Consider the following 72,089-nt stretch of genomic DNA (forward strand, 5'->3'; position numbering starts at 1 on the left):
CCCTGTACCCGAATAGAATGAACAATTCTTTAGTAGACTAATTCTTTATTCAATAAAATTAATTGTTATGACCTAAGACAACTTTCTCCTCCTCTATTACTATTTCCTATTTTATTATAGACAGCATGGTGGCTAGAGATCTGGCTTTGGAGACAGAAGACTTGAGTCCAGATCTTGAATTCTGACATATACTGGTGGGTACCGCCTTGGCAAATCACTTATCCTCTCAGTAAGTCTAAACTCTCTAAGGTTATATGTGGAAGAAAAAAGATCAACTTGCATTGGGAGAAAAAAATTTCTTCATCTAAAATTTCTAATAAATCACAGACCCAGTCCCTATCTCTATGCCTATTTGATGTAAGATAAGAACTTTTGATTTTACAGTGCCTCAGTTCTGCTTTTTGGACCCCTACTATAACAAAAATACTGCTGTTTAATAATCTTTAATAGTTTCAGCCAATAAAACTGGGAATGCAGAGTAAAGATTAAAGAAATTATATGCCTAGAATGAAGAACATTTTTTTTCTAAGATACTAGATTTAAAATAAATGAGCCCTAGGTAAAAATAACTCTGAAAAAATGTGTGGCTCAAAACATCAATTTATAACTGTTTCATAAAGTGCACCAAAGTAAATATTAATGACTTTTCAAATATCACAATCCTAGAATTTTATTATTACCATTAATAACAACTTAGTTATTATTTTTAATAATAATAATTAGTTGACATTTTTCCACTGAGGAATGCAAGATTTTTGGCTCCAATGCAACAACAAAAAAAGCAGCAGTGTCTTCCTAGGGAGAAAAAAAAATATGCAAAACTCAACTAAGAATACCTTAGCAGCATAATACAATACAATACACCTAAAATTCAATGCAAAATAGAGGCTCAATGAGCACTGAGCACAAATCCAATCCATGTGGGAAGAAGACTCACAACTTCTTCCCCCAAAGTGTGAGTTTCCCTGGAATCCTGGAGGTAACACCGGTCATTGCTTCACTATTACACATCCCTGGTAGCAAACAATACAACCAATAAATAATTTCTCTCAACTTGTATATATATATATATCCATGCATACCCATCCATGTACCCACTCCAATACACTCACATACACCTATGTATGAATGAATATATATATGTATATATATATATACATATATATGCATATGTGTATATGTATATATGTGTGTGTGTAAGATAAGGAAATCATATTTTAAAAAAATCTGTCAAAAGGTGGAAAAAAACTACCACCCATATGTAAACATGCAATTGTTTTTGTTTCACACTACTGTTCGGTGCTCTGCACACACATAAACAGCACTGGGGCGAATGCGCCGTTTTGTATGGCCCGGGAGCTGTGGCAAAAATTTGAAGGACTTGGGCATTAAGTCTAGGCAGGCATCATGAAATTTCTTGATTCTCCAGTAGTAAATCAGTGGGTTTAAAGCAGATTTGAGGTAGCAGAGCCAGAGTAACCAGGTGCTGATCTCAAAGAAGTTGTGCTTGTAATAGAAGTGGCTATTAAAGGTGGCCACGAGACTATAGGTAGTGAATGGGGCCCAGCAGATGATGAAGACAACAAAAAGAATCAAGATGGTGGTGAAGGCACGTGTCTTAAAGCTCATGTCGATGCTCATCTGGAAGGGTCTTTGCAGACTCATGAGACCCAGCTTGCTGGCTTGACTGAGGCATATGCCCTCAGGATAACTATGAATTCGTACTGCATTGTGCCGAACAGTATTGAGGATGCCCATAAAAGAATACAGCATCATCAGGAAAGGAATAAAGAAAGAAATGAGAACGATCAATATGACGTAGGCTTGGTACCCAGGGTCGGTGGTGTAGCCAAACACACACTGAGGAGCTCTGGAAGGCATCTGCAGCTCGGGGTTGCCCACGGCCAAAGGGAATGCCACACAAAAAGAAGTGGCCCAAGAAATAGCAATAAGCATCTTGGCGCGATATGGGTTCAGCTTATCCTGCCTCTGAACTATAATCAGGAATCTGTCGATGCTGATTATAAGAAGGATAGCAACTCCCTCAATAACAAAGAGCCAGAAGAACATAGCCGACACCCTGCAGAAGACTTTCCCAAAAATCCAGTGAGTTGTGAGAATAGTCACCAAAGCAAAGGGCATATTCAGCACTGCGAGCAACATGTCCGCAAATGCCAAGCTGGCAAGAAGGATGTTAATTGCAGAACGCATGGCAGCCTTCTGGTACACCATAAGGCAGACAACAAAGTTTCCAAGAAAAGAAACCAGCAAAATAAATATCATTATAGCAGAAAGAATGATCTGCAGAGGCAAGCTCAGGCTCTTAAAAGCTTCTGACGTTGAAGAGGCTGATGTACTATTCACTGTCAGAGAATTGATCTCAGTTGTGGTCATGGTATCAGAACCATGTCTCAGGGGTGAATCTATGCCACCAGGAAGGGCAGTCTGAGGTGTGGTAAAATTAATATAGGCATTTTCATAGATAACAAAAGTTGTGTTTGCTGTCCCTCGACGGGCAGCTGTCAGCATTGCTGAGAAGACCATGATTTGATTCAGAAGGTTGGAATGTTCAACCCAAGACACAGGGATGCTTGAAATATTTCATCACAAATCAGCAGGTTCCATTTAGTCGGGTTGGAAATACACACTTGGAAACAGAGGCATTCCATCTTCCACAGCAGTTTGTCTAACTGAAAATAAAACACAAAGGATCAGAATTAAATCTGAAATAAACAAAGACATTTTTTCTTTAAATTTCTAACCTATTTTTTTTTTTATTTTTGAGACTTTGACTTGCTTTTTCCAATGTGTTCATTACCTCAGCAATGAAGATTACCACTTTCCCCTCTCATCCATTTTATTCTTAACTATTAAAAAAACTATCAAAAAATTAGCTATCAAAAAGTATTAAAAATGTAGTCATTTCTTTAACTTTATTAACAATGACTTATTAACCTTATTTTTATATATAAATTATGATGGAAAAGTTCAAATCATTTTGACTATTTTAAAGAAATAGAAAAAGTTTTAAACAAACATAAATCTCATAATCCAATTTTGAATATTACTTTTTACTTTATAATATATCGTAGCACACCGTGATATAGCATCAGGCTTGGAGTCAGGAAGAAGTTCAAATCTAGCCTCAGATATTTATGAGTTGTGTGACCTGAACAAGATATGTAGCTTCTGTTTGCCTCAGTTTCCTTATCTGTGAAATGAGGATAATAAAAATCACCTTCCATAGTTGTTGGGAGGGTCAGATTTGGTAATAACTACAAAGAAATTAGGCCAGTGCCGGACATATAATAAGCATTATACAAATATTAGCTATTATTATGATATTATTATTTAATCCATAAATATTAAGATTCTTGATTTTACTATTTTGCTCTTTTGAGTGCCCTGTCTATCTGATAAATAATTTTCCATCCCTAATCATCTATCATTCTTAATTTATTCATACCTTATTTGTCTTGAGTCTTTTCTTTAGTAACTCATCTTAGCTGAAATCAAGAGTGAAATACTGTTTGGTTATCTAAGAGAAGTTTTAAAGAAGGGTATGGCAAGTTGATGGGAGGGTAAAACAAAACAAAACAAATATTTAACAACCAAACTTATGGCTGACTCTTTGATTAAGAAGTGACTTTATTCATTTTTTATTCCTATTTCCAGAAAGGCTTGTGATCAAATCCCTCCTCTGACATATGTTGGCCTAGCAATCCTGGACAAGTCACTTGACTTTCTCAGTTCTCCAAACAACTCTCTGAAACTTGATGAAGTTGCAAGGAAAGTACTGCATTGGTAGAAGGTTTTTCTTTCCATGAAGTTCATTAATCTCAATTAAATTTAGCCTTTTCTTCAAGTGTTTAAAAATATTATTCTGGGAAGGGGATCACAGGCTTCAAAAAGAATGTCAAAAGGGTCTATGTCACATCCATACATCCACATACATGAAAGTTAAACCCCTGCCCTATACCAAACCACAAGTTTAATACCTGTCATTGTCACTGTAAAATATAAAATTAACTTATAGCAAATGTTTCCTAGACTTCCCTAGACAGAATGACAAAATGCTAACATCATGCTGTCATAACTACTATCAATTACTGTCACAATCCAAATATCTGCACTACCAAAAAATGCAACATGAAACAGTACTCAGTTCTAAATATAACTGGCTAATATACTTTTTATTAAATTATGATACTTTTGCTCACAATGCCAGTGGGGCAAGACATCTCTCATCAGTCCATTTTTAAACATTTTCTTCCTACAATATATTATATCTGAATCCTACATCATATATATATATATATATACATATATATACACACACATATATATGTATGTATGTGTGTGTGTATGAATTCTATATTATATCTGAAGGCATAATCACAAAGCAAATAACTTCTATTATAACCTGCTCTTGAAAATTCAAAGATTGAAAAATAAAAGAAGAAAGAACTCAAATAAATTAGTTGTCTCAAGTGCCTTAGAATCACTTCAGAATCATAGACTCATCAAGATTTGGCAGTCAGTATACAAAATGTTAAAAAATATATTCTTACAAATGGAGAATCTCTCTTTTCTTCTGATTTTTGTAAGGAAACACAAAATTCATTTGAATTTCCCTGTTTTGTATAAATTAAATACAACAGAATGTCTTGTGATATCTTTTCAGTCTTCAATTTTTTTTTAAACCTAAAATGTAAGATGTTCATTTCCTCTGCTGCAAAACAAGGTAGAAATTAGAGGATCCCCAAGATCCTTTCTGGACTGGTTGTACAATCACTTATTAAATGTAAGATCCTGGGCCTCAATTATAGGTTTTGTAAATTAAAAGACAGGTAGGAAGCTAAATGGATAGAATACTAGATCTGCAATCAGGAAGACCTAATTCAGCCTCAAAACCTTACTAGCTATATGGGGCTAGGCAAGTCATTTAACATATTTGCCTCAGTTTACTCATCTGCAAAACTGGCAAAATAATAATACCTATTCCCCAGGATTGTTTTGAAGATAGAATGAGTTGTCTATATATGCTCTGCAAACATTATAAGCACTGTAGAAATGCCATTATTATTATTATTTCATTAGTTCTAACATTCTGGTTCTATGTGAAGGCTAATCTTGCATATCCTTAAGTAAAAATGTTGTAAAATCACTGTAAAGATAATAAAACTGCTCTGCTAACAAGTAATCTTCACAATTTAGAAATATGTATCCATAAATGTGCTTTTTCAGAATGCATCAGAGAATGTCATCATTATATTTTTGAGGGGTCCAGTTCAATGAATTCATTTACTCAAAATAGTCCTGGTATGAAGAACGTTATCACTAATCATTAATATATCACTATATCTAGTGATATAGAGAGGGCTTGAACTCAGTTCTTTCTGATTCTGTGGCTATCCTTTTATTTACTATTTCCTCTCAATATTAAGTGGTGTTTCCATAGGACTTTAGAGTTTTGTAAAACACTTAAGATATATGAACTCATTTGTGCCTTACAATAATGAGATATGTACTGTGGGCATTATTATAACCAAATAAGGATGCAGGCGCAGAGTAATGATTAATTAACTAGTCTTAGGTCACCCAATGAATAAATATCAGAAAAATTATTCGAAGGCAGGTCTTTCCAACTCCAGGTTGGGAAGTGTTTTAGTGCTTTATGTTCTCTGTTACACTGCCTGGCAAGCCTTAGTCATATCTCAATAAATACTTTATGACCTTTGTTCATTCAGAATTAATTTTCTCTGCATTTACCCCCTTTCATTCCAGATCAATTTTTCCCTTATAGAACATCAGTGTAAGGGTAACTGGAAGTCTTGGTAAGGACCAGCTCAATTTCTAACTCGAAGCTAATCTAACAATTATTTGCTAAGCACTTGTTATGAGCAAGGCACAGGACTAGACAGTAGGGATATATAGACAAAAGGGAAAATGATAGTCTCTACCTTCAAGGAACTTACTTACCTTCTGCTGTGAGTTACAATATGTAAACGGACAAAAAAAATGTAAGAAAATTTAAGAAGGGAGATATGACTAATAACTCAAATGGGCAGAAAAGGTTTCCCCATAAGAAGTGGAGCCTAGGAAAAAGGGAAAAGGAATGGATACCCATCAATTGGGAAATGGCTAAACAAATTCATGGTACATAAGGTAAAGGAATTTATTATTCTTTAAAAAATGATGAACAAGCTGATTATAGAAAGACCTGGAAAGATTTACATGAACTGATGCTGAGCAAAACAAGCAGAAAAAGGAATACATTGTACACAATAGCATCAAGAATGTGCCATGATCAACTGTGAAAGGCTTGGTTCTTCTCAGTGGTTCAGTGATCCAAAGCACTCCCAATAGATTTTGGACAGAAAATGGCATCTGCATCCAGAAAAAGAACTAAGGAGACTGAATGTAAATCAACACATGCCATGTTCACTTCTTTTTTCTGTTTTTTTTTTCTCCCATGGTTTTTCCCTTTTGCTCTGATTTTTCTCTCCTAATATGATTCATAAAGCAATGTGTATTAAAAATAAATAAACTTACCACAATAAAAAAAGAAAAAAAAGTCAATTTGGCTAAAATGTAGAATGAATGAAAAGGTATAAAATAAACTTTAAAAGTAGCATGGAATCAAAATATGAACGATTTTAAATGCCAAGCTGAAGTATATGTACCGAGGGTTTCTTGGCAAAGGAAATAACATGATCAGACTAGTTCATTAGGAAAATTATTCTGGCAGCTATGTGGAAGATGGTAAAGGGATAAAAGATGAAAAGAAGGAATCCAATAGGGGAAGGTTACAATAGGTTAGGCTAAAAGTATTCCATAAAGCCTTCTCCAACAACTCTAGCCCATCTTTTGTAAAAATGCAGGTCATGATATACCTTAAATTGAAACCATAATAAAATGTTTGTGCTGATGGCCTTGATTGCTTACTTCTTTCAATAACATTTTTTTTTTCATTAAAGGATAGTGGGGGGAATCATGGATATTCTTTTCTTTGTTCTTCTCTCCAATTCCTAGCTAAGAAGGACAAAGGAGAATCTCACATTACTGTCTTTCCTCCTTCTATTCTTAGAAAGCCCATCCTTGGTATATAATATGCTTATTGTCATACATACAACAGTTTTACTCAGGTGGGAAAATCAATAAGCAGCCTAGTGGCACCCTTCTGATCCAGCTCTTTTGTCTACTTTTACATATTTCTTTAGTGAAGTGAGATGTTAAAGAAAAAAAACATAGGTTATAAGAAAAAGGAAATCATAAATGGAGACATACAAGAGTATGAGCAAATGGGAGTAGGACATTTAAATATTATAAATGTACTAGGACTAATGGACATTTAAATGAAGAGACTAGGACTGATAAAAGGAAACAAAGATCAGGTTTCATGTGACCCCCTACTCTGGGACAGTTTGCATAGAACAGTGGAAAAAATAGTAGCTATCATTTGTATATCATAGAAAGATCTGCAAATCACTTTTTAGATGTAACATCATTTGACTGCTCTCTTTGGATATGAGTAATACAAATATTATTACTTCCATTTTGCAGATATACACAATGAAGCTCATATAAGTGAAATTTATATGCCCAAATTAAGCTATTTAATATGTATTATAACTTTAGGTCTTACACCTAAATTACTGTTAACTCTTAAGTCAGTGTTCCTTCAACTATGCCATGTGGTCTAAGCAGCAATCCTCCAGTCAGTCACTAAGATATCTTTTTTAAGGCACATGCCTAAACATGTTACTCCCCTGCTTGATAAGTTCCAATGGCTCCCAGTTACTTCTAAGATGAAATTCAAAGTTCTCTGCATGGTATTTAAAGTTTTATAACCTTTCCTCTTTCTAACTTCTCAGGTTTATTATATAATCCTCCCCTCTACACTCTACAATCCAGCAATGTGGTGCAGTAGAGATAGCTAGATCTGGGTCAAAAAAATCAAAGTTCAACTCTGACTTCATACATTTACTAGTTCTGTGACCCTTGGCAAGTGACTTAACCTCTGTCTTAGTTGCTTCCAATGTAAAATGGAGATAATAAGAGTACCTACCTCCCAGGATTATTGTAAGGCTCAAATGATATAATATTTATAAAATGCTTAGCTCAATCCCTGGCACATATTAAATGTTTAATAAATGATTTTTTCCTTCCCTTCCTCCAGCTATAGATATATCTACCTGCTGTTTCTCTAACAGGACAACTCCACGTCCTGTCTCTATACCTTGTACTGCATCTTTAATGTTCTGTTCTCTCACTTCTTCTTTTCATATCCTTAGCTTCCTTTAAGAATCAATTTAAATTTCACCTCCCATGGGGTTCTTTCCTTGTATTCCCACCTGCTCCTGACTTAATCTTTGAAATTATCTCCATTGGGGCAGCTAGATGATGCTGTGGATAAAGCCTTGGCCCTGAATTGGAGGACTTGAGTTCAAATTTGACTTCAGAGGCTTACTAGCTGTGTGATCCCAGGAAAATCACTTAACCCTAATTGCCTCAGGAAAAAAAAAAAGAAAAGAAAAGAAATGAAATTATCTGTCTCCCTCATATGCTTACATATTTATTTTTATTTAATTTTATCTTTTTTAAGTGACATCTCTTTTTAATAGTACATTAGGGAAAGAGGTATGTAGAATCCAAATCATTGCCTTTTTTTTTTTTGATAACAGATTGCTATGTCAATATTTAGCAAATATGTTTCATTTTGTATCTATGTGTTATCCTTTTTTCCATTCATAAATTCTCTGGGTATAAACAAGCTTAGTTGAGATTTGCTATTTGTTTTGTAAAATGATACTATAGTTTATAGTATTATTATGGAATTATATATTAAGGATACAGAGGAGACCATTGAGTTTAGCACAACTGCTATACCCACTATACAAAAAAAGAAAATGGGGCTCAGATGGCTTACTTACATTACCCAATTTGATAAATTTCTGAGAAAGGATTTAAAACTAGGGCTTCCTCACTTTAATCATTTTATCTACTATGATCTGATGCTTATTCATCCTTTTTTGTTTTTTTTTTTTAAATGAACTTGTATTCTGAACCAATATTGTCTTTGGCAAGAGGATTTTTAAAATTCTAGATTAAGCTATTTCTGGGCTTCTTTTACCACCTAATTGTGAAAAGAGTCTATCCTCAAGGTTAAATCATAAAATACTCTATTTACTGGTTAGGTCACTATTGGCAAAGAAATTATGGCTATTATAAAATTCACAAGCCAAAAAAGAAAGAAAAAGCATGTATGCACATTTAAAATAGTGTTCTATTTATAGTACTTATTCCTTTCTTAATATAATCCTAATTTCAATAGACATAATTGCCAAATGAAAAATGTGATTTTATCATAATTGTTTCGTTTGGCTGGTAATGTTCAAAAAGACAATAAAATCTTCCACAATCATAGTTAAAATTAGATTAAGCATGATTGCTATTAACTTGTACCCATGCTGTTTTCTTATTTCAAATTCAAAAAAAAATTCAAAGGAATATGTAAAATATAGATGTTGTACATAAAAGATCACTTTAATTTCAGAAAATATAAAGAACAGACCTTTAAGAGAAAGGAAATAGAAAACATGAAGACACATAAGAAGATGGAAGTTAGTGATGAGAATTCAACTCAACAAATATTTATTAAGCAACTATAATGACATACTGTTCTAGGCAATAAGGATACAAAGAAAAATCAAACAATATTTATCTTTAAGATTTTACATTCTACTGGAAATAAAAAGGGAGACATGTTCACAGATAATTATAAAACAAAAAAGTAATTGCGAGGGAAAAGGAAATATTAACAATTGTAATGCCGGAGAAACTGAGATAAGATAGAAATTAGAGAGTTTTAATATTTTATTTGAAAGGGAGAGATTGTGCTTGGGGCATGCTGCCCCCCGGACTGATGTCCAAAGCATCCAGCCCCCAATGTGTGCCTCCCATGAAGCTATGGGATAAACCAAGGCAGGTCCAGAGTCAGAACACTGAGAACAAGAAGGGACTATCAATCCAGTTCTGACAGGGTGGGAGGAGGCACTGCACATTCTAATTAACAGGGAAGGGCTGTGGTCATGATGTCTAAGATAGAAGGTCTTTCTCCTCATCTGGATCGTGATCATTAGGAGCAAGGAGTGGTGTTGCAGGACTGAGCAGAACAATTAGGAACTGAGGCCCAACAATTCAGGGAAAGGCAGGACAATTGAGGGAAACTGAGGCAGGACAATAAAAGGGAACTGTGGCACAACAACAATGGTGGTACACGAATCAAGAGTTCTAACAGGATCTGTAAATTCTTCAGTAATAGATAAGCAACCCAGTTTGCTTAAGAAATGAGTTGCTGAGCAGTATAAACACAAAGTTCAGTCAGAAGTAAGGAAAATTTATCCAATTAACTATTATTCACACATTTTCAGCGTTTTTTATCCTTAAGTCTTCAGACACTTTAAGTTGTAAATAAAATACCAGAGAGGAAATTGTTTTCTAAGCTATGACAGTACAGACAAAACAATGTTACCTTAGCCATCAAATTTCTACCAGGTATCCCAAGGACCCTAAAAATACTATGTATCTTGAAGCAGTATAACTCAAAGTATTATATATGAGATAAAATGAGATAGCCACCTCCAGCAACTCCTTGGCTATCTCATTTTATCTCATATGTAATGCTTTGAGTTATACTGAATATGTAAATGTAAATAGCGATGGAATTAAATCCTTTCTTCACGAATTAGAAAGAGATGACAGGAGGTGGGAGAATTGGGGGTGGTGCTGACAAAAGCTGGTAAGAAACACAAATGTAAGTTTAACTTGAGTGAGGTCAACAAGCATTTACTACATGTTCACAATGTGCCAGATAATATGCTAAGTGCTGGAAATCAAGGAATGCAGAAAAATTCGAGGAGATCCCATTTCTAATCCCATTCTAAGATGATGAGCAAACAACTATGTACAATGATACAGATAAAATATAAACACAGGAAAAATTAGAAATCACATTAGAGGAAAGTATTAAGTTTTAAGTATTAAGGAGATCTGGAAAAGTGTTTTTGTTTGTTTTTGCAGCTGGAATTTTAGCTGACATGAAGGAAGCCAGGGAAGCTTGGAGGTGGAAGAGAGGGCAGTTAATAATCCAGGAGTATGAGGCAGCTGGAGAAAATGCATGGGAACAACTTTTTTTTTTCAGTTTTATTTAAGCCCAAAGACTTACACGGTTCCATGTTCCCCTTTTGCTTCCCCCAAAAATAAAAAATAGGAAATGGCATCAAATCTTGGAAAACCTGGCAAGAGAGTTCTGTGATCCCTGCCAGCTATTTTTTCTATTTTAAAAAGAAAAGACAAAACAAGAAAGGCCTCTGTTTGCAATATAGGGTATCCATTAGATATTTCTTTCAAGTTAATTAGTATCTTTTTAAAAATGTAAATACCTTCTGGGAAACTTTATGCCTATCAACCACTCCCACTTTAGGGTGAACTACTTCAATCAGATTGTCTAAAACTTGACAAGTTGTGAGAAGGGAGTCAATACTCCTTTTATAAACAATAGACTTGTTTATATTGGTCCCATAAATGCTTCAATACAGGAGAAAACAGAACTTGGAATTTGGACGTAATAGAAAGGAACTCACACAGGGATCAGAAAAGCCAGGTTCGAGTCCTTGGCCTGACATTTATTAAATGTAATCTTTGGCAAGTCTTGACACCCTCCTCAGGAATTAAATTTCCCCTCTGTAAAGGGAAGGGGGAAAATCTGGGTATTTTCCAAGTTCTTTTCAGGTTAGATAGTTTATGATTCCAAGTCTAAATGGGGAAAAGGGCTCTAGAGACAAATTTTGCTTGTTTTGTTACTATGCTGTCTCTGGGGAAGTCATGGCACTTAAGATGCCCTTGAATTCATCCAATCCAATAAGCCTTTATTAAATGCTGACTATATTCAAAGTACTGTATCAGTATTGGAAATACATAGACAAAAATATAACTAGGTCCTGCCAGCAAGAAATTTATGCTACTGGAACGAAACAACATATATAACAGATAAATACAAAAGAAAGAGACTGCACATGTAATTTCACTTGTATAGTTTTTTCACCTAATGAAAAAACTCCCTTTATTAATCCTAATAGGCTTCTCAGAATTTATAGTCTTAGAGAACTATCTAGATAGAGAGAGTCCTGAGAGACTGGATAAAAATGTCTCAATATCACACAGTCAGTGAATGTGAGAGGTAATATTCAAACCCAGTTCTTCTAGGTTTAGAACCTAGCTCTCAAGGAAATATAAAATATGTAAATACAAAATAATTTCAATTCATAATGGTAAATACTAACAATTAGGTCCATCAGGAAAAAGCCTCCTTACGCTATTTTGAGGGCAGTGTCAGATAAAAACAAAGAAATGGGGGGCTATTATCATTATACAAAATGCAAAGTTTGCCAAATGGCAAGGTTTTTAAGAGCTATTCCAAAAGACAGGGGAAAACATGGAAAAACTTAAGAATGTGCACTACTCAAAGTAATATCAATGCTATGGGATGATCTGCTGTGAATGACTGCTATTCTCAGTAATATAATAAGGATCCACAATTACTCTGAAAGACTTAAGATGGCTATCATAAGAGAATGTGAGAAAAAAATGATTGTGTCTGAAGACAGATTGAAGCAAACTCTTTTTTTAACTTTATTTTTCTTAAGGGTTTTATTTTTTGGGGGGTATCTATATTTTCTTTCACAATATGACTTCTATGGAAATGTTTTATGTAACTTCATATGCACTTCTCAAAATAGATGGGGAGGAAGAAAGAGAAAAAAGAACTCAAAGTTTTAAAAACAAATATAAAAAACTGTTTGGCATGTAACTGGGGAAAATAAAAGTATTAGGCAAAATGAAGTCACATGAAAGCTAAAAAAAACTGAGATTTCAAATGTGAATAGTGATACAGAAAGTTCTCAATGAGAAATTTGCATCTGATAGAGGGTAGCTTGGGGATATTTTTTAAAAACATAAAAGTTTTCACAATATTAATTAAGAGTGGTGAAGCTGTCAGCTTCATAGACAATGCTAGAGGATCATAGGTTTAGAGCTGTCTCTAGAGATCCTACAGTACTTCAGTGGTAGGGGAGGGTAGAAAGGTAAACATATTAATATGACACTCATGTTGACAAATAAAAGTTTTATTGGAAATGTACATCAAGTAGAGAGTTCTATCTCCCTTTCCCCTTCCTCTCAGTAATGCTCCTGTACACCCTCTCTACTTACCTAAGTCCCCCTTATTGTTCCAAGTTCAGTTCAAATCCCATCACTTTAATAAAGCTGAAAACTATGGCTGTGGCTGGGAGGTTGCAATGCCTGGCATGCCTAATAAACATGGAGCAGGATAGGTATATTCTCAAATAATAACAATGCATTATATAAATCCTATCAACAACCTATCTAGATTTCAAAAAGTTCATCTCTGGCTCCAAAGCCCCATCAATTGAACTAGTACTTTTTTCCAGCAACAAGAATTTCAGCAATCCAACAGCTTGTATATCTATCTCCAAGGTGTGAGACCACTTCAGCAACACCTACATAATGTTGATAAGATGATCTCCTTATCACTCTGCAGACTAAAGTTTTTTGTGTCCATTAAAGCTTATGTTAATTTTTTTAAACAGTCCTCAGGATCTGAATATTTAACTAACTGAACTGAGCAATATTTAAAAACTGAATGGGAGAAATCCCCCATGGCATAATGTCATCAGCAATAACTAGACAACATAGTACATGAAGAAATGGCCAAGAGACAGATGGCAAGTGAAGTATCAAACTAACCAAACCTTCCTCAATAATAATGATGCTCTGGGAGACTGCAGACAACATACAAAAAAAGAAAAAAAAAAGAAAACTGTGTACATAGTACACAGTTAATACTCAACAAATATTAGCTGAGAATTATGATAAGAAGAAGAAATAATCACAAGAAGTCTTAGCTTGAGCAAAATTTCTGAATCAGTCCTTCATGCTATATGTATCAAAAGAAAGGGAAAAAAAAAACCTTGAGAAAATAGTATTGTCTATCAGATGTCATCTGACAATTGTTTTAAGCATAGTGGCTGCCAATGTAGTGCTAGAAAGATATTGCTCCTGGACCTTTCATTTAATTAGCATTTTACTGATGACATAGATGACAGAAACCAGGATTAACAAATTAAACTCATGAGTGAGTAAAATTTGGGGAAAAGTAATTTCCATATTTACTTCATTCATTCAGCAAACTTTAAGTATCTGCTATGGGGAAGCACTGAATATCAACTCAAGTAATAAACAATTAAATAGTACTGTCTTCAGGAAGCTTGCTTACAGTCTAAAAAAAAAAGGAAAGAAACAAATCATATAAACTGAATCCAAAGTCAGAAGATTTACTTTTTGAATCTTTGTTTTGTAACTAAGTAGGTAATTTTAGGTAAATGACTTATCTTCTTTAGGTTTCAACTTTTTAATCTTTAAAACGAAATGACTGGATTATAATCCCTTCCAGCTCTAAATCTATAATGTTATGAAAATTAAATATATAATACTTTGGGGAAATTCATTAGATAAAAAGCAAAATATTACATGAAGCCAATTGCTGATCTGATAATTCTAAAGGAGATTCTGTTTACCTGCATGAACATCAGGGAAGGTTTTGTAGAAAAGATGATTAAAACATAATATTAAAATTTATAAATAACTATGAAAAAATTAGAGAAGAGGTCAGAAATTAACAATTAATCTCAATGGACTAGCTGTTAAGAAAAACTGAATGCACAAGTTGAAGCTATACAATGCTATTATATAAGGTAGGAGACCAGACCACAAAATAATGATCTTAAAATTTTTCTTACCTTTTTAAAATACAGGATATAGGAAATACAAAACATTCTTTCCAGCATACTTAATATTCCTATATTCTGGAATTCAATGCTGAAATCTAAAATTTAAGGAGGGACATAGAGAACTTGTAAAGATATTCAAAGTGAGAAATTAGAGTAACTAATAACAGATGTGTGTGTGTGTGTGTGTGTGTGTGTATTTATATTTATATCACTTTGCAGTTTGTAAACTATCTTTACAACAATCCTTGGTAAGATAGATATAAGTATTATTCTTATTACGCCTTTTTACACATGGCAATTGAGACTAATGAGAAGCAGAGTGATTTGCCCAATGTCAAAGAGTTGTCTGTGAGGAAGTAAGATGTAAAACCAGATCTCTGGATTCAAAGTTCTGTGCTTTCCCCACTATTGAATATGAAGGAGCCAGTGCTTACAAAAAAAAAAAAAAAAAGAAAAGAAAAAGAAAAAAGAAATTTAGATGAGGGGTGATGAAGGAAGGAATAATGTTTTGGAGAAGGATTAGAGAAGATAGTGAGGGCTCAGTTAAAGTTAACTTTATAAATTTGGAGCAGTCACAGTAACTTACCCAGAGATGGATAACAAGTCACTTAATCAACCTGAAATGTCTTCTCTATTACAAGAGCCCTTCTAAAAGATCACAAAATATTTGGGATTATATCCTATCTTCTATGTCATCTAAATAAAAAAAGAACATCAAGAACTAAGGAAAGACAATATGAACTTAAAAATGCATTTTCCAGATTGTTTTCTATGTCAATTATATAATAATAATAGTTAACATTTATATAGCAATTACTATGTGCCAGGCATTCCCCACTTTAATCCATCAGAGATGCTATTATTTTATAGATATGGGAACTGAAGCAAATTGGACTTAAGGGAGTAATCCAAAATTACACCGCTAATCTGAGGTTAAATTTGAACTCAAATCTTCTTGATTCTAGGCCCAATACTCTATCCCCTGAGCCATCTAGCTACCCCAAAATATTTATTATTTAATAACATAACCCCAAGGTTTGTTACTTTAAAATTAAAAAAAAAGCATGACAAACATTTTGAAACAGCTGATAAATCACAAGTAATCAGCTAGTTCAGCAACATTAAAAGCCTTTTTTCATCTTGTCAATAATAGTATCTTCATTTTTATACCTTGATGCAAAGTTACTCTTTTCAGTATACACTGTAAAACCTATTATTTTATTTGGAATCTCAAGACTTCATCTTGAATAAAGCAGGAGCTACATTACAAGGCAATTATGAAGAAAGTGCTTTGCAAATTTTTGGTGATGAACAACTAAGATATGTACTACTTATCTCTCTTTCTCTGTCTTTGCCTTTTAAAACAATTTTTAGAGGAGCTAGAATTGGAGTTCTCAATCTAAAAGTTTTAGCAGACCAAGACTAATTAATACCAAACAGTAATTCTTGTGACCTTAATTGGAAAGCTCAATATACAAATATGAACACAGCTTAAGGCTCTCCTGAGCTCCAGTTCCCTGTCAAGTGTTTTTTATACATTTCAAACTGGATGTCCCATAGAAATATGAAATTCCACCTATCCAAACTGGAACTCACTTTCTCCCCAGATATCCTCCTCTACTGAATTAAACTAACTCATTACCATTTCTTCTCATATTCCAGGTTTCTAACTATTTTAGACTACTACCTCTTGACATACAAATCCAATGAGTTATTCTATCTCCATGACAATTCTCATATTTGAATCCTCCTCTTTACTCACTCAGACCACCTTGATTCAGCCCTTCATTTTCTCTGCCACTATTCTCTCCCCACTCTCATCAATCATATAATACACACTTGCTACAGAGATTTTTTTTTTTTAAGTAAAGGTCATTCCTTTACTCAAACTCCAGTAATACTGTACTACAGATAGGTTGCACAATGGACAGAGCATTGGAAGATCAATTGAGATAATAATTACAAAGTATTTAGCACACATTCATGGTATATAATAAAGATTATATAAATGTTAATTATTATGTATTATTATTATTACCATCATCAGGTATAAACAAATGCATTTTTGACTTTTGAGGTCCAACATAACCTAGCTCTGATGTTCTTTCAAACTTCATCATACATTAATTCCTTCCCATATTCTATAGTCTGGCTAAACTAGACCCCTCTGTTCCTCATACATGGCATTCCATTTCTAACTCCATATCATCCCCTAAGGCTACAATGCACTTTTTTCTTATCTCTTCCACACAGAATATCTAAATTTATGACAACTTCAGTTTGAGGATCACTTTGTATATAATGTCTTTCCTGATCCTTCCAACTGCTAGTGCTTTCCCTCACTAGCTACTTTTATTTAATTACCTCATATTCATTTTTATTACGCATATAAGTGTTATATATGTTATATGTATGTCTATGCACATGCACACATATATCCTCCAATAGAAAGACAAGCTCTACGAAAGTAGTCACTATGCCATTTCTGCCCTTGTATATCAGCACCTAGCACAGGGCCTGGCACATAGTAACTATTTAATAAGAGTTTTCTGATTGGCTGAAAGAAGCAAGAGCAATTACATCACAAATCTATTCCAAAATCAAGAAAATGCTTTCTTTGGGACCATTTTGTGACCATGAAGGGAAAAAGGAGCAGCAAGTAGCTTTGATTTCAGGCATTCCTAAGATATATTTTAGCTCTCTTTAGGGGAGCTATTTCTAGGCTTCTAGGGGGAACTATGACAATGACCCAGAGATCTGTTCAAAAGAGCAGAATGTAATGTCATTTCTTTTATTACAGAGTAACTGTACAAGTGCCCATTGCTGCATGCTATAAAAGTCTAAAGATTCCTTGCAATTTCTCCCTTGGTGCTGCTATTAAAAGAAAAGAGTCTCTGAGCCAAGTTCCTTTCTGATATGTCTTTGCTCCCATGGAGGATATGTTCCTAGGATATGTTATATCAGACAAGTCTGAGCTAGATTTTTGCATTTATAACTAAAAGCCCACAACTTGGTGAGCATCAAAGATAAAACAGGATGAAAGTAAAGCAATTAGTTATTTGTAAATGTCTAAATACTTGAAACCATCAAAATTTTAAATTGCAGAGTAGAAATAAAATGCATTTTTGCTTAATTTTCCATTCACAGCAGACTAGCACATCATTACCACCAATAATGGTGATTATTATTTATCAAGTGTATCAATCACATCCAAATAAAAGTGATTCCTTTGGCAACGTGGCTGCAAATGAAATATGGATTCCATTTGAAATCATGATCTTTAGTATCCCAAACCTTAGGCAGGCATCAATATCATAAAAGTTACTAATTACTGTAGTGTACGTATAGGGTTATATATGTCAGTATGCTATCAAAATTCAAGCTCAGGGCCCCAGAAATTTCTAATTCAGTTCTATTTCCAGAATACCATGTTGATTTTCCCCATGAAACTCAAGGAATCTTCCAACTCATCTCTCCAGGGTGATGGCAAATAGAGTCACTATATTTTCTTGTCCTTTACAAAACTAATACCATATCAAAATAAAGTTAATATAAATGTGTAGTTACCTCTAACGGCAATGTTTTGGTTGCCTTTTACTCTGGTCTTTGTGCAACCAATTAATTCTGTATTATTTCAGATTCTGGAGACCAACAGTTTAGTGGATCTTCTTAGAAAATCTGTCCCTGTCCTGTCTAGTTCTAGTGGCTGACCTGTAGTGAACCTAACGTGATTATAAGTTTTATGTACAAAGAATATTACTGAGAAGAATGACTCAATCAGAAACGCAATTATCCCATGGAGTTTTTTGTCATCAGATATTTCTCTTTGCCATGCTTTTAACTGTGAATGAAATCAATGCTTTCACTGACTAGTAACCCAAGTTTTAAACAGTGGTGGGTCTTTTTTTTCCTTTTCACAACATAAGTGAAATTTACTCTGTGTCCTTATTAGCATTGCATGTGACTTCAAATTATAGTAGTGGAAAAGATATGAGCCTTTTTCACTGCTCTGACAATCTCTTCATTCCATAAAAATTACAACTGTACATCTATTAGTATTAGTCAGGTGCAGGAAAAACTCTCACTATATTGGGAACAGAAAACTTATAAATGTGGTTTGCAGGGAGGGGCAGGGAATAAGTATATTATGTCCCAGGCACTTTGCAAAATGCCTTCGAAGAGTTATCTCATTTAATTCTCGAAATAATACTAGGAGGTAGATGTTATTATTATCATCCCTATTTTACAGATTAGGGAAATGAGGCAGAGATTAAGTAACTTGTCTGTGGTCATGAAACTAGTTAGTATGAAAACTGGATAAGACTGCAAGTGCCTCAATTCCAGACCTAGTACTCTATCCCAGCTGTCCGTAACAATAATAGAGAAGTTCTTCCACACAGCCAAGTAATAAAATTCAAAATTAAAAAAAACATTCTATCTATAAATAATAGCTACTAGCAAAAAAAAGCCAAAAAAACCCTTGATCTGAAAAAAGATGAAAAATATTTAAGATTTAATTTCTTTTTGAAGAGAAGAAAATTTTATTTAAAAAAAAATATTGGTTTACATAGAACAAAATTTCTTCATACTTGTTTTCAAGGAGGCAACGAGGAGAGTTGTTCAGCATTATTTTTCTTTTATGCTTAATTTGTGTATTTGTATATATGTATGTATACATACACACACTCCTCCCTCCAAAAGCATATTTCAATAAATATTTCAATATCTTAAAGCTACTTCAGTATTAGTGTTGACAGATTCCTGTTTCAAAGATCCTTTATAATGCTTTATAAAGAGTCCTAGACTAGGGAGTTAGTCCCAAAGCCACCATTTATTAGCTTTATTTTCATATTTGGGCAAATCATTTAATCTTTTAGTCTAAATAAATATATAAAATATTAGCCCTGCCTACCTCCTTGGAGGATCAAATAAAAAAAAAAAAACTGTGAAAAGAGTTTTACAAAACATAAATTGCTATGCAAATGTAAACTATTAATATTTGTAATCTATGGAAACAATTTACTGATTATTTATTACAGATCAAATTTCTTATCCAAAATTGTTTATATAAACATTGCTTTGTCATTATAGAATTCACTTAGCAAATAAAAGAGATGAAAAATTTGGATTTGTTTTTTTAAAAAAAGATCAACTCGGATTTTCAACAAGATTAACGTTGCTCAAGCCTTGTACTTACACTAGATTTATAAATTTTGATCACACATATTTTTTCATGAATATCTTACATAAAATAAGATCTATTTATATTAATTTCACAATAATCACATTATTCATATCTCGAAGATTGCAAGAACACTATTCTTTTTCATGGTAGTATAACAGAATGATTCTGGAATCATAGGGTTTGGGTTCAAATCTTTCCTCTGATATATACTAACTTTGTGAACTTATTCTCCATGGGTATCAATTTCATCTCTAAAATGGGGGAGAAAGTCAGAAGTTTGAAGAATTATAGAAATATTCAAGATTTTATATAATTAATTCCTTTCCTTTTGCTATACTTATAAAGTCAGACATCAACCTCATCTTAAAACCTATCAAAGGAAAACAGTTTATAATATCCTACTGTTTTCTTATGTCTTAAAATCACAAGTAAAAAAAGGGAAGGAAGGTTCTTCCTAACATAAAATAAAATTCATATTATTCAAAGCTTATATGACAACCTCATCCATACAGTTTTTCCTTCACTCAAATATTTCTGATTCTATTGGCTTTTCTTGATAGGGCCTCCTTCCCATATTTTAATCCTTTTATTTCACCCTTTTTCAAGGTCATTTCTTGCTTGGATCATGATGTACGAAATATAGAACTTCCAATGACTATGATCTCAATTTATAAAGGACAAAAATTTATTCAATCAAACAAAGACATCTACTTTATAGCAAAAGAAACCTGTTATTGAAAAGAAAGTGGTGATTATTTTAATTATAAGGGCTTATATAGTTAAAGTTTTGTAGTATGCACTCACAATTTCAGATAAAGAACTATATCCAAGATAAGTTTAAGAACTTATCTACTACATGAGACTTAATTTTATTTTTGAAAAAACCCCAGCAATTTTGCTAGCAATTCTGGCTGGGAGAGGGGAGACAAAATAAATAAATAAATAAATAAACAACTTCCTGCTATAAAAGGGTATATACCCTGAAGACAGCAAAAAAGATGTCTAAAAGTAACAACTATAATAACAATAGTATTTGTATGGCACTTTAAGATTTCCCAAACACTCTTCTTAAGATATTTCATTTGATCCTCAGGTAGTTACCACTATTATCCTTATTTTGCAGGATAATTAAAGGAAATTAAAGCTTTAAAAAAGTTAAATGCTTTGTTTAGGGTCTCACAAATAGCAAATGGGTGTGGCTGCATTTGAACTGAAGCTATTCTTCCATTGTCCAGTCCCTACACTATGTACTATAGGACATTACCTCAAAAACCAGTTAATTAAAATAAAATCAATTAAAATTGCTCTTCATCCACAAGAAGGCAATAGACCCAGATTTGGTTGAATTTCAACATTATAGCTATTTACACTAGCTTATATTTCTTTTTATCAATTTCCATTCATTTGTCCAATATTAGATAATTTAAAAAATAACTCTTAGAGTATATTTTGATAAGTGGCAGTTAATCCCTCTTTGCTAGATTACTTTTCATAATATTCTCTTTCTATTTCTTCTCTTTCTCTTTCTTTCAATATAATTTTATTATAACTAATTCTATAGCATAACCTATTGCTATTTTGATGATATTTCATTGAATCTCTAAGTCAGTTTGGAAAATACTGTCATTTTAAAACATTTTTTCAACCTATGAGCAAGGAATATTTCTTCATTTCTTCAGTTCTTCCTTGATTTCTAACTAAACATTTTATAACGCTTGTCAATGTCTTGATAAATTAATACCTAAATATTCTGCATAATTTATCTTTTTTTCCTGATTCCTAGTCATAGCAGAGCTCTTTATTTTCATATTTCATATTTCCCTTTATCCCTGAATTAATAGGTTCACATGATTTAGTCAAATGGGTTTAGCAGCCCATTAGATAAACAAATCAAAAAGCATTTGTTAGATGTTTACTATGTGCCAGACAATGTGATAAGTGGTAGAGATATAAAGGACACAAAAAAAAAAATAGTCTCTCCCTGCTCTGAAAAAGTTCTCAGTCTAATAAGAAAGACAGTATGCAAACAACTATAACCAACAAGAAAAAATACAGGATCAATTGGAGATAATTTAGGGAAGCCACTAACAATAAATTGACATGGACAAGAAAAAGCTTCTGGTAGAAGATAAGAGTGTAGATTTGAATGAAACCAGTACAGCATAGATGGAGTTGAAAAGGAAGAGAACTGGAGGTATAATGGATATCCAGTAGCTTGTGCCCTAAGATGGAGTACATTATATGAAAAACAGTAAGAAGGTCAGAGTCACCGATTGTAGCATGTAGAAGGCACAAAAGTATAAAAAGACTGGAAAGGTTGCAAGGGGCAGGTTATAAAAGGCCCTAAAAATCAAACACAGGTTTCCAGAGTTGATGTTGAAAGTAAGAGGGGGTCACTGGAATTTATTCAATAGAAAGGTGACATATGCTTTAAGAAGATTAATTTGACAGCTCAGTGGAGGATTGACTGGAGTGCAAAAAGATTAGATGCAATCAACAGGTATGAAGCAATAAGGGCCTGCACCAGTGATAGCAGGGTTCAGTGACAATGTGGGCTTAAATGATGATAGAATCTTTCTAATAAATCTAACTAAAGAGTCAAAGAGTTCCTCTTATTAGTAAATCTAAGTTGCTAGCACCTCATACACTTATTATTACAATCAATATTTACTTACTGCCATAAAGGACAACAATAGCATAAAAAATTAAAAACACAACTAGAAAGAACTATATGAGATATATAGTAACAGAATTTCTTTCCTAATTATGTTTTCTTACAGTTGCATTTCTTGAACATCTATTATCTGACAATGAAGGAAAGGAACCAATATCTTAAATTTGATATTTTGCCAAAAACAATCTCAAAGAGTGGATAACCCACAATTACTAAAGTGGAAGTTGAAAACTGTATTAAAGCCAAGGTAATTTCAATAGATTTTGGATAGAAAATGCCATCTGCATCCTGAAAAAGAACTATGGAAATTGAATATAAATCAATACATGCTATCTTCACTTCTTTTTTCTGTTTTTTTTTTCTCCCTCTAATGGGTTTTCCCTTTTGTTGTGATTTTTCTCTCCCAAAATGATTCATAAAGCAATGTGTATTAAAAATAAATACATTTTAAAGAAAGAAAACTATATTAAAAACTATTATTTAGAATAAACCTTTCCACATAGTACAATCGCCAGTATTGACTTGCCCCAACAATGTTTATGAAATGTATTGATTTTTTTTTTCAAAACTCCACCTGAAGCAAAGCAATTGAGAGAGAGAGAGAGAGAGAGAGAGAGAGAGAGAGAGAGAGAGAGAGAGAGAGAGAGAAAGAGAGAGAGAAAGAGAGAGAGAAGGAGAGAGGGAGAGAGAGGGGCATGGAAGTAGAGAAAGAAAGATAGAAAGGAAAATAAAGGAGGGATGTTAAACTGGGAATCAGAAGACAAGGGATTGTAACCCAGCTTCTTTACTTATTCATCATATGCTCTTGGGAAAATCATTTAATTTTGTCTGGGCCTCAGTTCCCTCATCTGTAAAAAAAATTTTGAGGGGAGGAGTTAGATAAGGTCTAGGCCAGGGATTACTAGTCTTTTTTGGATTATAGACCTGTTTGGCAGGCTGCCAAAGACTATGGACCTTCTTCACAGAATGATGATTTTAAATGCATAAAAAAGTATATATGATTGCAAAGGAGCCTAATTATGGTAAAATATTGTTATCAAAAAAAATTTAAATAAAAATTCCATATATACCAGGTTAAAAAAAATACTTCTACTCTAATGTCAATCTGGTTCTAAAAATATGATGTTGTCACTAGATGGAAAGGAAAAAAAAAAACATTCTTCCTTCAATTTTGCTATCATTGCGACACGTGTTACTTCAAATCTGATCAAAACTGCCTTATTCCATAGAAAAGTGCCAAAGCTTCTCCAGAGGGAATGTAACATCACCACTTACATTCAAGCAAGCAGAGATGGGTGTTAAGTAGAAGCCAGTTATCACTGAAGTACTATCCTCCATAAAGACAGAGAAACAAAGTATTAAGTCAGTCACACAATTTTTTAAAGTGCCAAAACATCCCCGGTGCTTAGTCTCAGAAGTATTAAGATGATAAAGTGTTAGTTTGCTTGCCTCCTCACCCTAAAATATGCCTTCAGATCACCTTTCAGAAAGAATTAGACATTTGGTTTCCAGGAACATCTTTATTTCCCACATAAACCTCACTATTCAATCCCTCAGAGTCAACATAATTTGATTTACCTCTTAGTCCATTCACTAGGGTTAAAAATATCACCTTCAAAACTGACTGACATTCCAGGGACAGCTCACCTGCCATGTTACTTATAATATTAACATGTTTTCTTGGCAACTTTGTACCCCCCCCATCTGGCAACACATGACTAAATTCTGGTATCACATTCCATATCCAGATACAAGATTATTTATTATTTCACTACTATCTTTCACCATCTCGGGAGGATCAGTTTCCAATCTCTTAAAATCAAGTGTACCTAATCATTGTGGTATGTAGGTATATAGTCTTCACTATCATGTTTCTGTTTTTCTCTTCCAAGAACTTTCTGGTTTAAGTAGTTCATTTCAACTAATTTAGCTATTGGCTTTTTCCTTTTGTACACTATTTTATAGAAGGTAGTTTGATATAGTTGGATATCAAGGGAAAGGAAGGGAACAAGCATTTATTAAGTACCTACTATATATAAATGGTGTGCTAAGCACTTTAGAAATACTATCTCATTTGATCCTCATAACAGGAGATAGATGTTGGATCTCCAATTAACAGTTGAGAAAACTGAAATAGAGTTTAGATGACAGGAGGATATTATACATAGTAACAGCAATATTGATCAACAAAGAATTGTAAATGGTTTGGTTATTCTCCATAATATAATGATCCAAGACAATCCCAATGAAGCACATTATCTGCCTCCAAAGAAAGAAGTGATATTGTCTGAATACAGACTGAAGCATGCTATTTTTCATGTTCTTTCATTCTTTTTTTTAAATTGGAATCATTATACAAAATTATTAATACAGAAACGTTTTATATGACTGCACATGTATAACCTATATCTGACTGCATATTATGTCATGGAGGAGAAGCAAAGGGAAGGAAGGAGAAGTAAGAATTTGGAATTCAATTTTTTTAAATATCAAAATTGTTTTAGCATATAATTGGGGAGAAATAAAATAGTACATATTAAAAAAACACATGTTCATTGACTAAATAGAATGCTTTCTCATTATCTCTACTTCTTGGTTCACTAGCTTTAAGACTCAATTCAAATCCCACTTTCTGTAAGAAGGCCTTTCCTCTTCTCTCTGCTGCTAGTGCCTCTGCCTGTGAGACTATCTTCTATCTTCTCTGTAGATATATTTATGTATCCAGTTATTTTCCTGTTTCTATCTTTCCATTAGAATGTAAGCTCCTTGAGAATAGGGATTTTTTTTTTTTTGCATTACCTGGCATACTGTAAATAAATGCATGTTGACTAAGCTATGTCAATACAGCTTAAATTCTGATAGATTTGACTATGCTGAAAAGGATGTGTGTATGGTCTTCACAACAGATTGCTTCTGCTTTCTGAGAGCCAACCTAATAAAAAACAAGGAGCCATCCTACAAGAGTGGATGCTACAAAGATGGAATCTTTGACCAAAGTAAAATAAGATGCAAAGAAAAATATGAAATGGTCCTTATTCCTAATCCCCTTGCTCTTCTTTAATGATCATGACAGAATGATAAACAAAATAATTCTCTGCCCCTTTTTATATTTTTATTTTTTAATTTATGGAATAAAGAATTCTCATACTCAGTACAATAAAAAAGATGATTGCACATGAAACCGCAAATCTACTATGCACAACTTGCTATCCCTTTCAAATATCCAATAGAATAATCATGCAAATTTTTTTTCCATTCTTCCTTCCTTCCCCCCCAATTCTAAGACTCACAAAAATTTTAGTCATTTAAAGATATTAACTTGCTTTTAGTAGTCTAAATGTCAATTAATAATCTAAATGACCATGAAGTAGACATATTCCTGGAGAAACTGAATCATAAGGATCTTAATATGTTTTGTTTTTTTTTTTTTTTTTTTATAATAAATTTTATTTTATTTAATAATAATTTCGCATTGACAGAATCCATGCCAGGATAATTTCTACACGACATTATCCCTTGCAATCACTTATGTTTCGTTTTTTCCCCCTCCCTCCCTCCTCCCCCCCCCCAGGATGGCAAGCAGTCCTATATATGCTAAACATGTTGCAGTATATCCTAGATACAATACATATTTGCAGAACCAAACAGTTCTCTTGTTGCACAGGGAGAATTGGATTCAGAAGGTAAAAATAACTCGGGAAGAAAATCAAAAATGCAAATAGTTCACATTCATTTCCCAGTATTCCTTCTTTGGGTGTAGCTGTTTCTGTCCATCATTTCTCCAATGAAACTCAGTTAAGTCTCTTTGTCAGGGAAATCCACTTCCATCAGAATACATCCTCATACAATATCGTTGTCGAAGTGTATAATGATCTCCTGGTTCTGCTCATCTCACTTAGCATCAGTCCATGTAGGTCTCTCCAAGCCTCTCTGTATTCATCCTGCTGGTCATTCCTTACAGAGCAATAATATTCCATAACATTCATATACCACAATTTACCCAGCCATTCTCCAATTGATGGGCATCCATTCATTTTCCAGTTTCTAGCCACTACAAACAGGGCTGCTACAAACATTTTGGCACATACAGGTCCCCTTCCCTTTTTTAGTATCTCTTTGGGTATAAGCCCAATAGAAACACTGTTGGATCAAAGGGTATGCACAGTTTGATAACTTTTTGGCATAATTCCAGATCGCTCTCCAGAATGGCTGGATTCGTTCACAACTCCACCAACAATGCATCAATGTCCCCGTTTTCCCGCATCCCCTCCAACATTCATCATTGTTTTTTCCTGTCATCTTAGCCAATCTGACAGGAGTGTAGTGATATCTCAGAGTTGTCTTAATTTGCATTTCTCTGATCAATAGTGATTTGGAACACTCTTTCATGTGAGTGGTAATAGTTTCAATTTCTTCATCTGAAAATTGTCTGTTCATATCCTTTGACCATTTATCAATTGGAGAATGGCTTGATTTTTTATAAATTTGAGTCAGTTCTCTATATATTTTGGAAATGAGGCCTTTATCAGAACCTTTAATTGTAAAGATGTTTTCCCAGTTAGTTACTTCCCTACTAATCTTGTTTGCATTCGTTCTGTTTGTACAAAGGCTTTTTAATTTGATATAATCAAAATTTTCTATTTTGTGATTGGTAATGGTCTCTAGTTCATCTTTGGTCACAAATTTCTTTCTCCTCCACAAGTCTGAGAGATAAACTATCCTATGTTCCTCTAATTTATTTATAATCTCGTTCTTTATGCCTAGGTCATGGACCCATTTTGATCTTATCTTGGTATGTGGTGTTAAGTGTGGGTCCTTGCCTAATTTCTGCCATACTAATTTCCAGTTATCCCAGCAGTTTTTATCAAATAATGAAATCTTATCCCAAAATTTAGAATCTTTGGGTTTGTCAAACACTAGATTGCTATAGTTGACTATTCTATCTTGTGAACCTAACCTTTTCCACTGATCAACTAATCTATTTCTAAGCCAATACCAGATGGTTTTGGTGACTGCTGCTTTATAATATAATTTTAGATCAGGTACAGCTAGACCACCTTCATTTGATTTTTTTTTCATTAATTCCCTTGAGATTCTCGACTTTTTATTGTTCCATATGAATTTTGTTGTTATTTTTTCTAAATCATTAAAATATTTTCTTGGAAGTCTGATTGGTATAGCACTAAATAAATAGATTAGTTTAGGGAGTATTGTCATCTTTATTATATTTGCTCGGCCTATCCAAGAGCACTTAATATTTTTCCAATTATTTAAGTCTGACTTTATTTGTGTGAAAACTTTTTTGTAATTTTGCTCATATAATTCCTGACTTTCCTTTGGTAGGTAGATTCCCAAATAAGAAAAAGTTCATGTAACAACTTACATTGTATTAGTTTGATGGATATAACATGAAACTGAGTAAATTCAACATATACATGAAGTAAACAAAGTAATTTCTAAAGGCAGAAAATTTTAACAACTGTGGTGAGGAGAGGGGAAAAGGAGGGACCTGGGAAATAGGAGGAAAAAAGGAGAATCAGCAATGATTTTGTTTAGATGATGGCTGAGAAGTGTGCTTTGAAAGAAGAAAGAAATTCTGAGATGAAAGTGATAAAGTACATTCCATTCATGATCTTAAATTAACTCCAAGGTCAAACTAAATGTGACAAAAACTGAGAGACTCCTTTTTATCTACATAATCTTTCTCATTTTCCCATCACAATGAACAATGCCTTCATAGCACTGATTCCAGAAGAAGAGGTGGAAGAGGAAGAATAAGAGGAAGAAGAGAAGTACAGGATCATTTTCAGCTCCCCTATCAAAAATATACAGTCTCTTATTCAATTCAAATTTTACCACTTGTTAATATTCTCATCAGCTCCAAAGTCCCAAGGTAACCTCATGGAAGACAATCCTTTTATGCAACCACAAAATTAGAATTTAAGGAAATAACTCAAAATGCTGCCCTACAGTATGCAAATAAAATTAAATGCCAGAATATATCTCAATAATGAGCATAAGGGAATCGACAGGAATATTAATATTCTTCCCAAGTGGGAATTTAGACAAACAGCACAGTTTGAAAGACCACTATGCTCTATTATATGCCATTTCAAAATTTTAATTTTGAAGAGCAGTACTGACTCATCCTCAGAGATAATAACAAACCTGTTTTGACCTCATAACATCTCTATGAAAGAGGGGAAATATCTGAGATATTTGAAAAGATGCTGGAAAATCTAAGTGTTTCTTGAAATAGGGTTTAAGAATTTGGTTCTGGAGTCCAAGTAATAACTGTGCAGAAGGTATGATTTAACATTATTTATCAACTATAATACTCTCCTTCCTCCTTTTCTTTCTTTTTAATATGAAGCATGAGTATTCAAGAATAAGTAGTTAGATTTGATAATAACATAAGCAAGTATAAGAAATGAAACATAAAATGAGAAAAAAATAAAATAAAAGCAAATGCTAACTTATTAGCTGTCTACGATGTGCCAGGTACTTTCCCAAGTGCTTAGGATACAAAGAAAGGCAAAAAAATAAAAATTCCTGCTCTCATTGGGAAAGCCATGCAAACAACTGTGACAAACATGTTATATGGAATAAATTGGAAATATTCATCTGAAAAAAGATATAAAGAGAGGGAATACTGCAGGCAAGGAGTGGAAAGCTAGTGGAAATGCAAAGGTCAAGGAGATTGAGTATCTTCTGCAAGGAACACAAGATATTATTACAACCTCTGACACTAGCTAAGGGACCTTGCACAAGTCATTACAACCCTGTGCACTTCAGCTTTTTTCATCTGAAATATGAGGACTACACTCAGAGTACCCACCTCATAGGATTACTGTGAAATTCAAATGAGATAATATATAAAGAAGTTTGCAAATATTAAAGTTGCTACATAAATATTAGTTTTTATTGTTTGATCCAATCTCCTCATTTCAAAATCAGGAAAATGAAACTCAGAAGAGAAAAATAATTTGTCTGAGGTCACAAAAGCATCAAAAGTTCTAAAGGCTTCAAGCCTTTAGATCTTATTTTCTGTAGCCCACTGAAAAAGTCTCAGTATCTCAACCATGACTTTTTCATCTGTGCCTGCACAGATGGCTTCCCCATCAGGATCCAGATAATGAAAGAGTTAGAGAAGTTGGGTTCAAATATTGACTTTCTTGCCTACTACTTGTATAATTGTGGGGAGTTTGCTCCAACTCTCTGTATCTCAGTTTCTTCATATGTAAAATGATGGAGGGAATGTTAAACTAGAAGAGCCCTAAGGTTCTCTCAAGGTCCTATGATCCTAGGACTGGAAAGGATAAACACTCCAATCCATAATAGGCATGGGACACTGACTGTATAAGCTGAAAGGATGGACGATCAGAGAAGAGAATAGGAAGAGAATCAAAATAGTGCAATGTGATAGAGCTAAAAGAGAAGAGAATACCCTGGTAAAGATGGACTGTAAGATAAGACGTTGAAAAGAGTGTGTAAAAGGACTAAAATAAGGACCTGAAACTTGGCCATCAGGACACTTACTGATCACCTTTTAGGAAACAGTTTCCATTAAATGACAGAGGAAAAATTCAGATTCTTTGGGTTGAAGAATAAGGAGGAAGGAGGCAGAACGTGTAAGCTCATCTTCCTAGAAGTTGGTCAGTGAAGGGGTAGAGAAAGAATGGGAAATGGTTTTAACATGATAAACAATATCAAGGGAATTTAAGCTAATGTAGGGCAGGGGGTCGTTTAATAACAACAACAACATCAATAATAATACTAATATCTAGCATTTATGTGATAGGCACTATAAGAACTTTACAAATGTCTTATTTGCTTCTAAAGCAAAGAGAGGTTAAATTATTTGCCCAGCATCATATAACTAGCAAGCACTGAAGGTCACATTTGAATTCAGGTTTTCTTGATTTCACCAAATCACTAGCTGCCTTTAGAGGAAGAGATTGTTGCACACTATAGTAGTAAAAGGAGGTCTTTTGGACTTGTTCTAGGCCTTGAAGGATGTACAGAATTTTCCTAAAAATATGTAGACTACTTTATGGTTAGAGAACATTTATGCATTTATTGGGACACTCATAACGATATTGGGAAATGAATGCCAATTTCATTTCCCCCATTTTTCCAAACTCTATCAGGGGACTTGCCCAAGGTCATAAAGGTATTAAGGGTCTGAGACTAAATTTGAACTCATTTTCCTGATGCCAGCCCAATGTTCTATGTGTTCAGAACATAGTAGGTACTTAATAAATGCTTGTTGAATTGAACTGAGGGGAAAGATTTTGTTTTGTTTTTTAATAACTTGTTTTGTTGGAAATGGAAAAACAAATAGATTTTATTTATACTAAGAATAAATGGGAATAGAAAAAATTTAAAAAGAGAAACAGAGTACAATTGATAGAATAAAGTCACTCTGGCTACAGGGAACACAATGAAAAAGATGGTAAAATTTCTTAGAGAGTAATGTAGGTAGGAGAGATCCAAAAAGGGAAAGCTAAATGCTATTACTGTTATTCAGGAGAGGATTTATGGATTTACTTTGTTGGAGTTTGAAGGGGAGGAAAAAGCAAGAAAACAAACCCCAAAACTTCTAGAAAGCAGAAGAAAAGTTCAATAAAGTCCACTTTATAGTTAAGGAAAAAGAGATTTGGTGTGGTAAAATGTCATCTATGGGACAGATTCAAATCTAGATTCTCTTACTGTAAATACAATTCTCTTTCCACTGCCAGCTAGATGCCCTACTTAGCTTTATACAAGGGATACACTCCTGAAAAGTTGAACAGAACCCTAATTTAATAAATTCAATAAAATAAAATGTACTCCTTGGGGGAAAAGAAGAAAAGAACTAAATCTTTTTTTATACAGCAAAAATTTCTTCTGCAAAAAAAGCCATCTTATAATTTCTTTTGCCTAATTCTGTTTTTTTATGTATTGTATCAACTTTGCTTATAGCATAGAACTATAACAATGGCTTCTACATTTTAATCAATCAATTAATCATTAAATATTTAATAAACACCTACTATGAGTCAGGTTCTATGCCAAGTGCTAGGGATATAAAAAGAAGTAAAAGATAGTCCCTGCTTCCAAGGAGTTCATAATCAAGGCAGGAGACAACAAATAAACAAATTATATGCAGGATAAATAGGAAATAATTAACCAAAGGAGGGCACTTAAAAAATTCACTGGTATAGCAGTTGGAGTATTAGATTTTAAATGAGGAAGACTTAGATCCAAATCCTGCCTCAAACACTAGTTGTATGTTCCAAGGCAGGTTACTTAACCTCTATTGATCTCAGTTTCCTCCTCTGTAAAATGAGAATGTTACATTTGATAACATCTGAGATCTCTTCTTAAATATAAAGTCATACAACTAAACTCTACCTATCATGTCCTAAATCTATACAGTATCTCTAAACATAAAACCCATCTCTTAATTCTTAAAAAGAAAAGCTAGTAGAAAGGAAGTAATATTTGTTTTCATGAAGAAATGCTGAATTTCTTTTTCTGAGGCACCAAAAAGAGCTTTTAAAACAAAAAGAAGGCAGGTGATGAAATGGCTTTGTATTCTAAAAGCTGGCTATGACTTTTCTCTTACAGCATGAAGTCACCAGGGAGAAAAAAAGTGTCCCAGTGGAGGCCTTTGAGTTTTGTTTGTTACTGGTTTCCCACTGATAGTGTCACAAGTGACACTACATTTTCAGTAAAATGGCTGCTTCCAAGTTCTAGTGGAAAAATGCCAAATATAATTAAAACCTTCAGATTATCACATGTGGCTGGCTCAACCAGACATGAAACTAGAGGGACCTGCCCTTGCAACTAAGTGCCCATGGCTAAATCTCCTAAACAAATTTTCTTAATCTTAAGTAATAACAATAAACCAAAAACAATTAGACAATGACTTGACTGTTAACTGAAGAATGGTCATTCTCCCTCCCAAAAGGCAATCTATTACTTACTAGATCTTCTACCCACTTTATTCCCTCATGAACATTTGACAATTTTATTATGCTCTGATAAGGTCTACTTTTCCATTTATTTCCACCAGTAGCAACAATGTATAAGGCAGTAACTGATACGCTATAGCCAAACATTAAATATATTTCCTTATTTTTTTCTCCATATAAATTGTAAATAATAGCAGGGATTATTGTACTTGACAGTTCAAATGCAAAATTTGACATACTGTCCAACAACTAATCAAAAAAACATTCTGAGAAAAAGAACATTGCAATTTCTCTATGAGAAAAGCATTTCTCACTGAATATTCATGATGCTAGAATTGAACAGAATAAGCAGAATTTTAAATTTATCTGAGAAATCATATGCCCAAGTCCCTGATATTGATCAGGAAGGAGAGATGACTGCCTCCTCCCCTACAAATCGCAGATATTAACATATCCCTAATGTACTGCAATAAGGAATTTTATATACAATAGGTTAGCTTTAGACACCTAACCTCTGATGGGATTTAGGATCAAAAGTCCTTCATTACAATACAGTTGTTTTTTTTTTTTTTTTAAAGCTCTAATAAGATCCTATAAAAGATCCCAAGACGATGTGTGTGTGTATGTGTGTGTGTGTGTATGTGCAAATAAAGTTCTCATATAAAACTCAAATTTCATTCACATCCTATTATTACTTTTAGATCAATATAAATCATTCATATGTGAAAATAAAGGAATACACTGGGGTTAAAATGCAGTTTTTTACTCCTTTGAAACCCATTCTCCACATCTGTCCACTAACATATTTCATTTTCTTCAAGATAAAGATCAATCAAAGGCTACTTCCTTGTAGTATGTGGATCTATCCAGCTAAAAACATACTCTCAATATCTGCAAGAGTTCTCACTCATTCTCATTCTCATATTCTTTCTCTCTCTCTCTCTCTCTCTCTCTCTCTCTCTCTCTCTCTCTCTCTCTCTCTCTCTCTCTCTCTCTCTCTCTCTCTCTCTCTTCCTCCTCCTCTTCCTCCTCCTCCTCCTCCTCCTCCTCCTCCTCCTCCTCCTCCTCCTCCTCCTCCTCCTCCTCCTCCTTCAACCCCTTTCTCTCTTTCCCCCTCAGAACATTATTCACTTGTATGGTAGATTTCTTTTCCCTATCCTCATCTCTTTCAATTATAAACTCTTGAGAGAAAAGACCGTGTCATTTTTTTCTCTTTGTATCCAGAATTTCTAAATTCAATACTTATATGTTGTAGACATTTAAGACATTATTATGGAACTAAGCTAAGAAAGTGAGAATAAATTCATTTTAATAAGAAAAAATATTGATGTGTTTAATTTACTAACATTAGAGATTAATTTTTCAAGTCCTAAAAATTGATGGCAACTGAAATTTATCTAAAATTTATTAAATCATTAATTCAAACTATTTCTCTTACCCCTTATTCTACTGTTGTGTTTTTATTTCTTATGTTTAATAATTAATTAAGAAAAACACAAAATTAGATTCTGATCTTCCCCTGATTCAGTTGTCAATTATTACCAATTTTTTGGGTCACATTCCTAACTATTAGCATTTAAATAGCACTTTAAGGCTTGCAAAATGCTTTTAAATGTTACCTCATTTTATCCTCACAACAACCCTGAGAGGTAGATGCTATTATTATCCTCAATCTATAGTTGATAAAATTGAGGCAGAAATGAATTGATTTGGAAGCAGAATCACACAGCTAGTTAGTATTTGGGGCTGCATTTAAACTCAGGTCTCCCTCAGCCTAGGTCCAGTAGTCTATTTACTGCTGCATCTAGTTTTCACTATTACAGCCTACTCACTTGAAAGAAATTTTAGGACCTTTTTATTCCACGAAGGGTGGGGGGAGGAAACAAAAACAAAAACCTTTAAAAAAAAAAGGTTTCAATGTCAGAATTATTTTAAAATAAACTTTGAAAAATGATACCCTCTTTTAAAAAATAAATTACCAAGACAAAAAAACACCAACTTTAGTTTGTCATCCAGGTTATTATAAACAAGAGAAAGAGAGGAACAGAGCTCAAAGACAGAGTATGTTGAACTTTTCCTACCAATGGTAAATCCCAGAAATCTGATGCAATAAAGAGTTTGATGTGGCTACAGAAATCTGAGAAGTTGGACTATGAAACTGAGCCCCTTAAAAATAATATGGCCCCTGTACTTTTCTAAAATATGTCTTATAAACTTAAACTCCTAATAGAACTGAAAAACACTGCCTAAAGACTAGTGTTTAGAGAAAGGAGCCACTGCCACAGAGATCCCATACAAGAATGAAAATCTACCTGCTAGGAAAAGTGACAGATTTTAAAATTGGAACCAAGAAGTGTGAAGAAGCAGTCTAAGCACCCTGCTATCATGTCTTGACACATAAAACTTCATTTTCTATTTTCAAAAACAAACCCTATCACTTTGCTTACTAACCTGAATCCAGAAGATGACTATTACACATAAGTGAAACAAATATATATATATATATATATATATATATATATATATATACATATATATATCATATATATATATATATATATATAGGCATATATGCGCATATGTATGTATATATACTGCCACTTATTATATGACATGTGGATTTCCCAGAACCTTTTTTCCTTTGCCTCCTAAGTACCCTCTTGCCCATTTTCACTACTCATTAGCAAATGCTATATAAAACACAACAGCATTTGGTAGAGAAAGAAGTTTTGATGACAGAAGTTAAAACTATTGGGTAACATGACCTTTGGGGAGTAGCCATAAATTTCAATCACATAAGATTATACTAGTGTAGGTCAATATTTTAAAAATCCATAATTTTACTTGTATGTGTAATTCCTCTACAAACCTAGATCATGTCCTCCAATAATTAGATAATAATGCATTAATGTTACGTCCACCCCACCCCTGCCAAAAAGAAAAGGAAAGAAAGGAAAGAAAGAAAAGGAAGGAAGGAAAAGAGGGAAGGAAGAAGAGAGGGAAGGAGAGAGAAAGGGAGGGAAGAAGGGATAGAGGAAGGGAAAGAGGGAGGGAGAAAGAAAGGAAGGAAGGGAGGGAGGAAGAAAAAAAAGAAATAAAGGAAGGGAGGAAGAAAGAGAGAGAGAAACCATCTGGTGTCCAACCTTCTGGCAATAAGCCTCTACTAACTTAGCTAGACTAATAATTAAGTGACAATTCACTTAAAAAACTTTTGAAGTTGGTAGACCTGACAGAAGGTTTGCTTCAGTGTCAGAGCTATTAGGCAACTTCATCTGTATGCTACATCAAGTCAATAGAGCAGGATGGTATCCAAGAGTTAATTAATACACAAATTTTGATAAATAAATTTAAATCAAATAACATTACAGAAAATGTGTTTTTACAAAGGAAATAATTCAAGGTTACACTAAGGCAGGTGTTAAGTCTCAAAGAATTTCCACTCTATTACTATGGAAAATAGAAATTTAACTGTACTCATTTCCTTCACAAAACTACCAGAAAAGTATGAGTTTTCTTTTTATTGTATCCTCACTTTTATATCTAAAGGAACTCTTGCTCCCTTTCAAGGCCAAGCCCAATCATTATTCTATTTTGAGATAAACTTCATGTTACCCTAAAAAATTTTCTATTCATGTTAAAAAAAATTTCTTCAAAAAGTTAGTACAGTAACCTGTTAAGTAAGTTCTGCATTCACTTGATACATTGTCAGAATCTAGAGTAAATATAACTGTATTTACATTGATGTAATATTTTCTTAACTAGCCTTTGTTTCTTTCCTCACATTTTTCCCACATGTAAAAATGGAATAATAATCTTTTTAATCCCCTTTAAATAGGTTGTTATATGTAAAGTATTTTGTCAACTTAAAGAGCTAAGTGACTTATTATTTTGATTTCTTTAAACTTCAATCTATCCAACAATTCTATTCTCTGAACCATGTTATTATGGTTCAGAAATAGAGTAATAATCTCATATGCTTTTGTTTTTTTAAACAAAACATAACACTACCAAAACCATTATGACTCCAAGAGAGCAAAATTATTTGCTAGATTGGCAGTAAAAGACACTAAAATAATAACATTTCATTTATATAGTATTTCAAGGTTGGCAAAGTACTTTTTCACAGAATAACCTTGTTATGTGAAAAGATATCTCAGTTATGTTACCATTAGTCATGAGTTTAGAAGGAGGACTGTGAGACATTAAAGACTAGGCTTCTCTAGACTTGTTTCCCCATCTATAAAATAAAAGCTGTTACATGATTTCTAAGGTTTGATATGTCACAAATGAATTACTAAAATAATCTAGTCTAACCCTCTATCATGACAAGTGAGAAAACTAAGGCTCATACAAACTAATCTATTTACAGAAGATCACAAAGCTATTTATTGTGAGAATCAGTCGTTTGTCTCCTTGCACAACATTCTTTCTAAATGATGCTTCCATGCATTCTAATCAATATGAAAAATGGTATTAACTCTTAACAATTCTCAAACATATACATTTATTTTTAGGCTTATGCTTTACAGGTACGAGTCTATTTTTTAAAAAAAAGATGAAAGTGCTACTTAATACCTTAGACATCCATTTACAACAAAGGAAGACAATACATTTTTGTTCTTGTGGAACAATAAAACACTAGTATTTCTAACATTGCAATTTTCAATTTAAAACGATTAAGTGTAATATACATATGTATAGTATATAATACATTATATATATAATAATATATGTAATATATGAACACATGTTTTATGTAATATATGCATGTTTTCATCATTTTTATATTAAAGTTCTTTAACAATAAGGAAACAAAAAAACAGACTAAAAAAATCCACAAAGCTAAATTGCTTTTATTTAATGTGACCCACTCTCATAGTTTACTAGAATTTGTTCATTAGAACCTTCACTTTGCAGATTCAGAAGACAGCTCACTTCTCAGCAATGGACACGAATGTTTTTTAAAAAATATATTGCAGAAGCTAGATGACACAGTAAATACAGCACTGGCCCTGGAATCAGGGGGGCCTGAGTTCAAATCTGACCTCAGATACTTAATATCAATTGTATGAGTCTGCGCAAGTCACTTAGGCTAATTGCCTCTCCAAAAAAAAAAAAAAAAAAAGTTATCATCACTCACTCAATAAGTATTTATTATGTACAATTATGTTAAAAGTACTATAAAAGATAGAAATAAATTAATAATTAAGCATTAAGTGCCTACTGTGTGCTAGATACTCTAAGTAGAAAAAAAGACAGGAAGGAAATAGCTCTTGCCTTCAAGAAGCTTATGTTCTATCAAAGGAGAAAGATTAAGCTGGGATAAAATATGTATATGTGTGTATATGTATATATATATATATATATGTATATATATATATAGTATTTATACACATGTGTATATATGCAAAATGCAAATATGAACTAAAGAAATGCATAAATACAAGAAGTGAGGTGGAGAGTGACTAGAAGTAAGCATTTGAAATATAGTAGAATCAAAGCTGGAAGTTATCTCAGGGTTCGTCTAGTTCAACTTCTTTATCTTAGAGATGAGAAAATAGACTCAAGAAGATTTGAGTAACCTAGCCAATGTGTCACAGATATTATCAGAACTGAGATACAAACCAAGATCCCCTAAGCCAGAGTTCCTTTCAGTGTTCCAAAGAGGAAATGTACAAGCTCAATTTTGAAGGAAATTGGGGACTAAACAAAATAGTTGAACAGAACACTGTAGTCATGAAAGATAGACAGCCTACACACAGAGAGATAAGTAACAAAGAGTGCCCTATGTAACAGCAAGAATGAAAGTGTAGCTGAACCATAATGTGTTAAAGGAAGTAATGTACCATTTGATGAAAAGGTACAATGAAGAAGAAAAAGTTTCTGACCTCATCTCTAATTTTATGCAAAATTTACATTGTACAAAATATACTCAAACTCACAGTTATGAAATACTCCAATTATTTCACTGTAGCACCATCTTCCCTCTATCTCCAGCCAGATCCTGTCAGACTAAAAATACATCCACTAGAGTTGCCAAAGGGATGTCTGGGTACCAAACTTCCTGCCATCTTCTATGTCTGCCAATTAACTTTTTTTCTTTCTTAAAAAAATAGCAATTTACTCTTTTAAAGGAAGAAAAACTGTTACCACCCCCACCCCCAATCATCATTGTGACTATACTAACAAGTTTCAGCAGATTAAATGGGTTGATGGTAGGAAACACCATATTTTAGAATATAAACATGAGAGGAAACAAAGAAGGGGATAATTGCCATTAGGTCTTCTGGTTTAATTGTTATTCACCAAGCAAGAGGGAGCCATTGAAGATGTTGGGACACAGGGACATGAATTAATTGTTTAGGCCAACCCCCTCATTTTACAAATTAAGAAACTGAGGCATAGAGAGTCTAAGTGACTTGTACAGTTACAGAAATAGGATTCCAATTCAAATCCCTTAACACCAGAGCCATTGTTTTTTTCTGCCTACAAAATGATACCACATTTGCACAGAAATGGTTTCTCTTTTTAGTCAAAAAGATTTGTCATTTTGGTTGAAGGTTTTATTATTGCTCCCAAATAACAAAATTTAAAGGTTATACAGATCCATTCATTTCCTATAAATGCACATATTATAGCTCCTTCCTTAACATGTCCACACAAATGCCAGTAAGCATAAGTAATAATGAAAGTGAAGGGAGAGAAAAAGCAGTTTGCTTACATGTGAAATTATGAATGTTAAGATACCTTGAGCAGTTGAATTTTTTAAAAATACATTAGCCAAATCACTAAAGTATTAGGATTTGTTCCCTCAACCAGAGTAAGAGTAAAAATATACATAGAAACAGAATGATAAGTAGAAAGATCATGGGAACCTGGAGTCAGAAGATCTCCAACAACTCTAACAATGACTATTTATACATGATGATCAACTGTGATAGACTTGGCTCTTTTCAACAATGAGGTGATTCAAGGAAATTTTAATAGGCTTGTGATGGAAAGTGTCATCCACATCCAGAGAAAGAATTACAGAGAATGAATGTGGATCAGAGCATAGGATTTTCACCTTTCTGTTGCGGTTGCTTTGGGGTGTGTGTGTGTGTGTGTGTGTGTGTGTGTGTGTGTGTGTGTGTGTAGCATAACGAATATGGAAATGTGCTTAGAAGAATTGCACAAGCTTAACCTATACTGGATTGCTTGGGAAAGGGGTGGGGAAGGGAGAGAGAGAAACATGGAACACAGCACTTTGCAAAGGCGAATGCTGAAAACAATTTTTGCACAAATTTGGAAAAATTTGGTAGTTTTTTTTTAATGTATGAAACAGAAAGCCAAAAAAAAAAAATTACTATCTATGTGACTTTGGGAAGGTTACTTACCTAATACTCAATTTTCTTTCCTATTAAATGGAGAGAATGCCCATGCTATCTAGCTCATGTGTTCAACCAATTCAATCCAACACACATTTATTAAATGCCTCCTATATATTAAGCAAGGTACTTGATACTGAGGATAGGGCTAGACTTGTGATTTTAATGACATAGATGCTGTACCAGTGCAAAGAAGAATCTTCATTCCAGTGTGGTATAATTATAGAGTCACCTACAACATGGATAAGTCAAGTGATTTGCCCAGAATCATACTGCCAGTATGTTTTAGGGGAGGGATACGAATACAATTCTTCCAACTGGCTATTACACACCATGATATAATATTGAAGTTATAAAAGCAGCATGAAAACAGTTTTATTTCCAAGAAGCTTAAATTCTATTGAGAGGTAACATGCATACACACAAATACAAAATTAATATGAAATAAATATAAAAATAATTTTGAGATAAATTGGGGGACTATGAACAATTTGGGAAATCAGGAAAAGATCCAAAAGGAGAGGATTCAGAAACATAAAGTACTATTTATAGGGATGATATTATCATCATGGAAAATTCCAATTTCTTCTACTAACCTAATTTGTAAGAGCTGTTCCAGTCAGATTGAAAATGTGGGAAAATGTTAAGTAGGAATTTATATTCAGGTGCTAAAGAGAATGAGAATTCCAAAGAAAGCAAAAGGTTATGGATTTTTCATGCTTATAATGGTGAATTCTCTCAAGTAGAAACTTATTCTGATATTCATATATTTAAAAGGTACCAACATATAATATTTTAGGAGAGTTGTAAGACAATTAGCTATTAAAAATGGCTAGAAAGTAAAATATTTGGAGCTCTCTTTGGGGACCTGAAATAATGGTGTTGGTGGGGTTAGGAAAGACACTTCAACAAGGTAATTATTCACTTCCCTCGAAGGAATGTCATGAGGATTAAATGAGATAAAATCTGTAAAGGATTTAGCAACCAGATACATGGTAGGCACTAGATAAATGCTTTTTTTCCTCCCTTTTCCTCTTCATATTAAGAAGACAGGCTTTTTATTGGTAAGCTCTTACTTTCCCCCAAAGGAAAATGTCATACCTGGAATGCTTTCTTTAATCCTTTCACTTTAAATTCATTTTTCACGCTAAGTTACTTTACCTGATTAAAGCTTTCCTTAAACACCTCAACCTGTAATGAGCCCCTCTTTCTCTGAACGCCTATAAAAAGGAAATTTGCATATATGGCCAACTGAATGCATTATCTTCTCAATATTTTGTAATCTGGGTTTTGGCAACAAGAAAAAGAATCACTCTTCTAGTATGGTATAGTTTTGAATATGACTATATCCCGTCTTCTCAATAAGTCTGTAAGTTATTTGTGGACATAACCTGAGTCTTTTAAAAAGTATAAAATAGTATCTGGAACACAGTAGGTACTCAAAAGTTTGCTAGGTGATTTTAAGTTGAGGCCCTTTTTACTGAAAATCATAAGAATTGCTCTGAATCCAAAGCACCTTGAGTTTGGCCAACAAGAGACTCCAATAAAAACTCTGGTTCTAAATTTATCTCTATTTTTTGTGGCCTTAAACCCCATCTCTTGGCCAACTAATGTTTATTGTCTTCTCTATTTTTTGATTTTAAGGATTTTTGAGATCCTTACAGACTTCTATCTTTAAAAATATTTTAATATTATTTTCAAAATATAAAAAAAAATCTTTTGGGATAAAAAATCTCAGATGAGAAACAAGGGCTCAAATTCTGGGGTGGGGGGGAACTTATCATTTACATTAAAGATGAATTCTTATATAGAAAATTAAAAAATTAGAGAATAGATTTAATAATCAGTTTGGGTTTTAACTACAGCTCAAAAATAAAAGTTTTCTTCAATAAAAAAAAAGTCTTATTATGAAGTCAACTCAACCAGGTTCCATTTGGATGACATCAGACACTATTACACTACTAGAATTGCTACTAAAAAATCACTTTTAGAGAGGGGTTGATTTAGGCTCAATATATGAAGTACTCTCTAACAATTACAACTGTCCAATGACAGAATGCCACTAAGTTTTCCATCACAGAAAATAGTAAAGCAGAGGAATAATAACAGAGTGTTGTAAAAAGGAAGGAGGTAATATAATGGGGAGGAAGTCATACTGGATGCCTTCTGGCATCTAGTTACTTCTAAATCTACAATTCTGTCATTTATTACAACCATGCAAAATTAAACACAGTAATGATGGGTCAAAAGTTACAATTTTAAAAATCATTTGCCTCATAAAAGTCTTATGCAAAAGATAAAGGAGTTTTATCATTCCCATTTACAGCTGAGGAAACTGAGAATCAGAAAAGTTAAGTGACCCTTCTACCCACAGCCACATAGCTAATAAATGGCAGAATTGGGACCTGAATGCAAGTTCAGGATTTTCTGTAGCATATCAAGCAGTATATGTGTCATATTTGGGAGTTCAAATCAAAATTCTTCTGTTTACTACTTATATGACCATTTAAATTCTCTGAGCCTCAATTTTTTCTGACAAGTGAAGGGATTAGAATAACTGATCTTAAGTTTGCTAAGATGTTTAAATCTATGATCCTGCATAAATGTTACCTAATAACCTTTTCCTTTCAAAAGAGTTTTTTTTTTTTTTGGTAGGTGAACCCTCAAAAGAATTTGGCTAGAAGTATGTTTGACAGCAATCAACAGGGAGCAAGGGGAGGAGGCAGATAAAAAATTAGTTTCAACAACTATTCAAATTTAACTTTTTAAAAGATTTATAGATATTTTAAGCTAGTCATAAAATTCAGAGATTGAAAACTGCTAGAAAACCATCAGTTTCTAAAATTATCTTTTCTAAGCATGGCTCAATGCTTGAAGCAAATCCTTCACTATAGTGTGTAAGCTTGTCCACACTACAAATTATTGGGAATGTTCTTCATGTTTTGTGGTTGCAAAATTACCTATACTTTGTAGTCAAATCCAGCTTAAATTAAAGTCACATCTGCCCAGTTCAAATTAAAGTCATATCTGGTTTAAAACAGAAATGTCAAGTCTAAAAAAAAACCCTATCAACTAGCAAAGACCCCATCTATTACTAAAATGCTATGGTTTTTGTTAAACAGCCAAAAAAAATATATATTCCTTTTTCTTCGATCATATAATTATATGGAAGGAAAAGAAAAAAAAATCAAACATGGTCAAATCCTCAAGAATAAATTTTAAAATGGGCATTTAGTTTCAAAACAAATTGCTCTTAAGAGTTTTTCTGCCATAGGTAATAAGAGAATAAGATCCCTAAAGGTAGGGAATTTTGTAGTTTTGTCTTTCTGTCTTCAGTGCCTATCTCAAGTGCCTGGAATATAGGCACTTACTGAATACACGTGGACTTGAACTGGAAAATACAAAAAATTCTTAGTTATAATTCTACAAAAGACACTTGTAGAAAACATATACATGTCTTACAATCACACTAGTAAATTAAAAAAAAGACTCTCAAAAGTTGGGCTGGGTAATCAAATAGGCAGTAGGATAATAGAACAGAAAGTTTGGAGGATTTGAAATTAGGGAATCTGGGTTCAAATCTCAGGTCTGCAACTAATTACTTTGGTGACTTCGGCATAAATTCTTTGTGAACAGAAACTAATTTTTTTATCAAGTATTTTTTCCAGTGCCAAGAAAGTGCCTAGGATATAAAAGATGTTCATTTAATGCTCAGTGAATTAGTCTCCTTTTCTATAAAATGTAAGGAACTGGGTTCAATGACTCTTAAAGGTTCCTTTCAGTTCAAAATCTAAGAATAGCTGTTTCAATAGACAGTTGATGACAGTGAATAGACACCCACATACATATATATTACAAATGCATGTGTATATATGTATATACACAGAGGTGTGTGTGTGTGTGTGTGTGTGTGTGTGTGTGTGTGTATTCCAGATTTGGCAATTACGTAACAATGATGTGCCACTAACAAAAGTCAGCCAGAGATTCTGGTTGTTGATCTGTCATTGAAATCACTATATTTTAAATATACTGCACACTTAAGCAATACATTTATTTGCCCTTCTTTCAATTCCAGTATCTAATACAAAATTTCCCAAATTTATCTATAGCTTGCCTCCTAGAGAGACGCCTTCAATCCTACCCAAGAAATCTTTAGATATTGATGGCTAAAGACAAAAGGGAAAAAGTCTCCAGCAAATTTAAGCAGCTGCCATAGGAAGAAAAACTTATCTTGGTGGACATAATTTTATGAAAAGTACTACTTTTCTAAAAGCAAATTAAAGCAAGAGCAATGTGAGCATAAAGAAACACTGTCAAGGTATAACTGCACTGTGGTGAGAAACAGTAGCTTTTAAGAGGCTAGAAACAAAAAACACTACTTGGTAGTGATTGTTTAAGCCTGTAGCCTCTGTCTACACCATGTTAAGACAGCATATGAACACAAAAGACAAAAACAATATTATTAAAATTAATTTATAGTAACTAACAAAAAAATGATAACCATTGGGAACTGCTTCTAATACCTACAGTTCTGCTTTCAGGCATATGTTTTAGCAAGTAAAGTGTAATCTTGTCTATGATGGCTAAATATGAATACATTTCATAACAAGATTTAAAATATTCAAAGAGAAGCACTCACAAAAAGCTATTATAATCCATCATAGAGAATAAACTCAATTCCAAAATTTCAGTGCAGAAGTATAATCGACAGAATCCTGGGAGGTAAATTAAAGAATTTTGTGAACCCATTATAGTGAACCTGGCAAACCCATGATAGTAAGTCTGGCTTCACTGTGATTCCTCCAGGATCAGGAAATTCTGAAACAAAGAGGTAACTAAAGTTTAGTGGGAATTTTTTGGTTTTTGATTTAACCCCAAATAATTGATTTTCAAATATTTTTTCAGTTCATTGAAAATTTTCAGGTATTGAAGATACTTTGTTTTGGGGGCAAAGGAGAAATGTCCTAATATTTTTGAAAAAATTGTGAAAGTATTATGATCAGAGAAGATCATCTATTGTCCAAACATAGTTTAAGACTATTAGAAGTTTATTCTGGAATGATATTCTGTAATTTTTTTTCCTATTACAACTAGAACTCTCCCACAATCCCTATCAATCCATTTTGCAAGCATGCACATTATACTCCCATGTAGATGTAATAGCATACCCAAGACAGATGCCAAAAGATTTTTTACCCCCATCCCCACACTTTAAAAAAATCGCATATTCCATTACTTTCTTCATTTGAATTTAAACAGCCTCTTCACCTAATAAAATAGTCTTGTTTCATTTTTTAAACAATAATATCAACAAAATTTTGCCTATTCCCTTATTTTAGAGATGATGGAACTGAAATTATAATCCTCATAAGCTTTTGGAATTAAAAAAAATGAAGGCCTTGGACTAGAATACCTTAAAAGTTTCCTTCCAATTCTAACCTTAATATCCTGTGCCCTATTCTATCTCCCAGATAAAGGATTCCAAGAGAACCTGTGATTTGAAGGTTACATGGTGAGTAGCAGTACCAAGGTGTGAGCCTGGGTTGTTATACTCCTAGACCAAAAAGCCTTTTCTACCACATTATGTTAAAAACTCATTAACTGTTTAGACACATCACTTTTGGATTTAGCATGACCTTTACTTTTAGCTAAGCAATATTCTCAGCAAAATCAGTTAAGTGAAACATCAGGTAATGCTTTCTAATTATCATTCCTGGATATAATGAGGTTTTCCCAGGATCTCTTAAACTAAGACTAAATGATGAGCAAATTCACCAAGTAAAATTAATAGAAAAACTGATAAATATAAAAAAAGAGGGAGTACCATTGCATTTTCATTGTACACTGCAGCATGATTACCGGAATTCCTAGATTTCCAATATGCATTAGTATGTAGTTTATATTTTACACCAAGTACTCATTTATAACTTGAATGGGGGGAAGGAGGGAAGAAAGACCAAATTTGTATAAAGGAATGTCCCTTCTACTACCTACAGTTATTCTTAATAAAAGCCTGAGTCCCGAAAAGAATAAAAAAAGGCTTTTTTTTCTGCAAAACTGCATAATTCCAAAATGGGGAAGGAGAGAGGAATCAGCTAAAGAAAATAATCTGAAAGGAAGACTACCTTGAGAATTTAATCAAGGAAACAATGAGAGACAGAGCTATACCTGCCTCCAATTCAATATCAAAAGACATTGTGTGTATCTGAATTTATCTCTTTCCGAAACCCCTTTCCCCTAAAACCAATTCTTCATCCAATTCAACAGACACTAGTTAATAAACCATTGTGACAAAGATGACGGGACGTTGCCTTAGCTTCAAAAGATTTCCAGATCTTTTCTAGTCTTCTCACTCCAATGAGCCACCTACTGAAGGTTTTTGGATGCTTAAAAGAGGTGGAATTATCTGCCAAACTGTGCTAAGTACAATTTCTGATTTCCAAGAAGGCCTAATTGCTTGGGGATCCCTCCGACTCTGGAGAAATCGGAAGGTAAGAGGAAAGGAGGGTTTGGGGTTAGTGACTAAAAGGACAAGTTTCAGAGAAGATGGGTGCCCACTCAGTCCACTGGGTGGCATTTCCTCTGGAAAGGCCACTGCTGCCAGGAATCTTCCTTTTGCTGAAGGGGGTTCTGCTGCAGAAAAAGATGTCTCCAACTGCAACTGGGTTCGCGGTGCCCCAAAATACCCACCCCCCAGCCCCAACTTCTTCATCTTCAGGCAGTCTGTTTGCCACTGGCTCCCACGTATCTAGGCGCACTCAGAAAAACGCCCCAGAACAGAAAATTCTCCAGCGCTTCCACCCCACAGCAGCCGCGATTCAAGGACCCTCCTCCACGATCCACCCTCACTCCCACCACCACCTAGGAAAACCTCACGCAAAGGGTCCAAAGTCTCACCTCGGACAAAGGACAAAGCCCGGGGAATCCCAGCGGAGCCCAAGTAGCGTGGCCTGAGCCGATCCCTCTGGGAACTTTCCGGACATAGCAGCTCTTTCCTCGGCGCCGGAAAACAAAAGCTCCGGAGCAAGCTGCAGGAGGAGGAGGAGAGGAGGAGGAGGAGAAGGAAGAGGAGGAGGAAGAGAAAGAAGAGGAGGAGGAAGAGGAGGAGGTGGGGAAAGAGAAGCAGCGGCGGCGGGAGCTGGAGCAGAAAGTGAAGAAGAGCATCGCTCGCGAGCCGCTTCTGCAGCTGTCTCAATTTGCACAGGGTGTCCCGCCCCTCAGGGTAACCCAGGGCTCCCTCCTTAAAGGAGACGTTCCCCTTTTGGAAAGGAAACTGAGCTGCGACTCTGTCAGTCTCTGTTACATACACGTATTTGGGCTGCGTGTCCTAGACACATCTTTCTAGGGAGAGCGAGTGCTGCACGGATACCTCTAGGCCGACGTCTTAGGCTTCGTTTGGGCAGATTGAGGGTCCCTCCATGCCTTCTCCTCCGCCTTCGCTCCGCCACCTTCAACAAACCCGGCTTTGCTTCCACCCCATGCAGAGATTTTAAAGACTCCGAGCTTTTCCCGTGCCGCAGCTGCCTGCGCGCAGGCTGGAGGAGCAAGACAGAAAAGAGGGTGGGGTGAGGGGGTAGGAATAGCAAATTCCAGGAGCTTGCACATGGCGCCGCCCCAGCCTCCGAGTTCAGCCCCAGAACGTCTCCCACCTCCAAAAGTCCCGAATTTGGCCTGGGTTAGGGTCGCACCAACCAGAACCTCCCCCGAATCCCCTGACAGCCCAATAGAAATGAGGGGTCCCCAGGCAAGCCTGCTGCACATGGCTCCAAGGCTCGCCTTCCCACTCGGCCCGCAGCTTCTTCCCTCATCCGCCCCTTCCTCCTCTTCCAGGTTTACTGGAGCCAGGCTCTTGAAGAAGGTAATTTAGCCTACCTAGAAAGCCAGCTTCTTAAACCTACCAGGAAACGGATCCTTGGAGGGGCTGGGTATTTAGGAAGTCCTTGATCAGAGCCAGGGACCCGAGGCAGACCTCACCCCATTGGACCTCTGCTAATTTCAGAAACCCTTAATTCCGGCAGGAATTGATTCCAAAAGTGTCACCAGCACAGGGTGACAGAGGGGATCAGGACCGCCAAGTCTTTAGACTCGATAGCCCATTTGAGATTACAGCATCTTCTTCTGGAGAAATACCACTTGGCAATATTTTCTTTTTCTTTTTTTTTTTTAAGTGACACTAGTGTTAAGTGTCAGAGATCAGATTTGAACTCAGGTCCTCCTGACTGCACCACTTAGCTGCCCCTACTTGGCAATATTTTTTTTTTCTCTACCTGGATTTCAGGATTAAAGATCTGCTCTACCAAGGATTGCTCTTTCCTTTCTTTCACTCACTACCTTAACCAAGGTTTACAGCCAATCATTACCTAAAGAGTTTTCTTGGGAGTAAGTTTTTTTTTCCATCTCTGGTTGCAATTGTTACCAGCACTTACCCATGCCTACAGCAAACAGAACTAGGGATGCACAAAAGAGGCAGTTTCCTAAAATGAGGGAGGACACAGGAGGTGTGCAATGAGAGATATCTTTTTTTATTATTTTGTAGAAACAAACTTTTTTTTTTTTAAATATCAGGACATTCCCATCATAGTGGCTCTTGGGTGTTTCTTCCGTGACTGGATCAAATCCTATTGTGTCTTACTTGCTCCTCCAGTACCTTACTAAGGTTCAGACCTTAGACAACACACAGGGGGCACAATTGTCATATTTTATTCAACAAGGAAGGGACTAAAGGACTCTCTTTCTAATTGAAGTATTAGGAATACCAGAGCTCAAGCTCTGCCTCTCAACACATTCAATTTAATAATAATAGCTAATGTATATATAGTGTTTAAGTTTGCAAAAGAACTTTATAAATAGTATCACATTTGTCTTTACAATAACCCCAGGGGAAAGTACCATTTTGTAGATGAGGAAAATGAAAGCAGATAGATGTAAGTGACTTGCCTAGGGTTACATAGCTGTTCTCTGAAGTTATATGAGTTTAGTGTTTTCCTGAGTTTCAGCAATCTGCCCAACCTACATTACTTCTAAGTACTCTTCTAACTGATCTATGATTTTTATGAACTATGAAGAAGGCTCTTAATCTCTCAGAAATCCAGGCTCTCAAAATCTATGCACTAAGATCAGAAATCAAGGAGAAAAAAACAAAGCAAAACAAATACAAGGTTCAAATAAAATATTTATGAACAAAAGCTACGTAGTTCAATGGAAAGAAGGGCTGAAGGTGAAGTCCAAAAATGTTTGACTTTTGGAATTGCTACTATACCCCTAGGCATGTTCACTTATTTGCATAGCCATTAGATAAAAGGAACATTTTCTCAAATCCCAATATAATCTGATATCTATGAACAAAATTTTTACTGTTTTGTCTCTTTTCTATTATTTCTGCCATCCTAATCATTGTTACTCTATCCACATGAAAACATTCTGTTTCTTGCAGTTAACTCAATCGAGCACCTTCTGGAGAAAAAGAAGGAAGATAAGAAGCTAGTTTTGTTTTGGGATGATGAGGAAGAAGCAAGGGAGCAAAGTATGATAGGAAGTATATTGCCTTTGAAGTCAGGAAACTCCAACTTTGCTATTTATTAGCCATGTATCCTTTTAAAATTCACTTAATCTCTCTGAACCTGTTTCTTCATCTGTAAAATGATTTGCTATTTTTCTCAGAAAGACTTTTTCACTACCTTATTTAAGTTATTTGAACATCATTTGAAGATAAAATATTATATATGAAGTATATTATTACAGGAAGTATACTGTAGGTTCACTCTGCCAGAGCTCATTTTTCTGATTTGTAAATTCTATGGAGCCATGTCAGCCTTAAAGAAGAAAAAGTCCAAGGCCACATTTTACAGCACCATCTTTCATTGCATGCCATTGTCAGAGGAGCCAAAGGCAAAAAAGTAGTTGAAGTGAAGGGGCAGCAAGTCTCTACCATTCTAAGTGCCTTTTGCAGACACCTTGAGTTCTATTTATAAAGCTAGTTGAAAAAGTTGAAAAAAACATCACTATGTATTTAGTAGAGCACAGTTAAAGAATGTCTATGCACACTCCAAAGTTTCTAGAAAGCATTTCCATTATGTCATTATGACTTCCCTGGAATTAAGCTCTTCAGCCTCTCCACATCTTCAGAGACACTCTATGTGAGGACCTGTTGCTCATTACTTTATATTATATGAATTCACTGGATTTTATTTGCCATTTTCTTATGTAAGGTAGAAATGGGAAGAAGTGGAGCTCTGATTTATTTACTCACTATTCAAGAGTCTTCCCAACCCCAAACCTGAGAAAATAAGTGAAGAGGAAACTCATTATGCCCTTTAATTCTTTAACATAGGACTACTTTTTTTACTTGGTATAGGTATACATGTCCTCAGAATTATTATACCAGTGGACTGCTAGTGTTATGAATACCCAACACTCTGTAAATAATTCTTCCTCAAAAGACATCACAGGAGACTTCCGGTTAAGATGGCAGAGAGGAGGCTCACAGCTGCATAAGCTCCACGCTTTCTCTCACTATCCACTTCATTACAAGCCTCTGAATCAATGCTTGACTGAAAAAAACCCACATATAGTTACCAAGAGAAGCCATCCTTGAGATCCGCCAAGAAAGGTCTGTCTTTACTTGAGGGCTGGGATGGTTTTGGATCGGGTGCAGGCTGAGGGCAGCGGCAGTGAGAGCACGGGAGCAGACTGGAGAGGGGGTGGGGAGTGATCGCAGCCGTCTCTGCAGGGAGAACTTCACTACAGGTTTGGATACTTTGCTCCAGTAGCAAGTCAGCAGCCCAGCAGAGAAGCTAAAAACACCGGGGATGAAGAATACAACCCCAAACAGCTGGAGTCTCTCGGGACCTGGCCGCCCCCCCAACCCCCACAGTGACTCAGCACGCTTTGGGATCTCAGAGCGCACGCGCAACACAGTCCTGCTAGTGCCTCACTGCTGCCTCCTGCAGTCTGTAGAGGAAGCTCGATAACATACCCAACCCCTCCCCCAAAGAAAGACTCCAGTTTTTTCTGTTTTTCTTTGGTAGTTTGTCTCTGATTAATAGACAGAATGAGCAAGAAGCTGAAGAGGACTTTAACCCTTGACAGCTTCTACACAGATAGAGAGCAGACTCTAAATCCTGAGGAGACTAAAAACAGGCAGTCCCCAGGTGAATCCCCAAAAGAGGAGATCATCTGTTCCTCAGCACAGATGAACCTCATAGAAGTGATTAAAAAGGCTCTCACAAGGGAGCTAGAAGAAAAATGGGGAAAGCAGAGTGAGGCTTGGCAAAAGGAGAGGGAGGCTTGGGAAAAGGAGAGGGAGGCTTGGCAAAAGAGTCTGGAGAAAGTTAAAGAGAGAGTGGATAAAGAAGTAAAATCCTTGAAAAATAGGATTGGTGAACTGGAAAACAAAATTGGCAAAATGGAAAAAAATTTCACAGAACAAAAGAACTCAATTGGACAATTAGAAAAAGATTTTAAAAAAGTGAGTGAAGAGAATACTTCACTGAAAATCAGACTTGAACAAGTGGAATTGAATGACTCGAGGAGACAAGAAGAATCAGTCAAGCAAATCCAAAAAAATCAAACAATGGAGAAAAATGTGAAATACCTTCTGGGGAAGACAACAGACCTGGAAAACAGATCCAGGAGAGACAATCTGAGAATCATTGGACTCCCAGAAAAACATGATGAAAAAAAGAGCCTAGACACTATTTTCCAGGAAATTATCAAAGAGAACTGCCCAGAAGTCAAAGACACAGAGGGTAAAATAGACATTGAAAGGATTCATCGATCACCCACTGAAAGGGATCCTAAAATCAAAACACCAAGGAATATAGTGGCCAAATGCCAGAACCCTCAGATGAAGGAAAAAATATTGCAAGTGGCTAGAAAAACCCAATTCAAGTATCAAGGAGCCACAATAAGGATCACCCAGGATCTGGCAGCATCCACATTAAAAGGTCGAAGGGCCTGGAATATGATATTCCGAAAGGCTAAGGAACTTGGTATGCAACCAAAAATAACTTACCCAGCGAGAATGAGCATCTTTTTCCAGGGAAGAAGATGGACATTCAACGAAGTAAGCGAATTTCATCTATTTCTGATGAAAAAACCAGAACTTAACAAAAAGTTTGATCTACAAATATAGAACTCAAGAGAAATCTAAAAAGGTAAAGATTAATCTTGGGAACTATATTTTGACTATATAGATGTATAAAGAATACATGTATACCTTGTTCTAGAAATTGATGTGGAAAGGACATTGTATCAGAAAAAGGGTAAAGTGGGCGTAGTACATCTCATGAAGAGGCATAGGAAACCTATTATATCTGAGAGAAAGAATGGAGGGGGATGAATATAGTGGGTATCTTACTGCCTTCAGAATTGGCTTTAAGTGAAAAATGTTAAGACATATTCAATCTATGGTGAAACTTCTCCCACCTCATTGAAAAGTGAGAAGGGAAAAGTGAAAAGGGAAGGAATAAGCTAAGTGGAAGGGAATACGGGAACTGAGAGGGAAAGGGGTAAGATAGGGGGAGGAACTCTAAGGCGGGGGGAGGGATACTAAAAAGGGAGGGCTGTGAGAAGCAAGTGGTGCTCACAAGCTTAATACTGGGAAGGGGGGGAAAGGGGAAAGAAGGGAGAAAAGCATAAACCGGGGTTAACAAGATGGCAAGTAATACAGAATTGGTCATTCTAACCATAAATGTGAATGGGGTAAACTCCCCCATAAAGAGGAAGCGGTTAGCAGAATGGATTAAAAGCCAGAATCCTACAATATGTTGTTTACAGGAAACACACCTGAAGCGGGGAGATACATGCAGGTTAAAGGTAAAAGGTTGGAGCAAAATCTACTATGCTTCAGGTGAAATCAAAAAAGCAGGGGTAGCCATCCTGATCTCAGATCAAGCTAAAGCAAAAATTGACCTAATTAAAAGAGATAAGGAAGGACACTATATCTTGCTAAAGGGTAGCATGGATAATGAAGCACTATCTATATTAAACATATATGCACCAAGTGGGGTAGCATCTAAATTCTTAAAAGAGAAACTAAGAGAGCTGCAAGAAGAAATAGACAGTAAAACTATAATAGTGGGAGATCTCAACCTTGCACTCTCAGAATTAGATAAATCAAACCACAAAATAAATAAGAAAGAAGTCAAAGAGGTAAATAGAATACTAGAAAAGTTAGGTATGATAGATCTCTGGAGAAAATGTAATGGAGACAGAAAGGAATACACTTTCTTTTCAGCAGTTCATGGAACCTATACAAAAATTGACCATATATTAGGACATAAAAACCTCAAACTCAAATGCAGTAAGGCAGAAATAGTAAATGCATCCTTTTCAGACCACGATGCAATGAAAATTACATTCAACAAAAAACCAGGGGGAAGTAGACCAAAAAATAATTGGAAACTAAATAATCTCATACTAAAGAATGATTGGGTGAAACAGCAAATCATAGACATAATTAATAACTTCACCCAAGAAAACGATAATAATGAGACATCATACCAAAATGTATGGGATGCAGCCAAAGCGGTAATAAGGGGAAATTTCATATCTCTAGAGGCCTATTTGTATAAAATAGAGAAAGAGAAGATCAATGAATTGGGTTTGCAATTAAAAATGCTAGAAAAGGAACAAATTAAAAACCCCCAGTCAAACACTAAACTTGAAATTCTAAAAATAAAAGGTGAGATCAATAAAATTGAAAGTAAAAAAACTATTGAATTGATTAATAAAACTAAGAGTTGGTTCTATGAAAAAACCAACAAAATAGACAAACCCTTAGTAAATCTGATTAAAAAAAGGAAAGAGGAAAATCAAATTGTTAGTCTTAAAAATGAAAAGGGAGAACTCGCCACTAACGAAGAGGAAATTAGAGCAATAATTAGGAGTTACTTTGCCCAACTTTATGCCAATAAATTCGACAACTTAAATGAAATAGAAAAATACCTCCAAAAATATAGCTTGCCCAAACTAACAGAGGAAGAAGTAAATATCCTAAACAGTCCCATCTCAGAAAAAGAAATAGAACAAACTATCAATCAACTCCCTAAGAAAAAATCCCCAGGACCAGATGGATTTACATGTGAATTCTACCAAACATTTAAAGAACAATTAACTCCAATGTTATATAAACTATTTGAAAAAATAGGGATTGAAGGAGTCCTACCAAACTCCTTTTATGACACAGACATGGTACTGATACCTAAACCAGGTAGGCTGAAAACAGAGAAAGAAAATTATAGACCAATCTCCCTAATGAATATTGATGCTAAAATCTTAAATAAAATATTAGCAAAAAGATTACAGAAAATCATCACCAGGATAATACACTATGACCAAGTAGGATTTATACCAGGAATGCAGGGCTGGTTCAATATTAGGAAAACTATTAGCATAATTGACTATATCAATAACCAAACAAACAAAAACCATATGATCATCTCAATAGATGCAGAAAAAGCATTTGATAAAATCCAACATCCATTCCTAATAAAAACACTTGAGAGCATAGGAATAAATGGACTTTTCCTTAAAATAGTCAGGAGCATATATTTAAAACCATCAGTAAGCATCATATGCAATGGGGAAAAACTGGAACCTTTCCCAGTAATATCTGGAGTGAAGCAAGGTTGCCCACTATCACCATTATTATTTAATATCGTATTAGAAACACTAGCCTCGGCAATAAGAGTCGAGAAAGAAATTAAAGGAATTAGAGTAGGCAATGAGGAAACCAAACTATCACTCTTTGCAGATGATATGATGGTATACCTAGAGAACCCCAGAGATTCTACTAAAAAGCTATTGGAAATAATTCATAATTTTAGCAAAGTAGCTGGCTACAAAATAAATCCCCATAAATCCTCAGCATTTTTATACATCACCAACAAAACCCAACAGCAAGAGATACAAAGAGAAATTCCATTCAGAATAACTGTTGATACCATAAAATATTTGGGAATCTATCTACCAAAGGAAAGTCAGGAATTATATGAGCAAAACTATAAAAAAGTCTCCACACAAATAAAGTCAGACTTAAATAATTGGAAAAATATTAAGTGCTCTTGGATCGGCCAAGCGAACATAATAAAGATGACAATACTCCCTAAACTAATCTATTTATTTAGTGCTATACCAATCAGACTTCCAAGAAAATATTTTAATGATCTAGAAAAAATAACAACAAAATTCATATGGAACAATAAAAAGTCGAGAATCTCAAGGGAATTAATGAAAAAAAAAATCAAATGAAGGTGGCCTAGCTGTACCTGATCTAAAATTATATTATAAAGCAGCAGTCACCAAAACCATTTGGTATTGGCTAAGAAATAGATTAGTGGATCAGTGGAAAAGGCTAGGTTCACAAGACAGAATAGTCAATTATAGCAATCTAGTGTTTGACAAACCCAAAGCCCCTAACTTCTGGGAAAAGAATTCATTATTTGATAAAAACTGCTGGGATAATTGGAAATTAGTATGGCAGAAATTAGGCATGGACCCACACTTAACACCATATACCAAGATAAGATCAAAATGGGTCTATGACCTAGGCATAAAGAACGAGATTATAAATAAATTAGAGGAACATAGAATAGTTTATCTCTCAGACTTGTGGAGGAGAAAGAAATTTGTGACCAAAGATGAACTAGAGACCATTACTGATCACAAAATAGAAAATTTCGATTACATCAAATTAAAAAGCCTTTGTACAAATAAAACTAATGCAAACAAAATTAGAAGGGAAGCAACAAACTGGGAAAACATTTTCACAGTTAAAGGTTCTGATAAAGGCCTCATTTCCAAAATATATAGAGAACTGACTCAAATTTATAAGAAATCAAGCCATTCTCCAATTGATAAATGGTCAAAGGATATGAACAGACAATTTTCAGAGGATGAAATTGAAACTATTACCACTCATATGAAAGAGTGTTCCAAATCATTATTGATCAGAGAAATGCAAATTAAGACAACTCTGAGATACCACTACACACCTGTCAGATTGGCTAAGATGACAGGAAAAAATAATGATGAATGTTGGAGGGGATGCGGGAAAACTGGGACACTACTGCATTGTTGGTGGAGTTGTGAACGAATCCAACCATTCTGGAGAGCAATCTGGAATTATGCCCAAAAAATTATCAAATTGTGCATACCCTTTGATCCAGCAGTGTTTCTATTGGGCTTATATCCCAAAGAAATACTAAAGAAGGGAAAGGGACCTGTATGTGCCAAAATGTTTGTAGCAGCCCTGTTTGTAGTGGCTAGAAACTGGAAAATGAATGGATGCCCATCAATTGGAGAATGGCTGGGTAAATTATGGTATATGAATGTTATGGAATATTATTGTTCTGTAAGAAATGACCAGCAGGATGAATACAGAGAGGACTGGCGAGACTTACATGAACTGATGCTAAGTGAGATGAGCAGAACCAGGAGATCATTATACACTTCGACAGCGATATTGTATGAGGACATATTTTGATGGAAGTGGATTTCTTTGACAAAGAGACCTGAGTTTCAATTGATAAATGACGGACAAAAGCAGCTACACCCAAAGAAAGAACACTGGGAAACGAATGTGAACTATCTGCATTTTTGTTTTTCTTCCCGGGTTATTTATACCTTCTGAATCCAATTCTCCCTATGCAACAAGAGAACTGTTCTGTTCTGCAAACATGTATTGTATCTAGGATATACTGCAACATATCCAACATATAAAGGACTGCTTGCTATCTAGGGGAGGGGGTGGAGGGAGGAAGGGAAAAAAAATTGGAACAGAAACGAGTGTCAATATAAAGTAATTATTAAATAAAAATTTAAAAAAAAAGACATCACAGGAATAGGATTTCTTTGATATTTAACAAATCATTTGTGAAAATATAATGCATAAAACTGAATTATAAGCAAGTTAGAATAGGTTATCTCTAAGAAGTACCTTACAACTCAAAAATACAGCCCCATGATTCTCAAATTATTTCTTTCTGAAAGTGTTTAAAATAATGGAACTTTTTGGGACTAGAAAGAAACTTGTTATTGTTATTCAGTCATTCAGTCCTGTCCAACCTTTCATGACCCCATAGACCATAGCATGTCAGGTCCTTCTATTCTCCACTATCTCCAGAAGGTTGTCCAAGTTCATGTCCATTGTTTTCATGACATCACTATGTGTCTATCTCATCTTCTGTTGTCCCCTTTTCCTTTTCCTTTAATCTTTCCCAACATCAGGATCTTTTCCAATAAATCCCATCTACTCATTACATGATCAAAGTATTTATGCTTCAACGTCAGTATTTTACCTTTCAATGAATAGCCTGAATTAATTTCTTTAAGTATTGAATAATTTGCTCTTTGTATTGTCCAAAAGGATCCTCAAAACTCTTCTCCAACAATACATTTTGAAAGTGTCAATTCTTTGCCATTTAGCTTTCCTTATAGTACAACTCTCAAAGCCGTACATTGCTACTGGAAAAACCATAGCTTTGACTTTTGACTTTGATCTTTGTCAGCAAAGTGATTTTAATCTGCTTTTTAAATTTGCTGTCTAATTTTGGCATACCTTTTCTTCCAAGGAGCAAGTATCTTTTAACTTCATGGCTACAATTGTTATCTGCAGTGATCTTTGAGTCCAAGAATGTAAAATGTGATACTGCTTGCATTTCTTCTGCTATTTGCAAGTGGTTCTATGCCAAGATCTTAAGTTTTTTTTTTAATATTAAGCTTCAAATCAGACTTTATACTCCTCTTTTATCCTCATCAAAAAGCTACTTAATTCTTCTCTACTTTCTCCCATGAGAAAAATATCATCTGCATATCTGAGAATGTTGATCTTTCTCCTGGCAACCTTTTTCCAGGTTTTAATTCTTTCAGCCTGACATTTCACATGATATACTCTGCATGTGTTGAATAAATTGACAACATACAGTCTCTTTGTACTCATTTTCCTATTTTAAATCAGTCAGTTTTTCTGTATTCTATTCTAAAAATTGTTTCTTGGGCAGCATACAGTTCCACAGGAGACAAGTGAAATGATCTGGTATTCCAATCTCTTTTAGGACCTGACATATTTTATTATGATCTATATAGTCAAAGACTTAAGGAAACCTGTAATAGGTAGCATTTTATATATGGTTTTAAGATTCACAAAACACTTTAGACATATCATCTCATTTGATCCTCAAACAAGCCTTTGAGGTAGGGGCAAATATTATTCCCATTTTACACATTAGGAAGTCAAAACCTTAAGTTTCTAATATAGGGTCATACAGCTAATTATTGTCTTAAGCAATATTTGAATTAAGATCTTCCTAGATCTAAGCCCAGTGCTCCATCCACTAGGCCATCTAGAAAAAACCTAGGCTAAATGTTTCTTTTGTAGATAAGAAAATAAGACTTGAGAGATCAATTGACTTGCCCTAGGTCATTTTGTCAATTTCATCAGGTCATTCAATAGCTCATACCTATGAAGATGCAATTTCTTTTTTTAAAATTTTTTAATAGTATTTTCTTTTTTCCAAATACATGAAAAAATAGTTATCAACATTCATCCTTGAAAACCTTGCATTCCAATTTTTTTCCTCTCTTTTCCCAACCTTCTCCCTAAGATAACAAGCAATCCAATATAGGTTAAATATGTCTAATTCTTCTAAACACATCTTCAAATTCATTGTGCTGTGTAAGAAAAATCAGATCAAAAGAGAAAAAAGTGAGAAAGAAAAAACAAACAACAACAAAAAAGATGAAAATACTATGCTTTTATCCATATTCATAGTTCTTTCTCTGGATGCAGCTGGCACTTTTCATCACAAATCTATTGGAATTGCCTTGAATCACCTCATTTTTGAGAAGAGCCAACTCTATCACAATTGATCAAGATGTAATTATTCTGACTTCTCATGGATCCAGTTGCAGGTTTCTATTCATAATATAATCTACCAATGTACAATCTACCAGTAGCTTTCAATCCTCTAATTTTTATTATTACTATTGTTCTCTCCTTTGCATTCCATTACAATAGACTTTGTAAATACATGCATCACTGTATAGTTTTTGTTAAATATTATTTTATTTATTTGATGTAACTGGAGATGAAACTGGAGAAATTCATTAGGCAGTCATCATCTTCCTTTAAAAACTGTGTAAACAATTTAATGTATTATATATCAGCTATATAATTATACAATTAATCTATAATTTATTAATCTTAATAACACATGCTAAGTTGAATTTTCATATTTTGTAATTCTCCTTTATCAGTTCTAATAAGAGGCAAAGCATGGAGAATTATTTTCATTTAGCTCAAATGCCTGTGATGTTTACTCATGGGTCTGTTTCAAAAGATAATATTTCAATCTAAGAATATAATTATTATTTTCAGGTCCTATCTCACACAGTCATGATTTACCTGTACAAAATTGCATAGTTAGAGAATGCCCCATAAGCCTCGTAGGCTAGTTCATATTTAAATAGAATCCATTTGACATACATACATACCTCAGAAATAATCAGCTGTCATAGTATGACCCAGTCTTATCCAGCAGTCTGACAGTCTGACAGTCTCAACCAGTCTCCCCTCAGGTCTGACTTTGTCCCCAATTTAAATGCCTTATTACAATTACATCATTATAGTATACTGAGTATGTGTGAACTTGAGAACCATTACATCACCCTGCTAAGTACGGAGTATATATGTGAACTAGAGAACCATCATCTTATCAATTCCATTGTTTCTTGTTCAAGTACAAGTACAAGTACAAGTACAAGTATACTTCTCTGCCTTCTACAACCAGCCAACATTTTTCCTGAAGACATACAATGAGGAGGAATCCCCTAGCTCCTGAGACAATTCATCTTGCTTTAGGACAGCTCTAGTGGTTAATAACAATTCACATTTATATAGCATTTATTAGATATCAAGAACTGTGCTAGGTACTTTTCAAGTATCATCCATTTGATCCTCTCAACAGCTCTATGAGATGGGTGATATGATTAACATTTCCAGTTTACAGATGAGAAAACTGAGACAACAAGAAGATAAATAATTTACCCTGGGTCACACAGCTAATAAGTTTCTGAGGTTGGATTTCATTTGATATTCATCTTCTACTACTTGATTTTGTTCCCACCTTGGATACATGTCTTTTTTTAATTTTTAAAGCTTTTTATTTTCAAAACATATGCAATGTACATTGCCAGTAAGTTTCTTCACAGCAGGCATAAATTTTTTACTTTACAATTTCTCTCTATCTCTCTTAGTTCTATTTTATAGAGCAGGAATTTGCCTGCCATTTGTGAATTTTAAAAATATTTTGATAACTGCATTTCAAAGTAATTTTTAATCCAATGCATTTTATATTTTATGCATTTTTCCAATGCATTACATTTTATATTTGCATTATAAATTTGCAATTTATGCTTTTAAAAATATTATCCTGAGGCGTCCATAGGTTTCACCAGATTTCCAAAGGAGCCAATGTTACAAAAAAAGAGAAAAGAAATCACTCTCTAGGGCAAAATAGAACAAGTCTACCCCTTCTTCCACATGAAAGCCTTTCAAATACTTGAAAACAGCTGTCATTTTCCCTCCCCCTGACCATTGCCCAACTAAGCTCTCTGATCTTCAAGTTAACTATTCCCAGTTCCTTTGACAAATACTCATATGACATGATCTCAAATCTCCTTATCCTGCTCATCAAAACCATTCCAAAAATTGGTTCTCAGAGCTGTATACAGTACAGTAAGCTGTACACGTTAAACACAACAGCTTTGCCCAGTGCAGTGTACAATGAGACTATCATCTTCCTTGTCCTGAATGCTATGCCTCTCTAATTGTAGCCCGAGATTATATTTAACAAATATTTGATCCTCTTAGCAGTTGTGGTTAATATAACACATTGTTGACTCCTATGAAGCCTGTAGTCCAGTAAAATGCCAGACATTTTAAAAATCTCTGTCTAGCCAAATTTCCTTATACCTTATTCTAGGGAAGTTGATTTTTCAAAACCAATTTTATACGTATTAAATTTAGTCTTATTCAATTCAGTCCATTGTTCAAGCCTGATAATTTTTGTTGTTGGTGTTCCTGATTGCCCTCCACAACTATCTTTCCTAGCTTTGTGTCCTCTGCAAATGTGATAGTATGCTTTCTGTGTATTTTCCTAGTCATTGATAAATATAATGAATAGCATAGCAACAAGTACAAATCCCTTAAGCATTCTGTCTATGAACTTCTTACAAGTAATGCTTTGTTAACTATTAATGCTTATTACTTGGGACTAACCATTTAAAAAAAATTAGTATCTACCTAACTGTACTTTTTTCTAATTACATCTCTATATCTCCTCCTCAAGAGGAGATATTTTGTCAAATGCTTTGCTAGAATCGAGGAGAAAGGCATGTTCTTCTGGGATATCCCAAAACTCTGTATGAAAAGGAAATAAGGTAAATCAGGCATGATTTGTCCCTAATGGCTTCATTAGGGCTCTTTGTGTTTTCTCCTTTCTTTTCTAGATATATATTAATGATCAGCCATATTTTCAATGAATTCTTTCAGTATCATAGGTTGTAGTTCACCTGGGCCTAATGACTTATTTTTATCACACACAAATGTTCTCTTACAAAGTTCATATTTAGTTTCATTCTTCAGTTATGTGAGTTATTTTATTTTTGACCTTACCTATGCAAAGATTAGTCTCCTTGGTAGAGAAAACTAGCAAAACAAGTGATGAGCAATTCTGCCTTCATTCTGACATTAGTTATTGTGCCATCCTCTCCAAGCAGTAGTCCTACCTCTCCTTTGTTCCTCTCTGTTCCTAGCTAAGAATACCATTTTTTGTTGACCTTGGATTTTTCTCTTCATCCTCATTCTCGATTTTGATATTCCTGGCACTATTCTTAAAAGATTATGCAACATTTTCTATTCATCTTCTACTACTTGACTTTGTTCCCACCTTGGACACATGTCTTTTTTTAATCTTTAAAGCTTTTTATTTTCAAAACATATGCATGGATGATTTGCCAACATTGACCCTTGCATAGCCTGGTGTTTCAGATTTTCTCCTCCTCCTGCCCATCCCCTCCCCTAGATGGCAAGCAATCCAATATATGTTAAATGTGTTAAAATATATGTTAAATCCAATATGGGATACATGTCTTTTAAAAAATTAAGTTGATCAATGGATCTATGACCCCACAAAAAGGTAAAAAAAAAAACCTTTATATTAAACATGTCCATATTGATCAGTTCACAGCAAATATATTTACTAAGAAATCCAGGAATGATAATGAAGAGTATCTGAGTGAAGATCAGTGAAGATAAATACAAACAATAGTCACAAGAATGTATTACAGACAACCTAACAAAGAAAGGTATTAGAGGAGGCATTTGGCAAACAGATCACAAGCTTAGCATGGAGTATGTATAGTGGTAATAAGATAAATAAATTCTCTGTACAGCCTAATACAGAGAACATGATTAAAAAAGAAAAGTCTATGAGGAAACTAGTTTGTGGAAGATTCCATGAAGAACTTGAACAGATAGAATTTACATAAACAATGGGAAAGTATGAGTGTTTTGCAAATAAGAAAGCAATACAAAACAAACTTATAGATGAAAAAAATAAATGATTTATGATTGAGTCATTTCATTCATGTCCAGCTCCTCATGACCCCATTTGGGGTTTTCCTAGGAAAGAAACTATTTGCCCTTTTCTTCTTCAGCTCATTTTACAGATCAGGGACTAAGGCAAACAGAGTTAAGTGGCTTTCCCAGGGTCACATAGCTAGTAAATGTATGAGAGTGGGTTTGTACTCAGGTTCTTTTGACTCCAGATCTCTATTCACTGTACCACCTAGCCATATAATTTTGGCAGGGCAATTAAAAAAAAAAACTTTTTAAGATAATGACGAATGTTGGAGGGATATAGGAAAACTGGGACACTGATACATTGTTGGTGGAATTGTGAATGGATCCAAACATTCTGGAGAGCAATTTGGAAGTATGCCCAAAGAGTTATCAAATCCTTTGATCCAGCACTTTTTTTTACTCATGTGCAAAAAATGTTTTTGGCAGCCCTTTTTTGTAGTTGCTAGAAATTGGAAATTGAGTAGATATCCATCAGTGAAGAATAGCTGAATAAGTTATGGTACATGAACATTATGGTATATTATTGTTCTTTAAGAAATTATTTTCAGGATGATTTCAGAGAAGCCTGGAGAGACTTAGATGGAATGATGCTAAGTGAAATGAGCAGAACCAGTAGATCATTGTACATGGCAACAAGAAGACTATATGATGATCAATTCTGATGGACGTGGTTCTCTTTTACAGTGAGATGATTGAGAACAGTTCCAAAGTTCTTGTGATGAAGAGAGCCATCTACATCCAGAGAAAGAACGGTGGGAACTGAGTGTGGTTCACAACATAGCATTTTTCACTCTTTTTGTTGTTGTTGGTTTGCATTTTATTTTCTTTCCCATTTTTTCTGGTTTGATTTGATTTTTCTTGTGCAGAAAGATAATTGTATAAATATGTATGCACATATTGGATTTAACATATATTTCTATTATGTTTAACATATACTGGACTAATCATTTAGGGGAGGAAGTGAGGGAAGGGGGAAAAATTGGAACACAAGATTTTGCAAGGGTTAATGTCACAGAATTGTCCATGCATAGTTTTGAAAAATAAAAAGCTTTAATAAAGAAAAAAATGTAAAAAACTCTTCTTAACTGTCAAATATGACAATATCAGGAAATTAAATTTCCCTGCCTTTGTAAATGTTCAAGCAGAAACTGCATAACCACTTATTGGAGATAAAATCAAGTAAATTCAAATTTCAGGTATTTTAAGGTTCTCAAAACACCCTACATCTGTTATCTTATTTGAGTCTCATAACAACCTTGTGAGGTAGAGTTTATTATTATCCTCATTTTGCAAATAAGAAAATAGAGGCTAAAAGGTAAAGTGATATTCAGTATCAGTAGAACTTAAACTCATGTCTTCCTGATTTCAAATCCAATTCTACCACTTGCACTATCAAGCTATATACCTAGTTTCTCAGGTCCCATATAACTCTAAGTCTGAATCTAAAAGCTAGGGCATTGCTGCTGATTAGTAGACCAACTTTCTATGGAGTTCAGTAATATATTGATATTATTATGTGGCCTAGCTTTTCTGGTTATTTTCCTGATTATTTTTCTACTTCTTCATCAATCATTGAGTCATTAAGTTACAGCATTCTGGGACTGCAGACTCTAGTCCTGAAAATTTTAGCTGTTGTACCAGATCTAAAATTATATTATAAAGCAGCAGTTACTAAAACCATCTGGTATTGGCTAAGAAATAGACTAGTTGATCAATGGAATAGGTTAGGTTCAAAGGACAAAACAGCCAATAACTTTAATAATATAGTGTTTGACAAACCCAAAGACACCAGTTTCTGGGATAAGAATGCATTATTTGACAAAAATTGCTGGGAAAATTGGAAATCAGTATGGCAGAAACTAGGCATTGACCCACACTTAACACCATACACCAAGATAAGGTCAAAATGGGTTCATGACCTAGGCATAAAGAATGAGATTATAAATAAATTGGAAGAGCATAAGATAGTTTACCTGTCAGACCTGTGGAAGAGGGAGGAATTTATGACCAAAGAAGAACTAGAGATCACTATTGACCACAACATAGAAAATTTTGATTATATCAAATTGAAAAGTTTTTGTACAAATAAAACAAATGCAAACAAGATTAGAAGGGAAACAATAAACTGGGAAAACATTTTTACAATCAAAGGTTCTGATAAAGGCCTCATTTCCAAAATATATAGAGAACTGACCCTAATCTATAAGAAATCAAACCATTCTCCAATTGATAAATGGTCAAAGGACATGAACAGACAATTCTCAGACGAAGAAATTGAAACTATTTATAGACATATGAAAATATGCTCCAAATCATTATTAATCAGAGAAATGCAAATTAAGACAACTCTGAGATACTACTACACACCTGTCAGATTGGCTAGAATGACAGGGAAAGATAATGGGGAATGTTGGAGGGGATGTGGGAAAACAGGGACACTGATACATTGTTGGTGGAGTTGTGAACACATCCAGCCATTCTGGAGAGCAATCTGGAATTATGCCCAAAAAGTTATCAAACTGTGCATACCCTTTGATCCAGCACTGTTTCTACTGGGCTTATACCCCAAAGAGATACTAAAGAAAGGAAAGGGACCTGTATGTGCCAAAATGTTTGTGGCAGCCCTGTTTGTAGTGGCTAGAAGCTGGAAAATGAAAGGATGTCCATCAATAGGAGAATGGTTGAGTAAATTGTGGTATATGAACGTTATGGAATATTATTGTTCTGTAAGGAACGACCAGCAGGATGAATACAGAAAGGACTGGTGAGACTTGCATGAACTGATGCTGAGTGAAATGAGCAGAACCAGGAGATCATTAGATACCTCAACAATGATACTGTTTGAAGATGTATTCTGATGGAAGTGGACCTCTTTGATAAAGAGAGCCTTAATTGATCAAAGATGGACAGAAGCAGCTACACCCAGAAAAAGAACACTGGAAATGAATATAAACTGCTTGCATTTATGTTTTTCCTCCCGGGTTATTTATACCTTCTGAATTCAATTCTCCCTGTGCAACAAGAAAACTGTTTGGTTCTGCACACATATATTGTATCTAGGATAAACTGCAACCCATTCAACATGTAAAGGACTCTTGCCATCTGGGGGAAGGGGTGGAGGGAGGGAGGGGAAAAATCGGAACAGAAATGAATGCAAGGGATAATGCTGTAAAAAATTACCCTGGCATGCGTTCTATCAATAAAAAGTTATTAAAAAAAAAAAAAAAGAAAATTTTAGCTATGTGGAAAGTTTCCCTCCTTCAGAATTATATATGCCCTGGTTTCTTTTTAAGATTTCTTACTAAGTAACAGTACTAACACTAAGGCCAAACATTCTAGCATGATCTTACTGAAAATTGCAGCACTGAGCATTTTTCCTATGTGTATATGAAATGGCTTGTATTTGTGGCATTCAAATAAGAAGTGTCCATAGAGATTCCAAACAAGAAATGTTCATAGAGATCAACTTATATTATTTTGCAGATAAGAATAATTAAGATTACAAATATCACAAAGTCACAAAGTGAGTTAAAAGAGTGGAATTATAATTCCAGTATCCAAAATACCAGCACAATTTTCTTTTTTCTATTTTCTGACTGACATAAGATGGTTAAGCTGGGCTTCTTCTCCCAAAGAAATAAAAGGGATAAGTAGACAGAAACATCTGGAATTTTAGATAAGTCCATGAGTGCATCTTCTCTAAAACTAAAAAAATTCTATCAATTCTATGTTTCCTTTTTTCTCACCTACTCAGGATTTCTGTGTATCTTAGACTAATGCACTTGTAATTCAGAGGTGTCAAACATGTAGCAAATACTTCTAAGTCCACCAGAACCAGATTGGAATATAATTGGGGAATATTTAACAAAATAAAATTATAATAAAACATAGATAATTTTAATATGTGGTTTTCTAACTCAAGATGTCCATTGGAATTCTTAGATATGGTTTGGGGGCATTATTTCTACTTGAGTTTGACATTGCTGCCTTAAACTACTTCTAAATAAGAACGCAAAGACCTTAACAACTTCGGGCCACTCAGAATGGACCCAAAGTCTAGAAAAAAAGTTATTTCCTAGATTGTAATCACATATGCAGCTTCATAGAAACAGAACAACACTAGGACCCAAGGATGCAGGAAAGGTGGATATATATATCATTGAATTTGCCCATATGTGTGTATATGAGTGATTGTTTTGCCAATGATTTGTATAGTATTTATAAACTTTCTAGTTTATAGATACAAGATATTATACAAGTTCTTAAACTTGTAGTTAGATTAGTTGTGGCTATATTTCTGTTCTTTGAGATCTAGAAAAGCTCTAAGAGAGAGTTTTTCTGTAGATTTCATGGAAATACTTTTGATTATACTTACAGGATAATTTGCAAGTATATGTTGACTTTTTGAGCATCTGTAATAGAGAAAATATTTAAATATCAACAGCCATAACCTTCTCAGATTTATATTAAACTGATAATTTTCACTACCCATAACTTTTTTTTTATTCTTAAGCTAATATATATGCAAGATTTTGTCATCAGCAGAATAATTTTTTCACAATTGCAATTAGGCTCTAGAGATTTCAGTCTAGTCAGTTTTATAAGAGATTTTTTCACACAATTCCTTATTTATTATTTTGCACAGATTTGTTATTAAAGAGCAACCACAGTTGAGGGAGAAAAATATAGGACTTAGACTAAGAAGCATTAGACTTGAACTTCAGCTATGCCACTTAACATCTTTTAATCTTGGTAAATCACTATATCTCTCTGAGTTTAGTTTCTTCATCTATAAAATGGAAATAAAATATATGTAGTACCTATCTCATGGAAATTCTGGGAGGATTAATTAAGCTGATGTATATTAAAAGCATTTAGTAAATGTGAAATTTGTACATAAAGGTTGGCTATTATTGTATTTAAATGATTATTGTTAAACTCTTATGATTATCTCTTGCTTTTAGAATAAAAAAACAAATTTCACTAACTTTTTTTAGAATAATTTGTGGTCTTTGGCACTTGAAAGTATTACTAATCCTTTTATCAATAAAATTATAGCATTATTTTAAAAATTATTAATTACCCCCAAATAAAAAAGTAATACAGATTGGAATTGTATGAAGAAGGTAATGAAAATGCCTGTACCATTTGACCAAGGAGATCCACAGGTAAGTCAATATCCTAAGGAGATTAATGACAAAAAGAAAAGCTTCAGATATATCAAAATATTTATTAACTGTATTTTTGCCATAGCAAAAAAAGGATGTCAATTATTAGGAAGAGAAGTTATAGTACACTAATATAATGGAATATTATTGTAGTATAAGAGACAATGCCGATGGATTTTATTCTATTGGTATGGCCTTTGCATGGATAGTTAATACTTTTTTCAATTATGTTTCCATTCTATTAAGATTGTTTTATGGAACAATTAGAAATACATATCTATTTCTGCATGTTTGTTAGCATTGTGAGTCTTTAAAGCTTATTCTGGTTTCCGGTGGTTTTAGGAGTAAGGAGTAAATCATAACATTGTTATTTATCATTTAGGTATTGAGCACTAGATTGCATGGTTGAATATATCTTATAGTTCACTACAAAATGCTTCTTGAATTGGTAAGATTATGTTGTTAACTGGTATATTTTTCAGAACTGATGTTTTAAAATGTTGAAACCAAAAGAGTATAGAATTATGGATATGTTTTAAATGGAAATTATTAGAAATATTTGTTATAATGTTTGAGATATTAAAGAGAGGTATTGGTGCAAATATAAAGAATGATATTAATATAAAACAAAGGTTGTTTTGTAATGATGTTTTATAAATTTCATATATGTCTTGATAGCTTAATTCCAAAGTATTTAATGCATTCTGCAGTTATTTTGAATGAAATTTCTTTTATTATTTCTTTCTGTTTTTATTAACATTATATTAAAATGCTGATGATTTTTGTGCTTCAGTTTTATGTCCTTCAAATTTCCTATAATTATCTGTCTTCTCCATTCATTTGTCTTCTGGAATTTCCTAAGTATTTCTAAATATTAGATAATTTACAAAAAAGAAAGTTTTGTTTCTTCTTTACTGATATTTATATCTTTTGTTCTAGCTGGTTTTTTAAACTTATTTTATTGCTACTGTTGAAATTTTTAGAACAATTTCAAATAATATTAAAAGAGGGAAGTATCATTGCTTACCCCTATTTGTATTAGTAAACTTTCTAGTGTTTCTTTTACAAACTCACTTGAACATTTAAATCACTTCACAATCTATTCAGCCTCTCTTTGCAATCATTTTGACAGAAATAAAGGGAGACAAATATTTGGAGAAGTATTACTTGTTCATGTAAGAGACATTCCAATAAAATAAAATTAGAAATAACTACTAAATTGATTGTCTATTTAATGCTACAGAAGGGGTTTCACATTACTATCCTTTATATACAAGTAATAAAAGTAAGGGTCAGAAATTTTCTGATTCCAAATCTAGCTCTCTTTCTATGGTACCATGCTAGTTATTTGAAATATTGAAAGAGAAAGTGATAGATGAATTGATGTACAAAATGAACTCCATATGAATGGTTTAATCTTTGGAATTTTGTTATATGTTAGCATTTCATAAAATTTGAAACCCTTTAATTATATACCAAGGGAAATCTAAATTATAAGTCAAATTCAAGTCTTATTCATTGTCATAACTTAGTCCAAAGAAAGGTATTTTTAAAATGTAGATGTGAATCCCTGCAAACAAATTTGAGGAGAAGCTCAATTATCCCCAAATCAATTATTAACTTTAAAGAAAATATGCCATGATCTAGAATAGACAGAGCTAATGAAGTTGAAGAGTAGAGATCCACCTATGAGTGACTGAGGTTATAGCTAAAAGGATTTTCCACTTTTAGTGGTTCAAGTGATTTCCTCATTTAATTGGCTGCTTTTTAATTGAATTTTCCAAAGTGACCAATTATCTTGGTGTCATAAAATAGACTTCACAATAAGACTCTGTATTCTAGATAAACCTGTGTTGTGCAATAACTACATTCCTTCCCAGTTATGCTGGATAATGAAGTTTATTATATTCCAAGGAAACATTTTTTCATCATGATAAAACTGTGATGCTCTTAAAAAGCCTTTGAAGAATATACTTTTTTAGTTATGCCACCAGAAAAACATTTTGCTTCTCAAAATTTAAGAAATACAATAAAATTGGCAGGTACTAATATGTTCATAATCCTGCAAGAAAGGATGATGTTCTATAAAGCTAGCAATTAAGTCCATGAGTATTCTTAAAGTATCTAGTCAATGTTTTTTTCACTAGCTCCTCTTTTATAGATTTACTATACAAGATTATGTTATTACCAATAATCTAGGGAATTAAACATTCCCATTGCAAGCTGCACTTATTCAGCTGATTGTATACACAGCTTGTAAGAAGAGCATTAATTAGTATTGGCTTCAGTTGAAAATACTACAACTATTAACTACTTGTCAATCTAATATGATTTTTCTTGTTGGATCCAGAATACTAGAAAGAGTAAAGACAAAAGAGAAACTGAGAAGGAATTGTAAGTCTTGAAAAGTTAAAAATATTAGTTGAGGGAAAAATCTAGCCTATTAAATTTTCACAGTTATCCTCTACCAGTTCTATGACTCTATGACATGACTATTAGTGAAAGTTCATTTTTCCATTTAGTGAGACTGCAGTAGACTTAGAAATCCCAGGATGGTTCATGTTTGTCTTCTTTGTGTATTGTTCCAATGCCTTCTTTTTGATTCATTGATGCAATCAGTAAACAGAAAATTTCCAGGAATTTTTAGTTTCTGTCAAGTGGAGATGGAAATGCTGTAGAAAGAAAAAAAACTGTGTTCAGTATTGGGGAAAAAAGGCTACAATAATGTTTTAGCTTACTTGCACCAATTCTGCTACCATAACTAAATTACTTATGCTGTGTATCCCATTTTCAAGAATTGATGCTTATGGGATTATCAATTTATCCTGAATTTATAATGAGAAAATATTTTATTCTTAGAATCTTTGGCATACAAAAATGTATGTAAAAATTTCCAATCTCAATACGTTATTATAACCAAAGGACCAATAAAATTTTGTGTTATCTATATGAAATGATATAACAGATGATGAAGTGAAAAGAAAACTGCTCATCTCCTATTGCCTTCTGCTCTCTCTCCCAATCATGATAGTTTTTGGATTGTTTTGGATTTGAGAAGAATCTGAGTCATCTCATCACATTCAACATTCAAACCATACATACAATAAACTCCAGAGTAGTAATATCCTCTGCTTAAAGACTTTCAGTGAAGACTTTTTGCATAATGTTAACAGGGAGTTTTTAATTACTGTTGTTAAAAAAAACAGTCAATAAGGAATTGGAACTCAAAATAAGTAAGAAGATTCATTAAGCGATTGATTGTTCTCTGTCTCTCTCCTCCTGCCCATGAGTTCAGGTCAAAAGTTCGATCCCAATTTAAAGTATGATTTTGCAGTCACAGAAATCAGACTTTAGACTACTGAGAGATATAGTGTCCACATCTAGGTAAACATCAGTCCTGCTGCCTTATTCTACCCTGATCAAATGTCTGGAGTAATGTGTTCAGTGCTGGGGACCACATTTTTGGAAGGACATTGATAAATTAGAGAACATCCAAAGCAGGAAAGTCAGGGTAGTAAAAGGAGTGACAAAAAGGAAGAGAATTATTTATATAGGATATACTTATATAATATCTATATAGTATCCACTATGCTCAGGTTTTTTTTGTTTGTTTGTTTTTTGTTTTTATTTATTTATTTATTTTACAAATAATTATGTTATTTTATCCTTATAACAAGCCTATGAGGTAGATGCTATTATTCTCATTTTACAGTTGAGGAAACTGAAACAGAGGTCACAGTCACAGACCTAGTAAATATCTAAGGTTAAATTTGAACTCAGATCTTTCTGACTCTATCCAGTATACTATCTGAATGGTCTCCATTTCCTGCAACATGAACATAGTTTGAAAGAACTGGGAATTTTTGGTCTGGAGAAGATAAAACTTAAGAGGAATGTAACAGCTGTTGTCAAGTATTTGAAGAACTATTATGTGGAAGAGAAAGATGTATGGGGTATGTAAGGAGAACTAGAACTTCTGGTGTGAAGATTTGCTAAGCCTTTTTCAAAGTTGCTTATCCACCTTAGGTGTCCCAGCTAAAAGTTTGTTGGTCTAACAGGGAAACTTCTTCCCCTAGAAGACTTACCCCAGCAGAATGAGCAGATGAGAGCAATTTGTTCCACTGTCCATGAAGACAGATGAAGAAGGTGATAAAGAGAAATTAGAGCATCAGGGATATCTTGGTCATCCACTATATCCTGGTCCATCTCCAGTCATTT

The 72,089-nt window shown here is 34.1% G+C and overlaps 1 protein-coding gene across 1 annotated transcript; it reads right to left on the reverse strand.

Annotated features, from left to right (window-relative positions):
* Positions 1-1,185: 1,185 nt before the first annotated feature.
* GPR63 (G protein-coupled receptor 63) lies at positions 1,186-48,328 on the reverse strand. The gene is made up of 2 exons (XM_051997430.1): positions 46,956-48,328; positions 1,186-2,690 (listed from the first exon to the last, which is right to left on the reverse strand). The coding sequence occupies exon 2, from the start codon at positions 2,542-2,544 to the stop codon at positions 1,285-1,287; it is 1,260 nt and encodes a 419-aa protein (XP_051853390.1). The 5' UTR covers positions 2,545-2,690; positions 46,956-48,328; the 3' UTR covers positions 1,186-1,284.
* Between the last annotated feature and the right edge of the window lie 23,761 nt (positions 48,329-72,089).

The sequence above is a fragment of the Antechinus flavipes genome, chromosome 4, assembly GCF_016432865.1.
Source record: "Antechinus flavipes isolate AdamAnt ecotype Samford, QLD, Australia chromosome 4, AdamAnt_v2, whole genome shotgun sequence".
NCBI classification, from domain to species: Eukaryota; Metazoa; Chordata; class Mammalia; order Dasyuromorphia; family Dasyuridae; genus Antechinus; species Antechinus flavipes.

Excerpts from the sequence above, each read along its gene's own strand:
- GPR63 (XM_051997430.1), bottom strand. The coding sequence starts at position 2,544 with ATGGTCTTCTCAGCAATGCTGACAGCTGCCCGTCGAGGGACAGCAAAC.